This window comes from Pongo abelii, chromosome 4, assembly GCF_028885655.2.
Source record: "Pongo abelii isolate AG06213 chromosome 4, NHGRI_mPonAbe1-v2.0_pri, whole genome shotgun sequence".
Taxonomy (NCBI): Eukaryota; Metazoa; Chordata; class Mammalia; order Primates; family Hominidae; genus Pongo; species Pongo abelii.
In genome coordinates this window covers 183,792,486-183,864,574 of record NC_071989.2, presented here as the reverse complement: position 1 = coordinate 183,864,574, position 72,089 = coordinate 183,792,486, and the positions used below count along the sequence as shown (strand labels likewise).

The following is a 72,089-nucleotide window of genomic DNA, read 5'->3' as shown; positions in this document are numbered from 1 at the left end:
TTACATTGTGATATTATTTGTAATTAAGAAAAATGAAAACAACCTACACTTCTCTTTTTTTAAAATTTTTTTTGTAAAGTAAGAGCACAAGTTCATTAAGAAAGTAAATGAATTGGCCAGTCGTGGTGGCTAACGTCTGTAATCCTAGCACTTTGGGAGGCTGAGGCAAGCAGATCATGAGGTCAGGAGTTCGAGACCAGCCTGACCAACATGGTGAAACCCCGTCTCTACTAAAAATACAAAAATTAGCCAGGTGTGGTGGCACCTGCCTGTAATCCCAGCTACTCGGGAGGTGGAGGCAAGAGAATCACTTGAACCCAGGAGGTGGAGGTTGCAGTGAGCCGAGATCGCGCCATTGCACTCCAGCCTGGGTGACAGAGCAAGACTCCATCCAAAAAAAAAAAAAGTAAATGAATTATAAAATGCCTACTCCATAGGCAGAGTAGCCACAACCTACATTTCTATCTGCAAGGAACTGGAAAAATCAATTAAGATGTATATGTCAATTCCGTTAAATATTATGTAGCCATGGGGGGACGAGCAAAGGGGCAGGTGAGGTGGGTTGGTATCAACTGACAATTAAAGTTTCCTAAAATCCATTAAACATTTTTAAAAGCAAATCATGGGATAATATGTATAGTATTATCTGATTTGAGCTAAAATAAAAACTGTACTAGCAAACAGTATAGCAAATGGCAAAAAGCAGAGGGCCTTGGGTTTAGACAGCTTGGTGCTGTTGAGCTCCCCAAATATCACAGGACAACCCATTTATAAAGCAAAGTTACATTTATTAGAACCCTATGCAGTAAAGGAGAATCTGTCTTGACAGAGTCTTAGTCATGTCTCAGAGCCCGGAGTCAGAAGCAGTGTACTTACAGGACCCTATAGAGTCTGGGCTCAAATGATCTAAGGCATTTTTCCAAGATAAGATTGACTTGGATTGGGCAGTTTGTAATCCAATCATTCAGGACTGGTGGGCACAGGAAGGCAGGAGTGGTGAAGTGAGGCTTGATGGGTAGACTGTTGTTTGGCGAACACTTTAATGTTGTCTTCAATAAATTGATCCGCAGAAATGTCCTGATGCAAATAATAAAGTTACTCATTGGTTTACAGTCTCATCCAAGAGGAAAGTGTTTAGAAGAACAACCAGAGTCATGCTGACATAGGTGGCCCCGATCTTCTCTTCCCTGCAACTAAGCTCCAATGACACAAAGGGACTGGGTTCTCTGTGCAAACCCCAGCTCCACCATTTTCTAGCTGTGTGAATTTGGGCAATTTATTTAAAGTTTCTTTACATGTAAATTATGATCGATGATAGTAGTAGCAACCTTAGAAGTCTGTGGTGAAGATCCAATGATTCCAGTACCAAGGATATAGAAAGCTCTCAGGAGATATTAGCAACTTTGATCACATCTGGATATATACGAATAGGAAAAGGGCTCAAAAAGGGTTTCACAACCTTGGCACTATTGCCACTTGGGGTCAGATAATGCTGTGTTGTGGGGGCTGTCCTGTGCATTGCAGGATGTTTTGTAGCTTCTCTGGCCTCTACCCACTGGAAGCCCAAAGCACCACCTCACAAAGTTGTGACAATCGAAAGTATCTCTGGGGCTGGCCAGGTGGCTCACACCCATAATCCCAGCACTTTGGGAGGCAGAGGTGGGAGACCAGGAGTTCAAAACCAGCCTGGGTAACATAGGGAGACTCTGTCTCTACAGAAAAAAAAACAAAAATTCTCTAGACATTCTCACATATCCTCTCTTATAAACTCACTGGATAAAAAGGCAACCATTGCCTGGGAGCAGAGAGTGATTTTAGAGAGCATCATTAACATTAGCATAAATAGCTTATCACCCATATTGCATTGCCTTTTATTGCTGGAGTGCTTGTCCTGTCTGCCCAGCTAAATTGTAGGCTACCCACTGGCAGACTCACCTTTGCGTGTTATGCGGGCACTAGTGATGTGTAGAAAATGAGAGCCAGAGAAATATTTGTTGTGACGGAAGTTCAGTAGGTGCTTCCAGACCCATACATGAGTCTTGGTAAAAATAAAGGTTAAACCCATTCACTTCAGAGATGATTTCAATCAGATATTAACATTTGAAGATGCTTCTTAGCCAAAAATGTTCTGCTTTCAGGCCCCAGATGTGCTCCAGAAAACTCAGAATGACTGCAAATGACTAGAAAAGGCTGTGGGCCAAGGAAACCTGAGTTTCCAACAGAAACCATCTAAAAGAGCTTCCATCTGGCAGTTTTGCATTGTTGCTCACCCAATTGTGGCTGTCAGTTTCTATCGAGGCCTGGGAGTGATGTCAAGCAGCCTGTTTCCAAAGGTCCTAACGACCTGGCACCTACTCGCAGGCCTTCCAGCAAAGTAAGCCACACTCCAGTTCCTACTATTGATTTTTGATGGCCTTTAGGTATTTAGAAATGACACAGTTTTGCTTGAACTGTGGATGGGAAGGGGATCACTGGACCCTTTAAAAATGGCTTGCAGTGGGAGAACTGTTCCAGAGACCAGCATCCACACACTGCAGCCAGAGGGACTTTCCTAAAACATGGTCTGATCTAAAAAGGGTGTCAACACATTGTTTAACATGGCATCAAGAAAATAAACCCAGTCCCAGCATTGCTTGCCACGGACATAGAGGATTATGTTTGTCCACCGATATCAGCTAACCTAGAATACACTCATAGAGGCAGAAAGGAGAATGGTTGTTGCTAGGGGGTAGGAGAGGGAGAAATGGGGCATTTTTGCTTAATGGGGACAGTTTCAGTTTTGGAAGATAAGTTCTGGAATTGGGTGGTGGTTATGGTTGTACAACAGTGTGAATGCACTTAATGCCACTGAACTGTACACTTAAGAATTATTAAAATGGTAAATTCTATATTATGTATATTTTGAACACAATAAAAAGAAGAAAAAAAAAAGCAAAGAAATAGATACCTGCTTGTAGAAGATAAGACTGGAAAGCCACTAAAATAGCTTACTTACCAAGACCAGCAGCTCACTCAGCAAGGCTCACTCTATGGTCCTCACTGTGCCCGCAAGTCAAAGCTTTTGGGTAATCAACTTTGCCCAGCTTTATCCAAGGCTCTGCTTGTGAGACACACCTTTAAAACGCCCAGCTTAGACCCTCAAACTATAAATATCCTCCCTTCCTTTCCCCATTTTGAGATTCTACCAAGATTCTGCCACAATGGTGTTCTTCTTTACTGCAGTAAGTCCAACAAACTTAACTTTGCTTGATCAACAGGATTTTTTTTTCTGGTGATTTTTTGGGGGAGGTTGACAGTTAACAGATAGTGGATTTTTCTGCTTAAAATTCTTCTGAGGGAGCTCATCCCTCCAAATGCAGATCACCAATATCTGAGGTTGCCAATGGCAGCTGATACAGCCTCCAGACGTGTTTTCTTTGGCTTACAAAGTGTATTTTAAAAAAATCGAATTTGCTGCCAAATTTTACATTTGAATTTTAAGGATGAATTTCTTGCTTCTCTGGAAATTTCAGAACCAAATTCAGTTTGCATCTTTGGCTCAGATGTTTGGGTCAGGTCATTCAATACCTTCTCCTGAGCAAAGCTGAACTGTTGAATCTGTCTGGACTCCTGGTGTGCCCATCGTACTGTGAGACGTGGTCATGGGGACACATCCCTCAGAGGTGCTTCTTCTGATAACAAAAGTCTTGCAAGCCAAGGAAGAGGTGGAGGACGTCGCTACTCTGGAGTCAGGTGGAGTCGGCTCAATCTTGCCTCCACCAGTTACCTCCAATGTGACCTTGGACAGATCCCTTAGCCTCTATGGGCCTCAATTTCTCGTGTATAAAATGGGAATAGCTGTGGCTGATGGAAGGATTTGGTGAGCTGCTGTTCATCCCGACATACAGTGAGCGTGCAGCAGGTGGAAGCCATCATGACTATGGCAATTATTTTCACGACTTACATCGAGGCTTTCATGTCTGTGAAATCTTCCTCTTTTTCCATCCATCTTTGAAACGAAACAGTTTCAGTCCCAGATTCACATCACAAAGTGTGACTCTGAGCTTTGAGGACCCTGTCTGTTACCATGGCAACGTCTCTAACCAAAGGAAAAAGTGGGGAGCAAATACCAGAGCTTGGGAAAAACCTTTATCTTGGGCTTCTTTAAACTACTTCTAAAACTGTCAAATTAATTATTCCAGCATTCTTTACGGAGAGCATTTTTGGATGAGGTCTCTATTAAATGTATACACTGTTAAACACATAGGCACTAAAAAATGTTCACTCAATGGGGAATGGTGACTTAGGAGAGAAAATATTGTACTTATGATTCTTTTTTTTAAAAAAATATTTTTTATCACACATTTTGTAACAGAGAGAAAATTACAAAGAGAAAAATCAGATAATGTACACCCATGCACTTACCACCTGGTTTGAACATCTTAACACTTACTCATGTTTGCTTCAGATCTTTTTACTGTTTATGTTAAAAACAACAACAGCTTACAGATACAGCTGAGCCATCTTGTGCATCCTCCCTGATCTCATGCCTACCCTCCTTCCCCAGAAGAGAACCCCATCCAGAAATTGGTGCATTTCATTCCCAGGCTTGATTCTGTCCTTTTAAAATACACACATGCAGCTGGGTGCAGTGGCTCATGCCTATAATTCCAGCACTTTGGGAGGCTGAGGCAGGCAGATCACATGAGGTCAGGAGTTCGAGACCAGCCTGGTGGCCAGCATGGTGAAACCCCATTCTCTACTAAAAATACAAAAATTAGCTGGGTGTGATGGTGCACGCCTGTAATCCCAGCTGCTTGGGAGGCTGAGGCACGAGAATGACTTGGATCCGGGAGGCAGAGGTTGCAGTGAGCTAAGATCCTCGTGCCACTGCACTCAAGCCTGGGTGACAGAGCGAGACCCTATCTCAAAACAAACAAGCAAACAAACAAATAAATGCATGCAGCTATAAACAACATGTTGTATTCTCTTGTGTGTGTTTAAACTTCAAATAAATGATATGCTGTATACTTCCTCGCACTGTTTGCTTTTTACCTTTTATGTTGCTCTAGTTGGATTATTTTAAGTGCTATACAGTAGCCCAGTACTTTAGATTCTTAGTATCCACTACTTCTGACTCATGGCAGAACTGTATCAGCCTTCGGGAAAAAATGAGCACATTTTCTCTTTCTAGGGCTCCTCACCTTCTACAATACGAAATCCACATTAAGCCTGGTCCTCCAAGATCCACTCTGTTTCTCTTTCCACCAACCAACTGCTGTCTGTTTCTCAGGCATGTCATTAACTGAGATCTTGTCTCCCCAGATAACAACTATTCATCCCTTAAGACCCAGCTGAAAAATCACTTTCTTGGGGAACCACTTCCTTTAGACTAAGTAAGGCCACATTTCTGTGGCTTCTCACAGCACTTTCCACAAAATTTGGTTATAATTCTTAACTCACAGCACTGGTACCTGTCTGCCCCCTCACCCATGCACACTCCTCAGAGTTTCTTAAGTGTGGCTTCTTAAACACATCATTGACCTTGGACATACATTATGGCAGGTGCTCAAAAGATGACTGTTGAATTTTAGAAAATCATTGTGCATAACATTTGAGGGGGAAAGAGTGGGTTCTCCAAGTGTAGAGGGGAAAGGAGAATTGAGCCTCCTTTTTCATAAGCTCGCTGCTGAGGGTTGCCCCTGTCTCCTCACCTTCCCATCATCTGAAGGCTGAAGTTGATTCCAGGGCCTGAGGTTTTTCCCTGCTGTGCTTCCAAAAACTCCAAGGGTCCTCCTACCCTTGTGAGTAAGATACTGTTAGTGATCAACAGCCCCATCTCAGTGCAAGGTTTGGAGATGTGTCCTACCCATCCCTGTGGGGAGTAGGAAGAACTTGTAAAGGATGAGGTCCTTAGATCACAGTGTGGAATTTATGCAGGGGATGAGGCTGGGGCAGGGGCATGTTCAGATGATGGAGACCCCCAGGTTTTCCACTGATCATAAAATCAAACTCAAACTCCATTCAGTGCCCTGTAAGACCTCACATGACCCAGTCCCTGCCTGGGTTTCTAGCCTCCTCTCCCACTGCTCTCTCCCAACCTGAAGGCCTACTTTGAGCTCACCAGGCCCCTTTTGTCTTTGGGGCCTTTGTATATTCTCAGTTTAGACACCCCCCGCCAACTCCCCAACCCACCTCACCTAGTTATACATTCACCAGAAACATCAGGTCCCTGAATGTGACACACTCTCAAAGGCCTTGATGCCGTCTCTTCACAACCTGTCTCCTAGGTTTCAATTGTCTGTTTAGGTGTCTGATTACAGTTTAATGTCCTCCCCCCATTAGGATGTAAGCTCTTCCATGAGAGAGAAGTTTGGGTCTGTCAGTTCACTGCTGTATCCCTAATGCCTAGCATAGTGCTCAGTACCTAGTGGATGTTCACAAATATTTGGTGGATGAGTGGATGGAAAAAATGGATGGATGGATGGGTGGATGGGTGGATGGGTGGGTGGGTGGGTGGATGGATGGATGGATGGATGGGTGGGTGGACAGGTGGAAGGGTGAACAGTGAAAATGCCAGACTTTTACTGAAGGATGAAACACTAGTTGTAATATGGGGAAATGGTTTTAAAGGGAAAAGTCTCTTTTGCCTTCAAACTTTAAACTCATCAGAAAGCGAACTTGACTGCAGTCTCTCTGGATCTAACCAGGGAGATTCTTGTGCCTCTGTTGGGCTGCAGTTGGGTCTTTGGCTTTACAACTCCGCCACCTAGTGGCTAACGTGTGTACTCTGCAAGGGAAGAGATGAACCACCTAGCAAGAGTGGTGTCGGGGGATCAAGGGCTTTGAAACAGTCCTTCTTGCTGCTAGAATCTCCCCCACCCAGTCTGCACCAAGGGTCTTTAATCCTCATAGTTATCACATCTTGCTGGAAAGCACTTATTAACATGGGAATATGTTCCTTTAAAAGAAGTAAGGGGAGTTTAGGAAATTGTCATCCTCTGAATTACTCATGATTAACCTACGACAATAATTTGAGTGTTGACTTAAGGATTTTTGTATATGGCATCAATTAGTACCCCAAGGGGTACTAAGTGTAAGAGCTGAGCGTGTCACCTTCGAGCCAAAATCGTTTATTATTGGCATGTTCATCTTTTTCTTTTTTTGAGACGGAGTCTCGCTCTGTCGCCCAGGCTGGAGTGCAGTGGCGCGATCTCGGCTCACTGCAAGCTCCGCCTCCCGGGTTCGCGCCATTCTCCTGCCTCAGCCTCCTGAGTAGCTGGGACTACAGGCGCCCGCCACCACACCCGGCTAATTTTTGTATTTTTAGTAGAGACGGGGTTTCATCGTGTTAGCCAGGATGGTCTCGATCTCCTGACCTCGTGATCCTCCCGCCTCGGCCTCCCAAAGTGCTGGGATTACAGGCTGAGCCACCGCGCCAGGCCCATCATTTTTTAAATATGCAAATAGGCTACCCCTGGTTTGTTTGCTAGATAACAAGCTGCATTGCCATGGCCATCTCCTTCAATCTGTCTCACAGCATCTCCTCTCTGCCATCTGGGTAATGAGAAGATAGAGAGGAATGAGGCAGGCAGACGGAATTGAGGAGTTGGAGAACCATGCAGGATTTAGAATCAGGGAGGCCCAGGTGTGGATTCCAGCACATCACTTCTCTCTCTCTCTCTCTCTTTTTTTTTTTTTTTTTTTTGAGATGGAGTATCGCTCTGTCGCCAGGCTGCGGTGCAGTGGTGTAATCTCAACTCACGGCAACCTCTGCCTCCCGGGTTCAAGCGATTCTCCTGCCTTAGCCTCCAGAGTAGCTGGGATTACAGGCGCCCACCACCACACCTGGCTAATTTTTGTATTTTTAGTAGAGATGGGGTTTCACCATGTTGGCCAGGCTGGTCTCAATCTCTTGACCTCGTGATCCACCTGCCTCGGCCTCCCAAAGTGCTGGGATTACAGGCGTGAGTCACCGCACCTGGCCGCACCATCACTTCTTGTTACCTTAGGCAGATCACTTAACTTTGCTGAGATTAATTTTTTCATCTATAAAATGAGGACCAATAGCATCAGATTTAATGCTGTTGTCATCCCAGTTTTATGGATGAGGAAATGACTCAAATTAGGGAAGCCATTTCCGTATCTGGGGTTGGATAGGAAGAAGGTACCAGAACCAGTGCTCACACTCTGGTCTCACCACTGCCCAAGGTTGAGACCTTTGTGCTCTGTGATGCTGAACAATGAGGGCATCACATGAATAAATGGCTCGTGCCTCACTTTAGAGACAACAAACTCTTCTCACCTGTCTTAATGTTAGCCCCAGCCCCAATCACTGACTCCTGAATCCTCCTGGCCTCCCAGGCGAACCTGGCAGCTCAAGGTTGTTTTAATTTTATCCTATAATTAGCATCAGTTCAATGAGAGGTAAAAGAATCTCTCCCTTTTCCAATTAGACAAAAAAAAAAAATCTACTAAGTACTTTCAGATCTCCAGATGGAAGAACCTCTTGGAATACTACACACATTTCATTAAGAATCCATGCACGAATGTTGGATTCTTTGCCTTATTGTAATTTGTTGGCCACACAAAACTAAATTGAGCAGCTCTATTCTTTGATTTCTCATTCACAAGACCCAGATATTTCGGATCCTATTTATCTTACCTCCATGTCTTCATTCCATTTTCTGCTATTTCTGGCATTCTCCCTGTCTCTTTATTTGAAGTCGCTCATAGTACATTTTAAATCATTTTAATCAGCAATGAAATGTGGGGGTGTACTGTTTTCCAGCCCAGATGCCCTTTTTGGTAAACATATTAGAATGAAAGTAGAAATAGCATTCAAATTGATATTATCTGCTCTCCACACACAAGTTATAAACATGCTGTTTCTAGTATACCTTCCAGATAACGTGCTTTCTGCCTGCAGTGGTTCCTGGGCATGCTCACTCACCTGTGCATTCATCTATATTTTCTTCCATTCCTCAAATACTTATGAGGGCCTCCTATGCACTTGGCTATGGAACAGATCCTGGGGACCTCGCAGTGAGTAAGACCCAGGGGCAGCACAGGGTAGCATGACTTTAGAATCAGACAAATGCAAGGTTTTCACCTCGGCTTTAACATTTTCCAGCTGTGTGACCTCAGCAAGTTGCTTAAGGTGTCTAAGGCTCGATTTCCTCATCTGTAGAGTTGAGATTGGTTGCTTAAATTTACATGTAATCTGCGCCTGATGAATAACTTGAGCTGTGTAACTTCAGCACAGTCTCTGTCTTCAAGGAGTTCAGATATAGTGAGGATCACAGGCATGCACTGCATCTACATGCTTTTATGGGGTGAGCATGTACAGAGTACTATGAGGATGCAAAGTACAAGGCAACTAACTCCACTTGAGGGGCTAGGGAAGGGCTCAAGAGGAGAAGGCATCATGAGAAAGATAAGCTCACCAGGAAGGGAAGAGAAAATGGCATTGAAAGTAGATGGGACAGCATTCTAAGCAAAGGCACAAAATCATGAAAGCGCATGGTATTTCAGAAATAAGATGTGTATTATTATTACAATGTAGATGTGTGGGAGAAATGGTAGGGAATGAGACTGGGTGAAAGATTAGAATCAAGTAATTAGCCGGGCATGGTGGCATGTGCCTGTAATCCCAGCTACTCAGGAGGCTGAGGCACGAGAATTGCTTGAGCCCAGGAGGCGGAGGTTGCAGTAGGCCGAGATCATGCCAGTGTACTCCAGCCTGGGCAACAGAGAGAGACTCTGTCTCAAAAAAAAAAAAAAAAAAATCAAGTAAAAGGGCTTTCAAATCATACAAAGGATGCTGCATTATAGGTCAAGGGGTAAAAAGTATCTGGGGCTCTCTCCTCTCGACCTTTACCCCACTCCCAAAACTCTAATGGGAATCCTAATATGAATTATTTTCCCATCAAAGGAGAAAGTCTCAGCGTAATTAAGTTGCAAGTTTCTTCTAATTCCAATCAAGAGTATTTATCAAGTTTCCTATTTGTATCTTGCATGTCTTCTCCCTTCTCCATATAAGTGTCCTTAATAGACTTTTTGTGTTATGTTGTAATTATGTAATATTTCATATGTAGCAATGTCAGACAATAATATAATAAGCTCATACCTACCACCCAGCTTAATCAGACCTTAACATTTTGTCATATTTGCTTCATACTTTTTTAAAGTAAAACATTATAGATTCAATTATGACCCCCAGTGAACCACATCTAATCCTATACCCTTTCCTGCTTTCCAGGGTCAGTCACTGCTAGTAGTCACTAGTGAGTCACTACTCACTACTGGAGTCTCCCACTCCAGAACTGGGAGTTTATCCATTTTGAGGTGTGTGTCCCAAGATGCACAGTTACTAACTGGTGCATTAATAAACAATTTACACTATTGTTTTGCATATTTCACACTATAAAATTAAATAAATTCAAGTATGATTCTTTCATTTTTAACAACTTTTTAAAACATCAACTTTTCTCTGTGTTCTGTTCTTTTAATAAAATTTTCTATCTTCTTTCATTCCTTCTGTTAAGTGAGAGACAAGAAATTATGTTTCTATTGTTTTTGTGGTAACTTTTCCATTGTTTAATTACACAATTAACTTGTTTTTTTTTTTTAACAATGTCAACAGTTAATTAATATTTTTATCTTTCTCCTGGCCGTAGCAAAGCCTTGTATATTAGCCAGAGTATAATTAGGAGACAGGAGGTATGTAATAATTTGAAAAGAGGACATTTATTATAAAGAAGAATTAATGACTCCTGGGAATTGGAATAAGGAGAGACTGGCTAACAGAAGGTAGAAATCTATAAAGAACGTTTGTGGTGTTCCTTCATTTTTAATTAAATTTTAAGTTCAGGGGTCCATGTGCAGGTTTGTTATTTGGGTAAACTTGTGTTACGGGGGTTTGTTGACGCAGGTACTAAGCCCAGTACCCAGTGGTTATTTTTTCTGATCCTCTCCCTCCTCCTACCCTTCACCCTCAAGGAGGCCCCAATGTCTGTTGTTCCCTTCTTTGTTTCCATGTGTTCTCATTATTTCGCTCCCATTTATAAGTGAGAACATGCAGCATTTGGTTTTCTGTTCCTGCATTAGTTTGCTAAGGATAGTGGCCTCCAGCTCCAACCATGTTCCCACAAAATGCACAATCTTGTTCTTTTTAATGGCTGTATAGTATTCCATGGTATATATGTTCCACATTTTCTTTATTCAGTCTATAATTGATGGGCATTTAGATTGATTCCATGTCTTTGCTATTTGAATAATGCTGCAATGAACATTCGTGTGCATGTGTCTTTATGGTAGAATGACTTATACTTCTCTGGGTATATACCCAATAATGAGATTGCTGAGTTGAATGGTAGTTCTGCCTTTAGCTGTTTGAGGAATCGCCATGATGCTTTCTGCAATGGTTGAACTAATTTACACTCCCACCAACAGTGTATGTGTTCTTTTTTCTCCACTACCTCACCAGTATCTGTTGGTTTTTTGTTTTTTTTTTTTGATATTTTAATAATAGCAATTCTGACTGGTGTGAGATGGTATCTTACTGTGGTTTTGATTTGCATTTCTCTAATCATCAGTGATGCAGAGCTTTTTTTCATGTGCTTGTTGGCCGATGTATGTCTGCTTTTGAAAAGTCTCTGCTTATGTCCTTTGCTCACTTTTTAATGGGGTTGTTTGGGTTTTTATCTTCTAAATTTGTTTAAGTTCTCAGACTTGGTAAAGAATATTTGAATCACAGATATAAAGAGCAGCCACCAGCCCTGGGGTACAGGTGGAGTACCCAGAAAAGTAACACACCTGGAAGTGACCCGCCACCCACAGACGGGACCAGGCTTCACTGGAGAGGTGACAGAAAAGGGAGGATCTGCATCTGCAGGACCCACTGATGATGAATCTCCCGGTGGGATGGTGCACAGGGAACACCCCATACGGGATGCCAGGGAAGCCACCCACAGGGCTGCCTCTAGAAGCACTTGCTGGAAAAGAGCCCTTTGTTTTTTCAGTGCCCTTCCAGTGTCATCTGCCGGTGAAGCTTAATGTCGTGCCAGCTGGCAAAGGAGGATAATTCCAGTATCATAAACAAGACAGGGACAGGTGGATTTGGGTGCTCAGAGGCAATAGATTGATAACTGGCAAAACACTGTGGAAGAGTTTACCAGATACACACATACATACATACACACACATGCACACACATGCACACATACACACATGCACATACATATACACACACACACGCACACACATACACACACATGCACACATGACTTCCATATACTCACATGCACACACACACACACGCACACACACAAGCTCACATATACCCACATGCATACACACTTTATTTTTATTTGGAAGTTTAGTTTGGATTTGGAAATTTAGTTTTACCTTTTTCATATTAAAATGCATTAAAATGATTTCTGATGTCAATGCTTGATTTGATTTGCCAATATCTTTTGTCAGTGTTAACATTTGTCAACACTGTTCCTTCCATGCCTTCTCTCTCTGTGTTCACTTCTCTTCCTGCTGAAGTGCACCCTTTAATAATTCATTTAATGCAGGTCTGTAAGGGGCTTATCTTCTGTATGTTAGTAATTGTCTTGCTTTGCCCTCCTTTCTGAATTTTGATTAAGTTGAATTTAAAAACAAAGGTTAGATTATTATTCCTCAAAAGTTTACAAATATCACTTTTACCTTTTTCAAAAATACATTCTTGCCAATAAGAAGTCAGCCGTCAGAAAAATTGCTATTCTTCTTTGAGTAATCCATCTTTTTTCTCCAGCAACTCTGTAGTTACTTTTTAGCCTTCATATTTTCGAGTTGCATACAACATGGTTGGATTTGGTTTTGGTTCTTTTTTTCAGGATCGTAAGTGCTCTTTTTCCCTTCCTTTTGTAGAGATGGAGTTTTGCTGTGTTGCCCAGGCTGGTCTTGAACTCCTGAGCTCAAGTAATTCACCTGCCTTGGCCTCCCAAAGTGCTAGGATTATAGGTGGCCAGGGGCCACTGCACCCAGCCCCTGAGTGCTCTTTTGATCTATGGACTCATATCTTCTTTTCTGGAAAGTTCCTGCTCTGGACTCAATTGTGTCTACAAAATTGCATCCCTCAAAAATCATATGCTGAAGTCCTAACCCCCATTGAGGCTATGTTTGGAGATAGGACTTTTAGGAGCTAATTGAGGTCAAATGAAATCATAAGGGCCGGGTCCTAATTTGATGGGTTTGGTGGAGTAATAAGAAGAGGAAGAGAGAGATCTCTGTCTCTCCACTTGCACATCCCGAGGAAAGATTGTTCGAGCACACAGCAAGAAGGTGGCAGAGTCTGCAAACCAGGAAGAGAGGTCTCACCAGGAACTGAGTTGGCTGGCACCTTGATCTTGGACTTCTCAGCCTCCTAAACTGTGAGCAAATAAATATCTGTTATTTAAGCCACTTAGTCTATTACATTTTGCTATGAGAGCTTGAGCTCAGAGAGTCCTCACTAATTATCTCTCCCAACATCACTCGTCTTCATTCCCTCCACTCTCTCCACTCTTAGAAGGCCAAGTCAGAGTCCCTCCACCCATCCTCCATGTCTTTTTACTGCTTTTTTCCAAATATTTTTTACACTCTGCTTTCTGTGCTGTGTCTTTATTGCGGTTTTCAGTACCGATTTCCAATTTGAAACACTCTCCAATCGAATGTTTCCTGCCTTATGTTTTATCCCAATGTTTTCCCCAAAATAATGTCTTCTTTTCATAGTTAGATTATTGTTATTTCTTAACTTATTGTACTTTTAGCTCTCTGAATATTCTATACATCCTTATTTTGAAGTCTTCTGCAGAGTTTTGGGCAATCACCGTTTCCAGATTGAACTCTGATCCCAATATCAGTTTCGGCGGTTGTCTTTCTGGGCATTAGATCTCTTCATGTGTTTCAGATTTATGGGTTGCAGCCTCCTTTTAAATGGAACTCTTCTCCCTCTTCTTTCTGTTCTCACCTCTCCTTTCCTTTCTTCTGAGTTCTCCTTTCCTGTGAGTTCATACTTCCTTATCTCTGCTAGTTCTGCATTTGTGGCCACTTGAATATCCAGGACTTCAAAAGGCAGCTTAGAATTCTTCCCCACAATAATACTGATGGAGACCCAGATCTAGCTGCAGAGCCTGGGGGACCTGGCTCAGCCTCTAAACCTGTGACTGGTTCCACTGGTTTGTGTGCTTCTCCCTCTGCCTCAAGCTCCCCATGGATCCCACCCAGAGAATAGTGGCAGGGTCTTCAATTCCCATCATCACAAGAGGATGGGGCAACATCCAGGCCCCACAGCAACAAGCAAGGAGCCTGGCTTTGTCTCATTCTCTGAACAATTGTGGTCACTCTACCAGGCAGGAATTGAATTCTCAGCCATTTCTTCTTGTGCACTGCCTGCACCCCATCAGCACCACTCACTATTTGAAATTTATGTTCCATTTCCGGCCCATGGAGATGTTTTAAAAAAATAGTTGAGCCTTCTAGGTTATATTGTTTTATTTTAATCTTACCTGTTATTGTTATTTACATAATGCAGCATTTCTTAACTTGAGGTCCTAGACTTTCCTAAACCCCAAACATACATCCAGACCTTCAAGAGGTTTGCATAGGAATAACTGATTGGCTGGAACAAGATGCCGCAGATGGACATTTAATTTGGCACACTTTCTGAAGGGCTAGATGGACCTAGAGTCTAGAAAATCATCATATCCCTTTAACTCTACCCACTTCTGTAAATAGAGTCTAAGCAGATCATCTCAGCTAGGGAAAAAGTCTGATTCAAGGATGTGCCTCAAAGCATTATTTTTAAATGTGGGGCGGGGCGGGGGGGAACAACCAAAAGTAGGAGGGAGTAAACTCAGAGTGATAGAATGGAATACTGTACAGCCATTAAAAACATTCTTTAAAATAACTTTGTAATAACACGAATGAGTGTTCATATGATGTTAAAGTAAAAAAACTAGAGGCCGGGCACGGTGGTTCATGCCTGTAATCCGAGCACTTTGGGAGGCCGAGGCAGGCGGATCACAAGATCAGGAGTTCGAGACCAGCCTGGCCAACATGGCAAAACCCCATCTCTACTAAAAATACAAAAAAATTAGCCAGGTGTGGTGGCGGGTGCCTGTAATCCCAGCTACTTGGGAGGCTGAGGCAGGAGAATTGCTTGAACCCAGGAGGCAGAGGTTGCAGTAAGCCAAGATTGTGCCACTGCACTCCAGTCTGGTAAACAAGAATGAGACTTCGTCTGAAAAAAAAAAAGCCAGGAACCACAACTGTGTAATATGTAACCAAATACGTATAATAGTGTAAACAGTATACACATGTATGGAATACTAAGCCTAAATATTTTTTTCTGTATCTTTGGGGTTGAGGGTAATTTCTGTTTTCTTCTTTATTCTTGTTAGTGTTTTGCATGATTTCTACACCTAAGCTACTTAGGTTTTGCCATGAGGAAAGCAAAAACAAGGTTTTTTTAAATGATCACAGTTAATATGTGGGAGTCCTGACCATATACTAGAAGCTACCTTTGCTGTTTCCATGAACAAGAACTAAAAATTGGGCTGGCTGAGGGGCTGGATTCCAGACCCTGACCAAGCCCATAGCCTGATCATTTGAGTCCCGCTGCTCCCAGAAGGATCTCAGGGGTCAGAACTGCTGCTGGCCCTGACTCCCTGGTGTTCCGGTGCCTCTCAGACCCTCTTCTCAGTGCTGACCCACTGACCAAAGCCCTGGCTCCCGCCTGCTTGTTCGACTCTTCTCCTCAGTTTTCCCTTGAACTTGGGAAGAGCACACCAGGTGCCAGACACCAAGCTTAAAGCTGCACAGACCTTTTTTGTCATCTTCAGAACACCCTTATGAAGTATGTATTCAGTTTTACAAGTGGGGAAACTGAGGCCCAGAGAAATTAAAGCAACTGGCCCAAGGCCACAGAAGGGAAAAATGACTGACCTCAGCTCTCTTTAGTCCCCAAGTCCATTTTCCTTCCACCCAGCTCCATGGTTTTTAATGGTCACAGAACTGAGGTCACTGCATTCTCCAGCCTTTTTTCAGGTGGCCCAGCTGTCTCCGCCCTGGTTAACCCCTGTCCTGTGAGTCCCTCCCCCATCTTCTCATATACCATACTCCAGACTCCTCCCATCCCCATCACCTCCCCTTTACTTAGGTCCCCAGGTGTCTTGCATCCCCAGTGAGGGCAGATGATGACCGTGAAGGTGTTTGAGGCATTGTAACTCTCAAGAGAAGAAAATAGGAATGAGATAGGGAGGCGTGGCAAAGTGACAGTGTTTGTTTTACATAGCTGTTTTAAAGCCCAGGAAAGGGACTCCTAAAGTTGACACAACTTGATCCAAAGAGATCAAATTTCAAGCGATAAAAACGCTGTATGGCTGTGACTTCAAAATTGGGTTCATAGTTTCAACCTTTTCCCCATCAAAATGAAAACAAAAAGTACTTTCATTGTGCTGGAGAAGATGTGGGAGAACTTGACATTGGATCGGCACTGTCTGAAAACTCCAGAAGCTTGAGACAGCACACAGAATGCTCCACGGAAGCACCCCCTGGAAGTTGTGGCAGGGATTCTTGCCCAGCAGGGCTTGCCTGTGGACCTCTGAGTGGGAGCGATGGGAGGAACTCAAGCTTCCTGCACTGACCCAGGCAAAATGAAGCCCCCTCTGTTTGTTGGTATTACATCACATAGAAATACTTAATATACACGAGACATGCAAATTTCATTTGAGGGGCTCTGAAGAAAACTCCTGAAGAAGGAGCGTCCCAACGGAGGAGAGATTTTCACATGTGGAGGTGCATCCACTGCTGTGTCCAGCTGGCTCATACCAGCTCACAAGAGCAAACTGTATACCATCTCCAGACTCCTCGCATCACTTCCAAGATATCATTTTCAAGCCCTGTGTTCAGCAACTTCACACTGGTAGCTTGTGGTCACTCGTGGTGGGAATATTCACACCATGGAAATTGGCAAACGCAATAAAGTAGGACTATTTTTCATCTCAAATGCCCACATCCCCCAAGGTCCCGTCATCTGTCGACTTTGCCTTGTAGACATCTGTAGCTCCCCAAATTCTCGCTAAGCTAATGACTCCCAGATGTACCTATCTCCAACCTAAGCCTCTCTCCTGAGCTCTAGATACAACCTCAGGCTGCCTTTTGGATATCTCTTTTCTAGATAACAGCTCCTTCTTCCGATGCCTATCTTGGTGAATGACACAATTTTCTTAATGCCAGATCCCTGGAGTGAACCTGGGCCCCTTTCACTTTATGGATTGCGGTCAGCCATGAGGTCCTGCTGAGTCCACCTCCACAACACCTTTAGCCTCCAGCCCATTCCCCCATAACTGCCTTGATCCAGTTCCTCCTTGGGTCTCATCTGCTAATTGTGAAAACCTCCTTCTCTCCATCTCCATCCCATTATAAAAATGCTTTAGAGATAAATGGTTACTTTTCTACTCTTAACTTCTCCAGCTGGTCACCATAGCTTTCAGAGCAATAGGCAAGACATACAATATTCCAAGTCCTCTGTGATCTGTGCCCTGCCTGCTTCTCCCATGTCACCTCCTTTCAAGGACCACTTACCCATGGGCAGTGACTCAACAGTGGAAAACAATGCTGCTTCCGGATCTACACTGGTGGGCCAAGCATCTGCATGCTTGCACAGAGCTGTCATGCCCATTGTTCCTCCAGTGGCCTTATGCTCATTGCGTAAGATCCAACTCAGGCATCCCTTACTTGGTGAGCCTTCTCTGAACCACCCTCAAGCTCTCAAGAAAATTCTGCCATGGCGTCTTTTATGCTCCCAATGGCATTGTGCACCCACTATTTGGATGCTCACTTTGGAAGGATCAGACTATTTGGACAGATCTGTCTATGGCTGCTATGGGCTCTTCAAAGGCTGGGCCATGGTGTGGATCTTGGCTTTCCTATTGCACAGCCCAGGACCCAGCACCTGGCCCGCAATGATAGATTGCCAAATGAGGAATGAGTGGATTTCCAAGATCATCCACCTAGTGATTTCCTGTACATAAAGCCTTGCCCAGGAATTTTTCCACTGAGTATCCTTACTTGTTGTGAGGAGAATGGGGAGCACCCATCCTGTGAACTGGTACATGGCAGTCAGCTCCTGCAAGGCACAGTGATTCTGCTCCCTAAGAATACTAGCCAGGAGGCTGGGTGTGGTGGCTCACGCCTGTAATCCCAGCACTTTGGGAGGCTGAGACGGGTGAATCCCTTGAGGTCAGGAGTTCGAGACCAGCTTGGCCAACATGGTGAAACACCATCTCTACTAAAATTACAAAACTTAGCCGGGCTTGGTGATGGGTGCTTGTAATCCCAGCTACTCACCAGGCTGAGGCAGGAGAACTGCTTGAACCAGGAAGCGGAGGTTGCAGTGAGCCAAGATCAAGCCACTGCTCTCCAGCCCAGGCGACAAGAACAAAACTCTGTCTCAAAAAAAAATTAAATTAAAAAAAATACTATCCAGGGAAGAGGGGAAGAGAATTTAAGACTCCTGCAGATAAATGCAAGGGAAAACTCTAAAGATGCTCAAAGCCTTTGCTGTAGCAAATGTGTCACTTCTGACACTTTTTCCCTTTTCTTTAATCACTGCCTTCAGCTGCTGCTATGTGTGCGAGATATTCATCAAGATGCTTTTCATGAGCCCTCATCAATCAGAAACTTTGTAAGCATAAATATACACACATACATATTTTCTGCCGTACTAATAAATTATGTCTATTACTGAACAAATATAATGTCTACAAACAAGGTTAAAATACAAAGAAATAGAAGTTCTAATTGATTCGTTGCTCACTGCAACCGGCCATCTCCTGCAGCCCCCGAGTTACAAGTCCCCATTTTGGAAGGCACTGGTCTATGATGCCAGGACAGCTAACACACCCAGCTGCTCACAATTAGGAATGGGTGCCATAACTACGTTCCCCAACACCACCCCCAGACGGGACGCACATTGCGCAGAGCACAGATGTGATTCAATCCTCGCTGTGTGTCCCTGGGCAAATGGCTTCCCTTTTCTGAGCCCCCGTTTTTCTATCTGTGAAATCTCATAATAATCATTCCCTGGTAGAGCTGCCAGGAGAATTGGAATCTTCTGGCTCTATGTACAGTACAAACAATCACCCACACACACAAGGTGCAAAAAAAGAAGCCGTATCTAGTCCCAGAATATGATGGAGGCATTTAGAATGATTAATATATGTATGAAGAATTTATAAAAACATTAAAAAGGGCCTAAGGAACATTTGCTTAAAGCACACCGGTTACCAAATGGCACAAAACTCATGAGAGCAGCACAGCTGCACATGGAGGGAGGAACGAAGAGCCTGTGAAATATGTTTAAAGTAGGAGAATTGTTTATTCAAATTTTTCTCTTTTGCTGTTATATAGTTGTATTTTCTTATTTATTTATTTGAGACAGAGTTTTGCTCTTGTTGCCCAGGCTGGAATGCAGTGGCGCAATCTCGGCTCACCACAACCTCCACCTCCCGGGTTCAAGCGATTCTCCTACCTCAGCCTCCCGAGTAGCTGGGATTACAGGTGTGCACCACCACACCCGGCTAATTTTGTATTTTTAGTAGAGATGAGGTTTCTCCATTTTGGTCAGGCTGGTCTCAAACTCCCAACCTCAGGTGATCCGCCCGCCTCAGCCTCCCAGAGTGCTGGGATGACAGGCATGAGACACCGCACCCAAACTGTATTTTCTTTTTTAAAGAAACCTCAAAGAAAATCAAGACTCATGGGGAAGGGAATAAAAGTCAAGGGTGACCTGGGCTTTGAGAGTGACTGTTTGTGTTGTGGGATTGTCCCCTGTGGCCTGGGGATACAGAGGGGATGAGGACTGATGAATACTGTGTCTAAGGAACTGCCCTCCTAGTGCAGAGGGTAGAAATGAACACAAAGCTTTCAAGCCGTGCTGAGAGCTGTAAGGGAAATAAACAGGCCATGGAGTGGAGAGTGCAGCAGGGTCAGCTGCAGCTGCGTTGTCTCTGGGGAGATGACATTTGGAGTAAGATCTGAATGATGCAAAGGAGCCAGCTGTGGAAAACCCAGGGTCAGAGAATTCCAGCCAGAGGAGCCCCGAGGGCCAAGGCCCCAAGCAAGAAGGAGCTGGGTGTGCTTGGGACCACCCCGTGCACCTCCGCCGGCATCATACTGCAAGAGGGCCCTGCACATGCTGAGCCATGCTGGCCACATGGACTCCAGGCTAAATTCCTTGTACATTGCCCTTAACCTCTTTAGGGGACAAGAGAACAAGAGCGGCAGAAGCCGTCATGGTGATGGCGGTGACCCCACTCTTAGCACTGGGTCCTGCAGGCAGGGGGCCTTGCTCAATAGCTGCATTTCTTGCCAGGTGGCTGAGAAACCTCAGGCCAGAACCTATGTGAACATATCAGTGACTTGGTCACTAGCGGCCAAATTAAACAGCTGGGCTTTGGGATGGTAAAGACACTGTAGACTCAGACTTGGAATGCCCTGGAATACCCCAGATGCTCAGCTCCTGACCTCACACAGGCCTTAGCTCCCGTGTGGCCTTGTCAGAGGCTGCCTGACTGCATCCCTTCTCCCTGGCTTTTTTTCCTAGCACTTCCCAGCACCTGTTGTTTGCCATGCTTACCGGTGCTGGCTGCCTGTCACCTGCAACTGGATTGAGAACTCTATGGGACAGGAATATAGATTTTCCTGCTGTTTTCCCTACTCCTAGAAGAATGTCTGGCCCATTGCAGAATAAATAAAATTTCCAGTTTGCAAAAGCCTCCATAGCAGTTTTATGCCTCTTTGTGATTACTGAAAGAGAACAACAAAAGAAACTTCCATGTGAAGTCAAAAACAAAGTGTGCATCTAATGAGCAATTCTTTTAAGTAAAAGGGAGTGGAGTGCCCGTCCTATGCCAGCCCAGTGCCTTGTAAAGTCTCACCCTCAGAATATCTCTGCAATGTGACATTTCTATCCGCATGTGTGCAAGGATATTTCAAAGTTATCAAGTGATGTGCTTTCTCTGCACACAGTAAAATGTTCCCTCATGCCCTGAGGGCTAGGCTGCCCAAACTCCATCTGACAGCTCTGAGGGAGTACCCCCGCCTTGGGTGGTGGAGGTCACTGTGCAATCAGAAAACCAAAGTCTCACATTTATGTCTTTTAAGCTCAAAGCCAGTGACAAGTATAAAGCAGAAAAATTTTGATGCACACTTGGGAATCAAATTTCTCAGCTGCCCAGACTACAGAAGACATTGCACAGGCTAGAGGCTGGAGGAAGAGGGTAGAGCTGAGCCAGCTGTCAGGACTGGGACCCCATCTCTCAACAAGGGCGTGGATCCTCACAGGAGCCATTTCAGGGGTGCACAGGGACCAGTCTCCATTTGAGGAAACCAACTCTGCCTATTATGTTTACTGAGGGTTCCCAGTCTTCTCAGCCCTGTCTGGGGAGGGCCATTCTCTAAGCCCCTCAGGACAAATGGTGGACCCTAAACTGTGGGGGAAAAAAGCACAGGAGGGAGAATGCAGAATGAGTTCAAGATCTCCTAGTGGTGGAATATTGTTCTTTCGTTTTGCATGGTTTAAATCAGAAAAACCAGACTCAGAAAAGTTAAATGGCTTGTACAGGTGATAAAGCGAGTGATGGAAAAAGACTTAGAACTCAGGTATCTTTGACCCCAAGATTTCTGAGATTTCCACCTCACTCAGCTGCCTATATCAAGAGGTGGCACAGATCCAATCCATTTCCTACCAATAGAAAGGGGCAGTCATGGCCGTTAGTGATATTTGAAGGGAAGCAGAAATGGAAGATTCACGGAGGGATATGCCGGCGGTTTCCATATGACCACTAGAGGGCACCAGCGCCACACTGACCCACCTGTCCCGTTCTTCCAGGTGGGAAAGGGCTCCTTCCAACCAGCCTTTGAGAGTGAAGGTTTGTGTTATGGGCTTGTCCCCTGCAAGCTGAGAGCTTGCTTTTTCCTGCCTTTATTTCTTTGTTCCAGTTCTAGTTCACTGTCCATCACACAGTAGATGTAAGAATAAGACTTGCTGGCAAAGTTTCAAGTCCCCATGGAGGGAGACACACATTAGACTCAAATCTCTCCAAATTTGATCTGGAACCGCCTCCCTCAGCACTACCTAAGGTGACCCTGGCCATGCAGATTCTCAGGCCCCCAGCCCCATGGAACCAAAACTGGAGTGGGGCCCAGGAACCTGCATTTATACCAATTGTGGAGGATTCTGAAGCCAAACAGACTTTGAGAACTGCTGCATTTCAGCACTCAAAGCACACGACACCTAAAGTCAAGTTACTGTAAGGACCCAGGAGAATGTTTGCCCAAAACTGCACAACCATGTGTGGTGGGGACAGGGTTCACCCCCAGGCCTGTGTGGTCCATGAGGCTGGTGGACCTGGCTGGGCTTTGTGGGAGGTCGGGTGCCCCCGGGGGGCATACCCGTATGCAGCACCCCTTGAAGAATGAGGTCCTCTTATTATATTTTACTGTCAGTTGCCTCAAAGAGCCATGACTGCAGGACCCTATGAATTAGGTTTTTGTGAGGGAATTTTCCTTGGCACTTTTCCAGCCAAACTTCCAAGGTCTCTGGGTTAGAAATTAAATTAGGTTCCTTTGGAATCAGAAACAAAGGCAAATTGGAAACTATTCAATGACTCCCTTTCACTTAGAAAATTTCCCAGGCCCTTAGTGCTTGGCTGCCCAGTGTCCAGAGATCCCCTTTCTAGAACATTCCAATTAAGCCATTACCATTTCTGCAGTGTTATGAAAGCAGAGGCCTGGACCTTGTCATTTACAAGAAAACGTTAAGTATGTTCTGAGTTTCAGATTTACTCTGAATACTTAGGAGAGGAGCTAAGGAAAGGGAGAGCCTCAGTCATAAAAAAAAAGAATGAGCGGGGAAGAGAGAGAAGGAAAGAAGAAATGGAGATCCATGAACAAAGGGCTGAAGGAGGTGTGGGAGCAACTCTTCAGAGTGGGAACCATTGGGAACAAGAGCCCTGCAGAGGGTTGCTGTGGATTCTGGAGCTGTGCCTCCAAGCTCTTGGGACACGTGAGCAAATGTGACAGAGAGAAGGTCACACCCATGGTTGTTGCAGAAACAGATGGTCTTGAGATGAACACACTGTCATCCCCACAGAGAAACAACCCACACCTGCCCGCCTGCCATCTTGCTCCTGGGCTCTGAACCAGCCCAGAGGGCAAATATAGAAAAGAGAGGAGGGTTGTCTTTGGTATTTTGAGGTGGTTCTGGCATTTTACTGCACTATTTTTTTGCTTATTGTTAGAATGCTTCAAGGAAACAAGATACGTTGAAGAAAGTGGAAATGTTCAGGGAGGGGAAAATTCCCTTGAAAACTCACCAGATATCAAAGGGCAGTCAGAGAGAGGGGGAATCAGATTTGGTTTCATGGAATCTGGTGGGTATAAATTACAGAGAAGCAGATTTGAATTCTACAAAATTGAGTTTAACCAAAATTATCAAGCATCTCTATAATCTCCTCTCCAGGGGCTGGGCCCATCCCTGATGACAGGGAGATGGTTTGAAGGACTATGTTGATAGACCATTTTAATAGTTATGGACTTTCTTTAATGATAATGGAAGAATAATATAATTACACTTCTAACCTTTCACTTACAGTGCTGACACAAAGTTTATTTTTCAATAAATTTATATTTCAAGTTCATTGATTAAAAGAAACATTTAGTAAGTAATATTCAAAATGGTACATAGAAAGTGCAAAAATAGTGAGGGCAGTAGGAGATCCATGAAGTTTGGGAAACACTGAGCTACTGGTGTTGATTAGTCAGTATAGGCAGCTGCTATAACAAACAAGTCCCTCATCTCAGTGGTTGTGAGGGTCTGTTACATCAATAGCCTCCAAAAGCCACACCTCCCCATATTGAACTTTCACATAGCCCCTCTCTCCTTGAATTAAGCTGGTCCTTTGACTTGCCTTAGCCCATAGAATGCAATGGAAGTGATGCTGTGTCCTTTCTTCCTTAAGAAGGCTTGGCAGGTTCCACTTTTGCACTCTTGGGAGACTCCATAGAAGTCGGGGTATGCTGGTAGAGAGGCCAGTGAAGGGTCCCATGGAGAAACCACAGGGAGGGATAGAGGTCCTGTAACTACATGAAAAGAGGGAGAAGGCCAGTGTTCCAGTGTCCCAACTGGACCCAGCCCCCAGCCAACCCACCAGCTGATGATTAACCAGCAGCAGCAAGACCAGCAGAGGAACTGCCCAGCTAAGCCCAGCCTATATGCAGAATTGTGTGTGTTTAAAAATGGTTGGTTGAAGCCACTAAGTTTTGATATGGCTTGTTATACAATAGACATTAATAATTAAAAGGTGTCTTGATGTGATAAATATAGTATTATGGCATAATAAAGATTGATTTCTCACTCATAGTATACCTCAATGTGGGCTAAGTGAAATGTTGCTCTGTTCCATGCAGTCACTCAGGGATTCAGTATCCCTCCACACAGTGGCTCTGCCATCTTCTAGGATGGAAGGTGCTCACCCAGATTCTCTACACCTGACCGCAGGTCAAAGGAGAGGGACAGTGCAGACAATTGTGTGGGAGGTTTAGGGGGCCTAGTCTGAAAATGGCCCGCAATTTGGTGGGATAAGAACTCAATTCCATGGCCTTACCTAACTGCAAGGGGGCTGGGAAATGTAATTGACACAAATGTGGCCAGGATAAAGAGGAGAAACTCAGATTTGGGGGGCGCTCCATCTCTCTACACATGTGATTAGAAGACAAAACAAACAAATGAAAGCCTGTGATGTAACTCAATTAGTGTTGTCTAGAGTATGAACAAATGGCTTTAGGGATGCTGTCAAAAGAGCAATTATTTTTGCATGGAGCCTAATATGGTTTGAATGTAGATGTCCCTCCAAAATTTACATGTCAGAACTTAATTTTCCAGGTGATGATATTAAGAGGTAGGGCAAGGTGACTAGGCCATGAGGATTCTGCCCTCATGAATGGGATTCAAGTTCTTATACAGAGGCTTCAGAGTGCTGCCTCCCACTTCCACCCTTCCACCACATGAGACACAGCCTTTGTCCCCTCCAGAGGATGGAACAACAAAGGACCATTGTGGGGATTTTTGTTTGTTTGTTTGTTTGTTTTTGTGACAGAGTCTCATTCTGTCGCCAGGCTGGAGTGCAGTGGCGTGATCTCGGCTCACTGCAACCTCCGCCTCCAGGGTTCAAGCAATTCTCCTGCCTCAGCCTCCTGAGTAGCTGGGACTACAGGCATGCAAAGCACCATTTTATAAGGAGAGATACTTCACCAGACACCAAATCTGCAGGCACCTTATCTTGGACTCCGCAGCCTCCAGAAGTGTGAGAAATAAATTTCCATTGTACATTAATTGCCCAGTTCTAGGCATTTTGTTATAGCAGCAAAAACAGACTAAGATGGGGCTGACAGTCAGTCAGAAAAATATATGAAGTAGTGATAGTATCTGACCCGGGCTTTAAAGGGTAAGTAGGAATTTTCCAGGCAGGAAGGGAAGGTGAATCTAGGCAGAGGGTAGGGGGTCATGAAAGAACACAGTATTGGAAGAAAGTAATAAAGAAAACAGAACCACAAAAATGACTAGGGCTAAGTTTGGATGACCTGGTTTGTGCCTCTGAATTGGGCTGCTCCAGAGGGACCCCTGGGTCTTGTAGTTACGTAAACCTTTAAGCTTAAGGCATTTTGAGCTGGATTCAGCCATTTGTAAACCAGAGAACCCTGATGAATAACAACCCTTCCAAATATGACTATGGAATTCTTTATTTCTAAGTAAATAACATCCACCACACTACCCAAGGACAGTCCCCCAAAAGTGTAGTGGAGAACAACTAGATAATATAATTACATCAAGCATTCTTCACAAAATTTTTATTTATATATATATATTAAACATATAATATACATTTATTATACATAGTATATATGTAATATACTATAAGTATAATGTATACATATAATATATGTATATATAATATATATGTTACATATATATGAGTGATATGGGTGCTTTAATTTCAACCTCATCTCTGGATGAGAATTTACAATTAGATGTCAAAGGGGCCAGATGAAAAGTTCTAGAAGGTCATTGTGGGGCAATGGATTGGTGTGTTATCACAGCCCAAAATCAATCCTCAGATTTTCAGGTTAAAAAAATGTTGTTTTTAATCATTTTACTCAAAGGAGATCTAATCAACAAAACCAATTCTACTAATGCTTGACTTATAACAAAATGCCACTTATAATTAAACAATTGATACCAATTATTCTGACACATTTATCTATTTTCATCTTTATTTTTAAATTTTACTTTATTTTGATTTCCAACTTTTATTTTAAGTTCAGGGATACATGTGCAGGATGTGCAGGGTTGTTACATAGGTAAACGTGTGCCATGGTGGTTTGCTGCACCTATCAACCCATCACCTATGAAGCCCAGCATGCATTACTTAGTCTTCCTGATTCTCTTCCTCCTTCCACCCCCACACTGTCCAACAGTGTGTGTTGTTCCCTCCCCACTGTGTCCATGTGTTCTCATCATTCAGCTATGATGTATAAATGAGAACGTGGGGCATTTGGTTTTCTGTTCCTGCACTAGTTTGCTGAGGATAATGGCTGCCAGCTCCATCCATGTCCCTGCAAAGGACATGATCTCATTCCTTTATATGGCTGCATAGTATTCCATGGTGTATATGTACCACATTTTCTTAATCCACCCTATCCCTGATGGGCATTTGGGTTGATTCCATGTCTTTGCCATTGTGACTAGTGCTGCAATGGACATGGCATGCATGTATCTTTATAATAGATATATTATATTCCTTTGGGTATATACCCAGTAATGGGATTGTGGGGTCAAATGGTATTTCTGCCTCTAGGTCTTTGAGGAATCACCATACTGTCTTCCACAATGGCTGAACTAATTTATACTTCCACCAACAGTGTAAGTGTTCCTTTTTCTCCACAACCTCACCAGCATATGTTGTTTTTTTGACTTTTTAATAATAGCCATTCTGATGGCTGTAAGATGGTATTTCTTTTTCTTTTCTGTTCTTTTTTTTTTTTTTTTTTTTTGAGATGGAGTCTTGCTCTGTCAGCCAGGCTGGAGTGCAGTGGCACTGTGGTCTCGGCTCACTGCAACCCCTGCCTCCTGGGTTCATGCAATTCTCCTGTCTCAGCCTCCTGAGTAGCTGGGATTACAGGCACATGCCACCACACCCGGCTAATTTTTGTATTTTTAGTAGAAATGGGGCTTCACCATGTTGGCGAGGTTGGTCTCGAACTCCTGACCTCAAGTGATCTGCCCCCCTTGGCCTCCTAAAGTGCTGGGATTACAGGTGTGATCATGTTTCAGACTTCTAGAATTTGCTAAAATAATAATCAATGTGAGTTAGAATGTTTTACAAAACAAATGTTTTGTTTGTCAGAAAGAAATATGGCACATGTAGCCAGAACCGTAAAATGTCAGTGCTCTGTCCATTGAAAATCCCACTTCTACATCCTGGCTAACACGGTGAAACCCTGTCTCTACTAAAAATACAAAAAATTACCTGGGCATGGTGGTGGGCGCTTGTAGTCCCACCTACTCGGGAGGCTGAGGCAGGAGAATGGTGTGAACCCGGGAGGCAGAGCTTGCAGTGCACTCCAGCCTGGGTGACAGCGAGACTCCGTCAAAAAAAAGAAAGAAAGAAGGAAAGGAAAGAAGGAAGGGAGAGAAGAAAGGAAGGAAGGAAGGAAGGGAGAGAAGGAAGGAAGGAAAGAAAGAAGGAAGGAAGGAAGGAAGGAAGGAAGGAAAGAAAGAAAGAAAGAAAGAAAGAAAGAAAGAAAGGAAGGAAAGAGAAAATCCCACTTCTAGGATGCAATACAAAGATGCAAGCAAGTTAACAGTGTTTAAAAAAAGGGGGGGGGGGGCGGTGCTGGGCACGGTGGCTCACGCCTGTAATTCCAGCACTTTTGGGAGCCAAGGCAGGTGGATCAGCTGAGGTCAGGAGTTTGAGACCAGCCTGGCAAACATGGTGAAACCCCGTCTCTACTAAAAAAATACAAAAATTAGCTGGGCATGGTGGTGCACACCTGTAATTCCAGCTACCTAGAAGGCTGAGGCAGGAGAATTGCTTGAACCTGGGAGGCAGAGGTTAGAGTGAGCTGAGATCTCACCAGCTCACTCCAGCCTGGGTGACAAGAGCGAAACTGCGTATCAAAAAAACAAAACAAAAAGGTCAACAAAGAAAACTTTTCATACCAAAGTTAAATAGAAAATATCAAACACAACAAAAACCAATGATTGCACTGATTCTGCAATAAAGACTAAACAAATGGCTGGGCGTCATGGCTCACGCCTGTAATCCTAGCACTTTGGGGGGCCATGCCAGGTGGATTGCCTGAGCTCAGAGGTTCGAGACCAGCCTGGGCAACATGATGAAACCCCGTCTCTACTAAAAATACAGAAAATTAGCTGGGCATGGTGGTGCGCGCCTGTAACTCAGGAGGCTGAGGCAGGAGAACTGCACGAACCCAGGAGGCGGAAGTTGCAGTGACCCAAGATCACGCCATTGCACTCCAGCCTGGGTGACAGAGTGAGACTCTGTTTCAAAAAAAAAAAAAGAAAGAAAGAAAGACTACACAAGAACTCTAAATATACCTTAGAATAAGGCACACACACACAAAAGATATTAAGAAGTGTTGGACCAGGTGTGATGGCTCATGACTGAAATCCCAGCACTTTGGGGAGGCTAAAACAGGTGGATCACTTCAGTCCAGGAGTTTGAGACCAGCCTGGGGGCAACATGGCAATACCCCATCTCTACTAAAAATACAAAAATTAGCCAGGTGTAGTGGGTCACACCTGTGGTCCCAGCTACTCAGAAGGCTGAAAGGGGAGGATTGCTTGAGCCCGGGAGTCAGAGGCTGCAGTGAACTATGTTGGTACTACTGCACTCCAGCCTGGGTGACAGAGTGAGACCCTGTCTCAAAAACAAAACAAAACAAAACAAAAAGTTGTTATAAATGCCACAAATTTATATGAAGTTCTTGAAATTCTGATTTCTGCTAATATTATTTGTGGGATTAAAAAAAATCCATACTTAAAAGCAACACACCAATAGAGGCAAGCAAACCATGTTTTGCACAAAACAACTATCAATGGTGATGGCACATGGATCTCCCCTTTCAGAACCCTGAGATTCTCAGTGCCTTTACCCTAAGGGCTTCCTGCAGACAAGGTAACTTTCAGAATCACATGGAGGAGATCAGAGCCTGGAAGGAAACTTGAGAATTTTTTATTTCAACCTTCTTCATTTTATATAGAGAGAAAACCGAAATTCAGAGAGTTCTGATTTCTCAAGGCACACTACTAGTCAATAAACACAGAGCCAGAAGCTAGATCTAACTCAGTGTTCTTTTAAAGCTTTAAAAATTCCTCTCTGCTAGTAAAGCTTACAACCTGACAATAACATAATATATACACACAAATACAGTTATTTCCAAAATAGATTTGGAGGGGGGCAGACCCTGTATTTTCACAATTTATGATTTTTTTTTTTTTTTTTTTTTGAGACGGAGTCCTGCTCTGTCGCCCAGGCTGGAGTGCAGTGCCTCAATCTGGGCTCACTGCAAGCTCCGCCTCCCAGGTTCACGCCATTCTCCTGCCTCAGCCTCCCAAGTAGCTGGGACTACAGGGCGCCCACCACCACGCCTGGCTAATTTTTTTGTATTTTTTAGTAGAGACAGGGTTTCACCGTGTTAGCCAGGATGGTCTCGATCTCCTGAGCTCGTGATCCACCTGGCTCGGCCTCCCAGAGTGCTGGGATTACAGGCGTGAGCCACCACACCTGGCCTCTATGATTTATTTTTAAGAACTACAAAATGTGTCTCCAGTATTCATAACAGGATGTCATTAACCAATCCCCGTAGTGGGTTGGACGTCTAGGTTGTTTCCAACTATTTGCTTTTATAATTATCCATTATAATGGTGAAAAATTGGAAGCAACCTAAATGTCCAACAATACAGACATTAATTCTCTATAAAGTGACTATCAAATACCCATACAAAAGACATTAAAGATCCAGAAGTGTTGCTAATTGAGCAAAAATACGTTAAAGACCATTTCAGGTCAGATGCAGTGGCTCACATCTGTAATCCCAGCATTTTGAGAGGCTGAGGCGGGCAGATCACTTGAGGCCAGGAGTTTGAGACCAGCCTGGCCAACATAGCGAAACCACATATCTACTAAAAATATAAAAATTAGCCGTGCATGGTGGTACATGACTGTAATCCCAGCTACTAGGGTGGCTGATGCATGAGAATTGCTTGAACCCAGGAGGCAGAGGTTGCAGTGAGCCAAGATCGTGCCACTGCACTCCAGCCTGGGCAACAGAGTGTGACCCTGTCTCAAAAAACAAACAAAAAAAGTTAAAGACCATATTGTCCAGTATAAACTCTTTCAAAATATATACTCAAGCAGAGAGAAGTTTAGAAATGTCATCAATTATAATTTCAGGAAAGAATTCTAAGATGAATTTTTCTGGTTATCTGCATTTTTTTTTCCTTTTTATTTTTCTGGGAGAGAGTCTTGCTCTGTCACCCAGGCTGGGGTGCAGTGATACGATCAGGGCTCACCGCAGGCTCGACCTCCCAGACTCAAGCGATCCTTCTACCTCATTCTCCTGAGTAGCTGGGACTACAGGTGCATGCCACCAGGCCTGGCTAATTTTTGTATTGTTGTATTTTTTGTAGAGATGGGGTTTTGCCATGTTGCCCAAGCTGGTCTCAAGCGATCCACCCACCTCGGCCTCCCAGAGTGCTGGGATTACAGGTGTGAGCCATGTGTGCCAGGCCCATGTTTTCTTTTCTGTAATGACCATGACCATGGATTTCATGTACCAACATTTTTCTAACAATAATATTTACAAAGCATACTATGAAAAATGTTCAGAGAAAAAGAAGAATACAAAATGGTAAACATCATATATCACTAGTTTTTTGTTTGTTTGTTTTAAGGCAAGGAAGAAACAAAGTAGATTGTTCAGGAAAACAGTTACTTCCACTTTGTATTTCTCTGGTGAACTCATCAGGAACTCTAAAAAGTTCCAGGAGTAGTATCACAGGGTCAAAGTACCCTGGCTTTAACTTCTGGTTCAGAGAATCCTAACTACTGACATTGTCACCAGCAAGGTCTTTGACTACATGAGCAACTCTCACCTTAAAGCATTTCTCATCTGACATTAGCTGCTCGGCTTTCTGCTGATACGTTGACTCCAGGAGGCTCTTTAAGTTCTGTGTGTTTGGCTGGCCTCCGGTGGCCCCATTATTATTTTCTGCCAGGTAAAGGTCAGTCACCTGCACACAGACCTCATCACTCATGATATGCTGCAGCTGGAATCAAACAAAGGCAAGTTGTTAGTGAACACAGAAAACATTTTTCCATTATACGGTCAACGTTTCTTTGACTGATCCAGTCACTCAACTCAAAAAAGGTTTTGGTTTTTTTTGGCTGGCAATTTTAGAAAATTAATCACACAAACCACTGTATCATTTTCTTGGAGAATAATCAAGTCAAGATTTTCAACCTTATCAGTGGTCCATTGTAAAACTTACAAGGCCGGGTGCGGGGGCTCATGCCTGTAATCCCAGCACTTTGGGAGGCTGAGGCAGGTGGATCACAAGGTCAGGAGATCGAGACTATCCTGGCTAACATGGTGAAACCCTGTCTCTACTAAAAATACAAAAATTAGCCAGATGTTGTGGCGGGTGCCTGTAGTCCCAGTTACTCGGGAGGCTGAGACAGGAGACTGGCATGAACCCGGGAGGTGGAGCTTGCAGTGAGCCAAGTTTGCGCCACTGCACTCCAGCCTGGGCGACAGAGCGAGACTCTGTCTCAAAAAAAAAAAAAAAAAGAACTCAGGTTAATGAACGGTTTATTTAAAATTCTAAGGATCTTTAATATTTTTACTGCATTTTAAAATGATTTACAATTTGCTTTCACACATATTCTCTCTCATTTGATCCTCACAACTGCCCTGGGAAGCAGGTTGGGGAGAGAGTTGGGGCCTGTTAGAAGACAAATTTACACAATGCATAAGAAAGCTCACCGTGAGCTGGGGTGAGGAAGGGAGCCTTGGAGAATCATGAATGCATGATTGTCTATATTCCCAGCCCAACTACAAAGCCTGAAACTCATTAGGTACTTAAGAAATAGCTGCTGAATTATTGCCTAGGGGTGCTCAGCTGAAGAAGCAGGGTTGGGACTAACAGTCAAGCTTCCTGACTCCTAGCCCAATACTTTTCCAAACACACTACCTATTTTTCCATATCTGATAGAAAGTATTGTGCTTAAGTTGTACATAATGTTAATACACTTTCAATACAGGCCAATCATGATTGACTATAAGTAGCTTTTGTGAGAGTCTTAGGAAACTAATGACTAGAAAGTTGAACCTTTCAGAGTTCCCATTCTCATGTCTATTTCTATTTTGAAATAAAAATCCTTCCAAATGAAGCTTTATCCATGAAAATGACAGAGAAGTAAAAAATAGATACAAGAAGAAAGCAAAACGTTAATTTAAATAACAATTTTTCTATTTTACTTTAAAATTGTCATAACCACCAAGCCATTCTATTTTTAGGAAGATACATTCTTTTTGTCATGTTAGGAACTATGATAACTATTTATTCTTAACTTTAAGTCCTAAATGACCATTATGTGTATTAGTAGATAACTGGACACAGAGCAAGGTCAGAAGGGTGACTGAGTGTGGCAGAAAGGGCAGTATCTTCAGCAACTGCAGATGGATAAACGACAATGAGTCCAGATAATGGATTCTGATACAACCATTAAAATAATGCTTATGAGTACTTGATAACATAGAGAAAAGCTTAAGATACAGTGTTTTAGACAGAAAAAAGCCAAGGTGGAAAAAATACATGGGAAGCATGACTTCAATCATACATACAGATGCTTCCACTTTAAACTTTTTTTTTTTTCTTTTTGAGACAGGGTCTTGCTCTGTCGCCCAGGCTGGAGTGCAGTGGCATTGTGATCTCAGCTCACTGCAGCCTCGACTTCCTGGGCTCAAGCAATCCTCTCACCTCAGCCTCCTAAGTAGCTGGGACTACAGGCATGTGCCACCACGTCCAGCTAATTTTTTGTATTTTTAGTACAGATGGGGTTTTGCCATGTTGCCCAGTCTGGTCTGGAATTCCTGAGCTCAAGTGATCTGCCTGCCTCAGCCTCCCAAAGTTCTGGGATTACAGGCGTGAGCCAACGCCTCTACTTTATACTTTCTTGTTGAAGTAGACTGTGTTAGTGATTCTCCACCCACACTCTCTTTTTGGATATCCGGCCCCTCCTAAGTCTTTGGAAAGGGCAGTACTACAAATCGAGGGACAACTAGGGAACTCCCACCCCCACTGCTAAGCAGATCAGATTTTCTATCCTGTTAATTGGAAATGACACAGAGAGTGTTCGATAGATTTTTTGCAGAGGAGCATCTGTATGGAAAGATCCAGTAACACTGGGACCAGGGGTACTGCCAGGGCAAGCCAAAGCCTCAGAGGCTGGAGAAGCCTGGACCATCTGCAGAGCAAAGCACAAGCATGGAGCAGAAGTCCAGAGTGAAGGCACGCAGGAGAGAAAAATAACCTCCCAGCCCAGTCCTCCCATGCTGTGGTCATATTTTGAGTTCTGTACTTAGATGTCTGTGAGATTGCCCATTGTATTCTTAATACAAATCCCTCTTAAGCCAGCCTAGAATAAGTTAAGATAAATGTAATGACTTGACTTGGCTGGAGTGACGTGGTGCGATCATGGCTCACTGCTTCCTCAACTTCCTGGGCTCAGGTGATCCTCCCATTTCAGCCTCCCGAGTAGCTGGGACTCCAGGCATGAGCCATCATGCCCAGCTAATTTTTTTGTATTTTTTCTTATCAAAATATTATATTTTTCAGAAGAAATCTTATATATAATACATTGAAAATCACTGATTGCTTTTCCTTCGTCTTTTTTTCTGTGAATGTATAGGTGTTTGAGTCTTTCGTATTTCTTCTTTTACACAGGATATGGGTTGTTTGAAAACTATTTCATTTTCTTCATCATCATCATTCATTTCAGCCACTTCAGATTTTCATCTCCGCAAAAATGTTGATGTACAAACCGGTGTGGGGCACTGGGTATCCACAGTCTTCTCAGGCGTGTCAGGAGTGCCTGAAACCTTTTTCTTCTTCTTATGTAAAACCTGGCCTTTTGTAGACGTCCGATAATTTGATTTTGAAATACTTTCCATTTTCTGTAAAATCAAAGAAGGAAAATCATAATCAATTCTTTTTTAAGCTAATTTCTTCCAGAGTAATCTTTCTTTCTTTTTAAATCGACCTTCCATCCACAGCTTTTGTGAAGTGCTGATTCTGATTATACCGTTTCACTGATGGATATGATGGCTGTTTAAATGGAATATTCCAGCCTTTAAAGATTTCTTTCTGTACTTTTTCAGGTGGCATAAAATGACACTCCAAGAGCCTTTCACCAAACAGGTAGTTGTTCATTGTTTCAGCAACTATCTTGGCAACAGACTCAGACTCAAACTCCACAAATGCATGGCCTTTTGCTATTTCCAGTCCTTTTATTTCGGGATAGTCTGAACCTTGTAACAGTGCCACATCGGGAGAAATAGGAAAGGATCCGGGTTTCGTTAAGTAGGTTAGGTAGGCGGCGCACACAAACCACTCCAGGAGTAAGTTGTTTTTTTCCACAGAGTTGTGCGCTTGCGAACCTGCGCCACCTCCTTCTGAAACCCGGGATCTTCCTGCCGGTTCAGCGACAGGATTGGCCCAGCCGGGCGGAAAAGGCCGCCATGCCAAGAGCGGCGACACCAAGTCCATGCTGCGCTCCCGGAAACGCCCACTTTTTTGTATTTTTAATACAAAGAAGGGTTCACCATGTTGTCCAGGCGGGTCTAGATAACTCCTGGACTCAAGCGATCTGCCTGCTCTGGACTCCCAAAGTTCTGGGATTATAGGTGTGAGCCACCGCACCCAGCTTTGACTTTGAAATATGTTGTACATCCAGTCAGCAGTAAACTCTGGGGGAACGCCAAAGATGAGGAGAAAGAGAGAAGAGATACCTCCCATTAAAGGAGTTAGGAAGAGATGCTTGAACTCATTTATTTATTTTTAAGACAGAGTCTTGCTCCGTCGCCCAGGCTGGAGTGCAGTGGGGTGATCTCCGCTCACTGCAAGCTCCGCCTCGCGGGGTCAAGCCATTCTCCTGCCTCAGCCTCCGGAGTAGCCGGGACTGCAGGCGCCCGCCGCCACGCCCCGCTGGCTAATGTTCTGTATTTTTAGTAGAGACGGGGTTTCAACGTGTGTTAGTCAGGATGGTCTCCATCTCCTAACCTCGTGATCTGCCCGCCTCGCCTCCCAAAGTGCTGGGATTACAGGCGTGAGCCACCGCACCCAGCCTCAACTTGTGTTTTAAAAATTCACTGCAGGCTGGGCACAGTGGCTCATGCCTATAGTCACAGCACTTTGGGAGGCCGAAGTGGATGAACCTCTTGAGCCTAGAAGTTTAAGACCAGCCTGGGCAACATGGCAAAACCCCATTTGTACAAAAGGTACAATAAATTAGCCGGACGCAATGGCACCTGTGGTCCCAGTTACTCCGGAGGCTGAGGTGGGAGGTCGAGGCTGCAGTGAGCTGAGATCCACCACTCCACTCCAGCCTAGGCGACAGAGTGAGACCCTGTCTTTTAAAAAAAAAAGAAAGAAAAAAAAATCACTGTTTTGGGGTTTTCTGGATGAAACCTCTGTTTCCATTAAAAAAAAAAAGAGTGGAGACAGTATGTATTATTGTTTCAAAATCATAACCAGATGCTCAGAGTAAGTAATTGTATCTATTGTTTCAAAAACCAACCTCAGGATTATTAAAAGTTAGTTTTATCGGATTTTTTAAGCTGTGCTGATTCACTCAGGTCTGTCACTTCCAAGCCCGTGTTTTACTACATTGTAACCCTATTGGGAAGGAAAACTGCAACTAAGATTATGATCCATCCTGAGATGAAAAGTTTCACGCATATACACCACACATAACCCCAACACAGTATGATGGCACAGTGACCCAACCTTAGGCAAAAGAGTATCACTGCTAGCAAACGCATTTTTTTCTTTATTTCTTCAAATTGTTTTCCCTTTATTTCTCTAAAAGCGGCAAATGTATTTAACATTTTATTGAGATTCTCAGCCGCTGCCATTCGGTTTGTATAGCAAATTGTTTACAAAGTAACTTTTTTTCCATTTTTGATATTTTAATGAAAATTATGTTCTTAAGTTTTAAAGCCCTGTCCTCTCCCAAAGAAAGATTAATTGCTAACTACCGGGTAATGATTATTTAGGAAGATAACAAAAGCAAAAACAGCTTTTAAACACTTATGAAACAGGGGTAAAGGTCCAAAGTCAAGACCTTCTGGGCCCAATGGAGGTGCTGGGCTGCCTCGGGACACTATCAGCACTTCCCCATCCACAACATCCTCAACAGCTGGGAGCCATGCGCAGACCCCGGGAGGCTTCCTGTTCCACAAGCTCCGCTCTCTTTTTCCTCTCTATCCTTGCTGTTGGGCCTCCCCTCCAAATCTGCCTAACAAAGGCAGCAGCATCTTTAATACTGTTCAGCTTTGTCAATGGAGACAGGATACTCCAGAAAGTTGAGAGGTTCCCTGGTCCAGCCTGGGGGAGGAAAAAATATGCAATGTAGCATGGATGGTTTCACTTTCTTGTCCACTCAGACACATGCTCATACTTATTAAATGATGTATCAGATGCTTCAAAAGTCCAGACATATAGTTGTACGAAAGTTGCTTGTAAAAAAGAAGTTGCAAAATGATAAAAAATTTCTGCAGCATTTCAGGCTCCTGATGACAAAGCTGGTTCTGGTAAGTAGTTATTTTGACAAGCACAGCAGCTTCCCCTGTAAGTCCTGTGTTCAGAGGGTTTCATTTAGACCACAGGAAGTTGGAATCCAGGTTTAAAAGACTCTCTGCTGACAAAATGTGGTATATCCATCAATGGGATGTAATGAAAGGAACAAACTACCAAAACATTTTATATGTCATGGACCAACCTCAAAAACATTAGCTAAGTAAAAAAGCCAGACATGAGACTGCATATTGTATAATTCCATTGATTTCAAATGTCCAAGAAAGGCAAATTTATAGAGACAGAAATGGGCTGATTTACCTCAAGAGGCAGGGGTTCAAGCTCTCTAGACTACATGTGATACATACATGAGAAAAAAAAAAAAAGGAAAAGAAAAGAAATTTAAATATAAATAAATGAAAATAATACTTCTCCCAGATTATAAAGAAAATCACATTCTTTCTATAATAATTTGGAAGATAAAATATAAAGAAAAATCTTTAATTTTGACACTCAAAACATTCTGGTTTGTTTTTTTTTATGCTTTTTTATGCATATACACATTTTTAAAAGTAGAATCATAATATATAGTCTTTTGTCACTTATTGTGTTTTGGGCATATTTCTATGGTGGTAAATATATCCTTGGCATCATCATTATAATAGCTGGATGTATATTAAGTTAATCATTGCCACCCCAGAGGTAAATTTTCTTATATGTACATTTTAATTGACTCAAGCAAGCATTTTTGGACTGAATTCATAGAAGTAGAATTTCTGGAGGAAAATAACATAAAACAATTTTAGGGTCTTTAATAGACGTTTTCAAATTATCCTGCAGGAAAATTGGTTCAGTTTATACACGCACCAACAAGGACAGAGCTCCAGTTTCCTCCTTCCATTTGTCCTCCTTGCTGGTCTTTAAGCAGAAAATCTCATTGTTTTCATTACATTGCTTTGGTTTCTAGTGCTTTTGAACCTTTTTAATATGCTTATTGGCCATTTTTCTTCTTGTGGGAAGTGCCTGTTTCTTTATTGCCTAAGCTCTAAAGTTACATTTCACTTAATTTTTATCCTGCTGATTGAAAGCATTTTAACTTAGTGATTTTAATGTAAACTGGAGCAGGGCAGACTGTAATTATCTCGGTCTTGCTCTGTCACCCAGGCTGGAGTGCAGTGGCATGATCATAGCTACCACTGCCTGGAACTCCTGAGCTCAAGCGATTTTCCTACCTCAGCCTCCCAAGTAGCTAGGACTACAGTGTGTGCCACCATGCCCAACTAATTTTTAAATTTTTTTGTAGAGATATGAATTCGCTATGCTGCCCAGGCTGGTCTTGAACTCCTGACTTCAAGTAATCTTCCCACCTTCGCTTGCCAAAGTGCTGGGATTACAGGCGTGAACTACTGCTCCCAGCCAAGAGCTCACTTTTGTTTGCTAGTGGTGTTCTTAGTATCTTTTCATATTGGAGGCTTTGGTGGTAGTGCTGAAGTATTACACTCACCATCCAAGGTTTACAGGACTTTTGTTTTAATAGGGAACAGATGGAACTGTTTAGTTCTGCATCTTTGCAGGTATACAAAATGTGCCCACCAGGACTCTGTTTTATATCCATTGAAAGCAAGAAGTAATACAGTAAAACTTTGCCTGGCTAGAGGCTTTGAAAGAATGGGCTATTCTGATTTAATTCTATTAACTTGGAAGTATGAAGGTGAAAAAAATTAAAAAGTTTCCTGTTGAATGCAATTTGAAAATATAGCCAATGATTCCACTTTTATTCTCTAGTAAGTTTGGACATTCTGATATAGTTGGTGTTTTATTATAGAACTTCTAGTGTGCCTGAAGATCATTTTCTAAAACTTTAGATGTAAGAGGATGTAAATGGTATTGTATGAGATCAGGCTGGATGAGAACTGACACTTGTAAATATACTTTTTAGACTAAATCTCTGATTGTCACTTGTTTTCTTATTTACCTCATAAAAATAAAACACATTGGGTTGAGGGTGGGAGTAGGAAGGAGACTTATGTCTTTCAATTGCATGTCATTGTTTCATATCAAGACAGAACATAGAATATCCCTGGCTTTGGACCTACAGAAGGAAACACATTTTGCTATCTGCTGTATGCCAGAGGTCCTTGGACACCTGGAGGGATTACTGCAGTACAGATTGCTGAGCCCTACCCTGGAGTTTATGATTCATGAGGTCCAGGGTGGGGCCTGAGAATTTGCACTTATAAAAAATTCTCAGGTGCTGCTGGTGCTGCTAGTCCAGAGACTACATCTTTGAGTACCACTCTTGTCTACTAACTGTAAATTGTAGAACTCTAGAAAAAAGCTTAGTTTGGTCTGGGATAAGAAGCACACAGGTTATGGAGCAAATCATGGACAATTCAACCCTTGATTCCAGGCTGCTCTGGAATTCAGGTAACAAGCAATACACCGTGACATAACACAATTCTTGGTTTTCATGATTCCAAATCATAGCCAAGTATCAAGTGAGAAATTCAGTGTCATTTGCAAGGCTTAGAGAGGCCAGATGATTCTAGGAAAATGGGCCTTGTATTTGTTTTAAACCGGTAAAGGACTTTGAGCACTTATTAAATTGAAACCTTTGTGTTTTTATTTATTTTTTATTTTATTTTATCTTATTTTATTTTATTTTATTTTATATTTTATTTTATTTTATTTATTGAAATGGAGTCTTGCTCTGTCACCCAGGCTGGAGTGCAGTGGCATGATCTTGGCTCAGTGCAACCTCCGCCTCCCACGTTTAAGTAATTCTCCTTCCTCAGCCTCCTGAGTGGCTGGGATTTCAGGCAGCCACCACCATGCCTGGCTAGTTTTTGTATTTTTAGTAGAGATGAGGTTTCACCATGTTGGCCAGGCTGGTCTTGAACTCCTGACCTCAGGTGATCCACCCACCTTGGCCTCCCAAAGTGCTGGGATTACAGGTGTGAGCCACTGCACCAGGCCCAAAAGCTTTGTGTTTTAAAAGATATTAGACATGTTTCTTGTTTTAAAAAAACTTAACAATAATGTAGGAAAATAAAAGAAATATTTTTCCACAAAAGGGAAATCATTGTGCTTATTTTATCTTATTGGAATGTTAATAATATAGTCTGCTTCATTAATCATCGAGCATGCTATGGACTTTTCATTTTTATAGGATTTGTATCTCAGTTGAGGTAATGCTGGTAATTCTTGTACTCCATTTGAAGGTGACAAATATAGGCCAAACTCATAGAACTTGCATAGAAGCTGGATAATAAAGACAGCTCTGGAGGACCACATAGATACACATACAGACATACATATATAAAGCATACACACATATTTTTTTTAAAGTTTTAAAGCTTTTAAAGCAAAAGCTGGCCCCTCCCCTCTCCCAGAGTGGGCGGGGACAGTGCTTGCATGGTCAGCTTTCCTTGTGACACCACAGGTCCCTCTGGACACGCTGCTGCCTGGCCATGCCTGCTTTTGCTTTCATCTTTCTCTTTGACCAATGGGCTTGGATCATTAAGGCCACACCCCTATTCTGCATTCTAGTGGGGCCCTGGTTATGACTCCTCTGGCTCAGTCCACACAGCTGCCTGGTAGGTGACTGGAGGCATTTGGCAGTCACTGCTGGGATTTTGCTGATGTGGCCCCAACCCTACCTCCCTTCCGACCCCACGATGTCTGAAGAAACTTGACAGAGCAAATTGGCTGCAGCCAAGAAAAAGGTAAAACACACCAGGTCATGGCCCCCCAACCCAGCCACAAATCCCCTCCGATGGCAAGACCACTACCAGAGTCCATACCACTCCTGAGGCACACCAGGCTGGGCCCCCCAACCCCGGCATCTCTGGGATCCCCCCACCAAAGTCTTGTCAGTCAGACCCGCTCCTTCAGCAAGCAGCTGAGGCCCTGCCCTCGCCAGTCACCCCAGGGTGACTTTGGGCAGGTGACTCCTGGGGCCCCCCAGTCCATACTCGTCCCTCACCTTCTGCTGCCCCAAGCCCAACCTACCTGGGTTCTTTGGGCTCAGGTCTCCAAGGACCTGGGTCCCCCAGCCCAAGCCCCCACCCTCACCAGTCACCCTGGGTGACTTTGGGCTGGTGACATCTGAGGCTCCCTGCTGCAGACTCTGCCTCCCCTCCTGCTGCCCCAAGCCCGACCTCTCTGGGCTCTTTGGGCTGTTGTCTCCAAGTACCTGATTCCTAGCCCTGCATCCCCCTCCCCTACTGTGAAACAGTGACTCAGGCATCGTGCTGATGTGGTTCCCCCCTCCCCAGGAGGAGTGGAATGTAGTGATGTCACAGTCCCCCTAGGAACTGTCATTACTGCTCCAAGACCAGCCTTTGATCTTACAACCCAGTCCCCTAAGTGTTCTCTCCCCATTTCTGGTTCCTCTGGTAGGAGCATAAATTTCCAGCCAGAAGGGGAATGGGGACTATGGGACCTGGGAGTGAGAGTTTTCAGGCTGCCTTACTCCCTTAACATAGACATTGACAGTGTGAAAAGCCTACACTTCCCCCATGAGTTCAAAACATTAACAGTATCTCTGGGCGGTGACGGGAGAATGGGTCTGGTTTGGTTTTCTCCCAGGCTTCTACTCTCCAAAGAGACTTTAACATTTTTTTCTGAGTTTTCCACCTCATATTCTAATTCTCCATGTTTCTGGGATGAGACTGCCCTTCAGTCAGTTGTCTCTGGAGTGAGAGCTGCTCATCTTCTGTGGAATAGATCTTGAGAAACTGAACTTGACAGCTTTAATCTTCCTCATATCATCTCAACCTGGGGTACTTTGAGTGCCACAGGATAAATGTGGGACATCTTTCTGAAGCATCAGTTTCCCTTGATTCTCTTGAAAGAGAAGACATTAATGTACTTAGGGATGACAGTCACATAGGTTTCTAAGAACCTCTCTGAAATGAGACCTCTGAAATGAGGCTTGAGTTGTTCTCTGTCTGATAAATTCCCAGCTTTAACAGAAAGGCTGCCTTCTGCCATGAGGACACATTGACATAAAAGTTTGAGAGGTACTGGTGCACTTCTTAACACTAACAGACGTGTGAGGATGTATGACTCCAAACCACACAGTGTACAGTTCCTGCCTCCTTAATGTTTACTCTTCTACCTCTGCCTCTGGTTTTGGTCCCTGGCAGCTGCTGATTCGTGGCAAAACCCCAGAGCTTGGAGTCAGATGACTGAGTTCAAGTTCTAGTATTGCCTTTTTTTTTTTTAAGCCATGATATCAGTCCCTCTCAGTCACTAAGTGATTGTGACAACACTTTGTAGAGTTGTTGGTGGCATTAAATCAGATGGTGTATAAAAGTATTTTGTAAAAACTGTAAAGAAGGATATGACTGTAGAGCTTTGTAGTTCTCATGAGGATTATACTGCTCTTCTTTCCCACAGTTAAAAGAGTATCAGGAGAGGAACAGCCCTAGTGTTCCAGCAGGAGTGAAGAGAAAAAAGAAAAAAACAGCAGTAACCCTGAGAGAACCACTTCTGGTGGTTGCCACTCACCTGGAGATGTGAGTCTTGGCTGGCCAGGCTCCTGGGGACAGGGGGCCCAAGGAGCAGTAGAGGGTAATTGTTAAGATTGTGGAAGAACTTCTAGGTACTGGTTAAGAATTCTGGGTTTGAATCCTGCCTCTCCATCTGCTAGGGATATGAATTAGGGCAAGTTGTTTGAGCTCTTTGGGCCTCTCTTTTCACATCTGTAAAATAGAAGTAGCGTTGCTTGACTTCCATTTGTGAAGTTTAAATGAGATTTGTTATTGCTGTTGTTTTTATGTTTATCCCTAGTACATGGCCTGCTGTAAACACCAAGAACACCCAGGAAATGGTCATTGCTGTTTGATTTTCCTCATCCCCAGTCTCAAGGGGAAGCCAGGCCAATGAGAACAGCCACTTGCCCTCATGCTGTCCCTTTAGGAGTCACTGAAAGGGCCCCAGGATGTGGTGAGGAGAGCCCCAGGCACTAGAATTAAGAGAAGATCTAACTTGCCACTAGCTTGTTCGGTGACCACAGAAAAATCACTTCTTCCCCTGGGCCTCAGTTTCCTCCTCTGTAAGATGATACTGGATAAGATCAGTGTCTTTAAAACTTGTCTTTTAGCTGGAGCCCCCTTTGTTTAAGTTAACCCTTACTCAGAAGTCTGTTTTTTTAAATGGAGGTTGAGGTCTGGAGCTCTGTTAGATTCATCGCCCACATCCTGGGCCTGAGGAGAAGGGTCCAGTGAGTGTATTAAGTGCTGCATTGGTCAGGTGACTCCATTCTGTAACTGCATTGCTCAGGAGATTTTCCATCTATTTGTCCCTGCCCCTGGCAAGGCAGCAGGTGGCCATTTGGAAGAATGGCACAGGCCATGGTTTTGATCTCTGCTCTTCTTCAGTGTTTCATTTCCCTGGACCCACATCTTCCTCCTTTCCTGACTTTCTTGCTTCTCTCCTAAGCCACTTCTGTCTTTCTCCCCCTGCCCTTGTTTTTCCCTTTTCACCTCCTGTAGATTCAGGACATTTTGAAGGTGCTAGTGTCCAACCTTAACCATTCCAATGGGGTAGCGCTCTCCCATTGGAAAAGTGGAAGTTGAAGCTGTACTGAGACCCTTCTCTGGCTTCCTCTCTCCAGCTGTGCATGCCCCTGAGGCTTCTCTGGTTTGGGGGATACTTTGCCTCTGGCTTATTTTATGTTGCTGCCATTAACCTTCAGCCTGTTTATGTCTTCTTCTTCAGCTGCTTGATTGATTGGATTTTTTCCTTCCCTGCATCTTTTATCATCTTGGAGAAAGTGAGACATACCTTAAAGTTTAAAAGTAATTTGGGAATGACATACAGAGCAGGCATGCAGGATTTGGGGCTTTTTTTTTTCTTTTTTCTTTGACACTGAGTCTCACTCTGTCACCCAGACTGGAGTGCAGTGGCACAATCTGGGCTTACTGCAACCTCTGCCTCCCGGGTTCAAGTGATTTTCTTGCCTTAGCCTCCTGAGTAGCTGGGATTACATGCACCTGCCACCACGCCCAGCTAATCTTTGTAGTTTTAGTAGAGACAGGGTTTCACCATGTTGGCCAGGCTGGTCTTGAACTCCTGACCTCAAGTGATCCACCCACCTCTGCCTCCCAAAGTGCTGATATTACAGACGTGAGCCATCATGCCTGGCCTGGGACTTGGGCTTTTGAATGCCCAGTGTGGTACTCTTAGACTAAGAGAGATGAAAAAAAAACAAAAACAAAACAAAAAAACCCAAGCGACCTTTAGGTTTTGCCCTAAAGGCAAAGATCTCTAGACCACATAAAAGTTTGTGATTATTTTGAATTAATTCACTTTACTTTAAGAGTAGGGAACATAGGGTTAAGAGAAAACGAGTTTACATTATAGTTGGAAGGATTGAAGCTTTTTTTCAGAGGAACTAACTGCAAAAGATGTGAGGTTAACCAATCAGATGAGTGACTGAGACCCTAATCTCTTGAAAATCAAATGGACACTTAGCCATATTCATTGGGCTTTTGACAACAAAGGCACTTTGCTAAAGAGTGGAGAGAATAGCTGAACAAGGTAGGGTGCAGACTGAGGGAGGTGGACTCCTCTGAAGGAGGCAAGAGAGAAGTTTGGAACTTTCCAAATGCTCAGCTTGCAGGTAGGTCGGTTCCGAATGGACTCAAGGGTGGAGGAGGTGACATTTGAGGTTGGCTGGAAGATTAAAGATGGGTAACATTCATCCATACGGGGAGTGGGGGAGACAGGGGGAGCGGTGAGGTCATGGCCATCATTATGAACTCATAGAGCACCTTTCAGGTGCACAAGGAGCCTGGTGGGAGTCAGGACATGGGGATACATGGGGCTTGGAGACAACCTCCTCTGGCTGTGATTTGGCATTTCCTCCATATCTAACTTGCCTAGGTTACTCCTGCCAAGTCAGAGGAGCAGGGCACGAATGGAGGCAGATCCTGCTGGAGATGGACATAGGGAGGGAGACTGACAGAGCACCCTTGGCTGCTGTTAGAGAGTTATTTAGCCATCACACCTGTTACCCCCAGTCGGTCAGGCCTGTCCAGGTGCTGTGACTCACATTGCCAGCTCAGAAGAGACACTGAATGATATGGTGGGGAGCAAAGGCCTAGAGGCATCCTGCAGCTGAGTATTTGGCTTGTGCTCTTCCAATGGGATTGGGGGTCTGCAGCCTACTTCCCTCAAGCTCTGAGATTCTGTGCCCAGCTCAGGTCTCTCTGTTCTGGAAACAAAGGCCCAGATCCCCGTATTTTCTTCTTGGTGTTTTGTTTTTGTGTTTGAGACAGTCTCACTCTCTCTCCTGGAGTGCAGTAGTGCAATTTTGGCTCCATGCAGCCTCCGCCTCCCAGGTTCAAGTAATGTTCATGCCTCAGCCTCCCAAGTAGCTAGGATTACAGACATGCACCATCATACCTGGCTAATTTTTTTTGCATTTTTAGTGGAGATGGGGTTTTGCCATGTTGCCCAGGCTGGTCTCAAACTCCTGGTCTCAAGAGATTCACCGACCTCAGCCTCCCAAAGTGCTGGGATTACATGCATGGGCCACCATGCCCAGTCCCTTTCTGTTTTTATACTTTCTCTATATCCATAACTGTTTCCCATGTAAGTTTTTGTTTTTTGAATTTCTTATTTTTATTACTTCTTCATCATCTGCTACTCTGAAGGATCTGGAGGTAAGAGGCCCTGGGCTGAGGTGCAGAGACCCTGTAGGCCAGCTCTCCAACCTCCTCCCACAGCGGGGGCTGGGTACCCCTCTGCCAGCTGAGACAGCCCACACACACCCCAGCCCTAATGATTGTTCTCTCTACCTCTCCCTGCAATCCTCCTCCAATTCCTCCTCTCTGCATGTGCTTCAGAGCCAGTACCAAGAACTAGCAGTAGGCCTGGACTTGAGCTCTGCAAAAATCAGTCAACTCAATGAAAACACCAATTAATTGGTAAGAGTCCAGTGGGGTCCCCTGATTCCATGCTGCCAATCGTGGGCTTCAGTTTCCCCTTGGGTCCCTGAAGAAAGGGGCTGGGGGTCCCTGGTGCCAAGGCCAAATGGGGAGCTGGGGCACCCGGCCTCACCTAGAGGGACCCCAGAGCATGGAGCATGCAACATGGCTCTTCTGTTGCTGCCTTCTTTGCTACAGGATGGAGTGTTCTGCACAGAAGGCAGCATGGCCATTTCTCGCTGCTTTAGTATGTGGTTGTTAGAGGCAGCCTGGGGCTGAATCAGCTGCTGTGGGTGAAGTTGGGGGTGGGGTGTTGTGGGAAGCAAGCATTGGACACAGAATTTGGAGGCCAAGTGCCCACCCTGCCCTTACTTGGCTGTGGCATTGATCAAGTCCTAGTTGGGGGATTGGGTACTTGTACTGTGAAGGTAGAGAAGAGTACCTTTAGTATGTTACCATTTGTGTAGAGAGGGGGAATATGTGTGTGTGTGTGTGTCTGTACATATTATGATAATATATATAAACCATGTCTGCAAGGATTTGTAAAAAAACTCAGGAGAGAGCAACAGGGTGGCTGAGAGATTCTTCCCTTCTGTACCTTCTGAGTTTGGGACTATGTAAATATATCATCCTTTCAAAAAGTGAACAAAAGATTAATTTCCCCTTCCTTTCTGTGCCCCCATCCCCAGCAAGAAAAATGGGCTTGGAGAATAGGATTAGACCTGGTATTCAAATCCCAGCTCTAAGTGATCTTAGACAAGCACTTAACCTCTAATACTACATGTTTTTCATCTACACAATAGAGGTAATCATAGTAACCATCTCATATGTTGGTTGTGAAGATTCAATGGGATTGTTAGCATGGTACCTGGTGAAGCACTCCATAAAGGTTCAAACAGTGGTAGTAATAACAGTAATAACAATAGCAATATTATCTGATGTCTTTGGGCCTCTGTTAGCCAGCTGTAAATTTGATCACTTTCCCTGTCCCTTGCAACTTTACTGAGTTCTTTTAAAAACCAGACCACGGGCTTGGAAATGCGTTGATCTTTATGGATCAGGGTTTTTTTGGTTTTTTTTATACTTTAAGTTTTAAGATACATGTGCACAACGTGCAGGTTATTTACATATGTATACCTGTGCCATGTTGGTGTGCTGCACCCATTAACTTGTCATTTAACATTAGGTATATCTCCTAATGCTATCCCTCCCCACTCCCCCCACCCCACAACAGTCCCCGGTGTGTGATGTTCCCCTTCCTGTGTTCATGTGTTCTCATTGTTCAATTCCCACCTATGAGTGAGAATATGTGATGTTTGGTTTTTTGTCCTTGCGATAGTTTGCTGAGAGTGATGGTTTCCAGCTTCATCCATGTCCCTACAAAGGACATGAACTCATCATTTTTTATGGCTGCATAGTATTCCATGGTGTATATGTGCCACATTTTCTTAATCCAGTCTATCATTGTTGGACATTTGGATTGGTTCCAAGTCTTTCCTATTGTGAATAGTGCCGCAATAAACATACGTCTGCATGTGTCTTTATAGCAGCACGATTTATAATTCTTTGGATATATACCCAGTAATGGGATGGCTGGGTCAAATGGTATTTCTAGTTCTAGATCCCTGAGGAATTGCCACACTGACTTCCACAATGGTTGAACTAGTTTACAGTCCCACCAACAGTGTAAAAGTGTTCCTATTTCCCCACATCCTCTCCAGCACCTGTTGTTTCCTGACTTTTTAATGATCATCATTCTAACTGGTGTGAGATGGTATCTCATTGTGGTTTTGATTTGCATTTCTCTGATGGCCAGTGATGATGAGCATTTTTTCATGTGTCTTTTGGCTTCATAAATGTCTTCTTTTGAGAAGTGTCTGTTCATATCCTTTGCCCACTTTTTGATGGGGTTGTTTGGTTTTTTCTTGTAAATTTGTTTGAGTTCATTGTAGATTCTGGATATTAGCCCTTTGTCAGATGAGTAGACTGCAAAAATTTTCTCCCATTCTGTAACTTGCCTGTTCACTCTGATGGTAATTTCTTTTGCTGTGCAGAAGCTCTTTAGTTTAATGAGACCCCATTTGTCAATTTTGGCTTTTGTTGCCATTGCTTTTGGTGTTTTAGACATGAAGTCCTTGCCCATGCCTATGTCCTGAATGGTGTTGCCTAGGTTTTCTTCTGGGTTTTTATGATTTTAGGTCTAACATTTAAGTCTTTAATCCATCTTGAATTAATTTTTGTATAAGGTTTAAGGAAGGGATCCAGTTTCAGCTTTCTACATATGGCTAGCCAGTTTTCCCAACACCATTTATTAAATAGGGAATCATTTCCCCATTTCTTGTTTTTGTCAGGTTTGTCAAAGATCAGATAGTTGTAGATATGCTGCATTAATTCTGAGGGCTCTGTTCTGTTCCATTGGTCTATATCTCTGTTTTGGTACCAGTACCATGCTGTTTTGGTTACTGTAGCCTTGTAGTATAGTTTGAAGTCAGGTAGCGCAATGCATCCAGCTTTGTTCTTTTGGCTTAGGATTGACTTGGCGATGCAGGCTCTTTTTTGGTTCCATATGAACTTTAAAGTAGTTTTTTCCAATTCTGTGAAGAAAGTCATTGGTAACTTGTGGCATTGAATCTATAAATTACCTTGGGCATTATGGCCATTTTCACTATATTGATTCGTCCTACCCATGAGCATGGAATGTTCTTCCGTTTGTATCCTCTTTTATTTCATTGAGCAGTGGTTTGTAGTTCTCCTTGAAGAAGTCCTTCACATCCCTTGTAAGTTGGATTCCTGGGTATTTTATTCTCTTTGAAGTAATTGTGAATGGGAGTTCACTCATGATTTGGCTCTCTGTTTGTCTGTTATTGGTGTATAAGAATGCTTGTGATTTTTGCACATTGATTTTGTATCCTGAGACTTTGCTGAAGTTGCCTATCAGCTTAAGGAGATTTTGGGCTGAGATGATGGGGTTTTCTAGATATACAATCATGTCATCTGCAAACAGGGACAATTTGACTTCCTCTTTTCCTAATTGAATACCCTTGATTTCCTTCTCCTGCCTAATTGCCCTGGCCAGAACTTCCAAAACTATGTTGAATAGGAGTGGTGAGAGAGGGCATCCCTGCCTTGTGCCAGTTTTCAAAGGGAATGCTTCCAGTTTTTGCCTTTTTGCCCATTCAGTATGATATTGGCTGTGGGTTTGTCATAGATAGCTCTTATTATTTTGAGATATGTCCCATCAATATCTAATTTATTGAGAGTTTTTCACATGAAGGTTGTTGAATTTTGTCAAAGGCCTTTTCTGCATCTATTGAGATAATCTTATGGTTTTTGTCATTGGTTCTGTTTATATGCTGGATTATGTTTATTGATTTGCATATGTTGAACCAGCCTTGCATCCCAGGGATGAAGCCACTTGATCATGGTGGATAAGCTTTTTGATGTGCTGCTGGAATCGGTTTGCCAGTACTGTATTGAGGATTTTTGCATCGATGTTCATCAGGGATATTGGTCTAAAATTCTCTTTTTTTTGTTGTGTCTCTGCTAGGCTTTGGTATCAGGATGATGCTGGCTTCATAAAATGAGTTAGGGAGGATTCCCTCTTTTTCTATTGATTGGAATAGTTTCAGAAGGAATGGTACCAGCTCCTCTCTGTACCTCTGGTAGAATTTGGCTGTGAATCCATCTGGTCCTGGACTTTTTTTGGTTGGTAGGCTATTAATTATTGCCTCAATTTCAGAGCCTGTTATTGGTCTATTCAGTGATTCAACTTCTTCCTGGTTTAGTCTTGGGAGGGTGTATGTGTTGAGGAATTTATCCATTTCTTCTAGATTTTCTAGTTTATTTGTGTAGAGGTGTTTATAGTATTCTCTGATGGTAGTCTGCATTTCTGTGGGATCGGTGGTGATATCCCCTTTGTCATCTTTTATTTCATGTATTTGATTCTTCTCTCTTCTCTTCTATATTAGTCTTGCTAGTGGTCTATCAATTTTGTTGATCTTTTCAAAAAACCAGCTCCTGGATTCATTGATTTTTTTGAAGGGTTTTTGTGTCTCTATTTCCTTCAGTTCTGCTCTGACCTTAGTTATTTCTTGCCTTCTGCTAGCTTTTGAATGTGTTTGCTCTTGCTTCTCTAGTTCTTTTAATTGTGATGTTAGGGTGTCAATTTTAGATCTTTCCTGCTTTCTCTTGTGGGCATTTAGTGCTATAAATTTCCCTCTACACACTGCTTTGAATGTGTCCCAGAGATTCTGGTATGTTGTGTCTTTGTTCTCATTGGTTTCAAAGAACATCTGTATTTCTGCCTTCATTTCGTTATGTGCCCAGTAGTGATTCAGGAGCAGGTTGTTCAGTTTTCATGTAGTTGAGCAGTTTTGAGTGAGTTTCTTAATCCTGAGTTCTAGGTTGATTGCACTGTGGTCTGAGAGACACTTTGTTATAATTTGTGTTCTTTTACATTTGCTGAGGAATGCTTTACTTCCAACTATGTGGTCAATTTTGGAATAGGCGTGGTGTGGTGCTGAGAAGAATGTGTATTCTCTTGATTTGGGGTGGAGAGTTCTGTAGATGTCTGTTAGGTCCGCTTGGTGCAGAGCTGAGTTCAATTCCTGGATATCCTTGTTAACTTTCTGTCTCGTTGATCTGTCTAATGTTGACAGTGGGGTGTTAAAGTCTCCCATTATTATTGTGTGGGAGTCTAAGTCTCTTTGTAGGTCTCTAAGGAGTTGCTTTATGAATCTGGGTGCTCCTGTATTGGGTGCATATATATTTAGGACAGTTAGCTTTTCTGTTGAATTGATCCCTTTACCATCATGTAATGGCCTTCTTTGTCTCTTTTGATCTTTGTTGGTTTAAAGTCTGTTTTATCCAAGACTAGGATTGCAACCCCTGCCTTTTTTTGTTTTCCATTTGCTTGGTAGATCTTCCTCCATCCCTTTATTTTGAGCCTATGTGTGTCTCTGCACGTGAGATGGGTCTCCTGAATACAGCACACTGATGGGTCTTGACTCTTTATCCAATTTGCCAGTCTGTGTCCTTTAATTGGAGCATTTAGCCCATTTACATTTAAGGTTAATATTGTTATGTGTGAATTTGATCCTGTCATTATGATGTTAGCTGGTTATTTTGCTCATTAGTTGATGCAGTTTCTTCCTAGCCTTGATGGTCTTTACAATTTGGCATGTTTTTGCAGTGGCTGGTACCAGTTGTTCCTTTACATGTTTAGTGCTTCCTTCAGGAGCTCTTTTAGGGCAGGCCTGGTGGTGACAAAATCTCTCAGCATTTGCTTGTATGTAAAGGATTTTATTTCTCCTTCACTTATGAAGTTTAGTTTTGGCTGGATATGAAATTCTGGGTTGAAAATTCTTTCTTTAAGAATGTTGAGTATTGGCCAGCACTCTCTTCTGGCTTGTAGGGTTTCTGCCAAGAGATCAGCTGTTAGTCTGATGGACTTCTCTTTGTGGGTAACCTGACCTTTCTCTCTGGCTGCCCTTAACATTTTTTCTTTCATTTCAACTTTGGTGAATCTGACAATTATGTGTCTTGGAGTTGCTCTTCTCAAGGAGTATCTTTGTGGTGTTCTCTGTATTTCCTGAATTTGAATGTTGGCCTGCCTTGCTAGATTGGGGAAGTTCTCCTGGATAATATCCTGCAGAGTGTTTTTCAACTTGATTCCATTCTCCCCGTCACTTTCAGGTACACCAATCAGACGTAGATTTGGTCTTTTCACATAGTCCCATATTTCTTGGAGGCTTTGTTCATTTCTTTTTATTCTTTTTTCTCTAAACTTCTCACCTCATTTCATTCATTTCATCTTCCATCACTGATACCATTTCTTCCAGTTGATCGAATTGGCTACTGAGGCTTGTGCATTCATCACATAGTTCTTGTGCCTTGGTTTGCAGCTCCATCAGGTCCTTTAAGGACTTCTCTGCATTGGTTATTCTATTTAGCCATTCATCTAGTTTTTTTCAAGGTTTTTAACTTCTTTGCCATGGGTTCAAACATCCCCCTTTAGCTCAGAGTAGTTTGATCATCTGAAGGCTTCTTCTCTCAACCCATCAAAGTCATTCTCCATCCAGCTTTTTTCCATTGCTGGTGAGGAGCTGCATTCCTTTGGAGGAGAGGCACTCTGATTTTTAGAGTTTCCAGTTTTTCTGCTCTGTTTTTTCCCCATCTTTGTGGTTTCATCTACATTTGGTCTTTAATGATGGTGACGTACAGATGGGGTTTTAGTGTGGATGTCTTTTCTGTTTGTTAGTTTTCCTTCTAACAGTCAGGACCCTCAGCTGCAGTTCTGTTGGAGTTTGCTGGAGGTCCACTCCAGACCCTGTTTGCCTGGGTATCAGCAGTGGAGGCTGCAGAACAGCAGATATTGGTGAACAGCAAATGTTGCTGTCTGATCATTCCTCTGGAAGTTTTGTCTCAGAGCAGTACCCGGCCGTGTGAGGTGTCAGTCTGCCCCTACTGGGAGGTGCCTCCCAGTTAGGCTACTCAGGGGCCAGGACCCACTTGAGGAGGCAGTCTGTCCATTCTCAGATCTCAAACTGTGTGCTGGGAGAACCACTACTCTCTTCAAAGCTGTCAGACAGGGACATTTAAGTCTGCAGAGGATTCTGCTGCCTTTTTTTTGGCTATGCCCTGCCCCCAGAGGTGGAGTCTACAGAGGCAGGCAGGCCTCCTTGAGCTGCAGTGGGCTCCACCCAGTTAGAGCTTCCCAGCAGCTTTGTTTACCTACTCAAGCCTAGGCAATGGTGGGCGCCCCTCCCTCAGCCTCACTGCCACCTTGCAGTTTGATCTCAGACTGCTGTGCTAGCAATGAGTGAGGCTCTGTGGGCATAGGACCCTCTGAGCCAGGCATGGGATATAATCTCCTGGTGTGTCATTTGCTAAGACCATTGGAAAAGCACAGTATTAGGGTGTGAGTGAGCTGATTTTCCAGGTGCCGTCTGTCAGCCCTTTCTTTGACTAGGAAAGGGAATGACCTGACCCCTTGTACTTCCCGGGTGACGCGATGCCTCACCCTGCTTTGGCTCACACTCAGTGCACTGCACCCACTGTCGTGCACCCACTTTCTGACACTCCCCAGTGAGATGAACCCAGGACCTCAGTTGGAAATGTGGAAATCACCCATCTTCTGCATCGCTCATGCTGGGAGCTATAGACTGGAGCTGTTCCTATTTTGCCATCTTGGCTACACCCTGATTGAGTCTTATATTGAGCCTAGCCCTAGCCCTTTAAAGGGGCACTGTATGGAATGGCCCAGGCTCCCCAGATTGAAACTTCTCACTCTTCACCATCAAGTCCTCCAGCCGCTATGAAGCAGTCCTTGAGTGGCAGTTACAGCAGTCCATAAAGGAGCAGGCACATCTTGAAGCACATGTGACACAGGTGAGGCTTTGCAAAGGGAAGGATGTGGAAGGAAGATGACCCCAGGTGGCCAGGAGCAGATGAGGACGAGTGACAGCCTTTCCTAGCTCCTGTGCCCATTCTTGCAGTTGATGGAATCACTTAAGCCCAGCTAGAGAGAGATGAATATGCTTAAAATCTAAAAGGAGAAAGGGCCCGGTGGCAGAAGCAGGTGTGGAAAATGTCAGAGGAGGTAAGAGCTGACCCTTAAGCCCCCCAACTTAGATAGGTCACTTGATCTTTCTGGGCATCTGTAAAATGAGAATAGGACAGCCAGAGGTGGTCGTGGGTCTGGGCTTTGTGGAGTGGGGGAGCAGAGAGGGAGATGGTAGCCTGTCCAGCTACAAGTTCATCTCTCCAGGGCCCTTTCCCCCTGTGCTTTGGGCAGGTTTGCACATTAAAGGAGGAAAAGAAGCATGACACACATCGGATACAGGAGCTGGAGAGGAGCTGGAGAGGAGCTTGGGCAAACTAAAAAACCAGATGGGTAAGATGGAGCTGGTATGACCTGGGAGCAGGACTGGCATCAGAGGGCTGTGGGGATGGCTTAGAATGCCCCAGGGAGGTGGGCTTTGAGGTAGAGGGAAAGAGGTCTGTGCCAGAAGATGGCAAGTCTTGTCATCTCTATAAGCCTCAGTGTCCCCATCAGCAAAGAGAGAAGAGTGCCAATTGTCAGCCATCCACAGTGCCTCTCTATCTGAAAGTGGCTTGGAAGATTGGCTACCATCCGAATGCAAGGAATTATTAGCAGTGAGGCCAAGTTTGGAGAGCCTGAAAGGAGCTGTGCACAAAGAGGAGGGTTTTTGTTGTTGTTTTGTTTTGTTTTTTGTTTTCTTGTTTTTTTGAGAATCCAGAGGCCCTTCTTGTCTGCTTCCTTTCTCAGGCAAACCCCCACCCCCAGAGCCCCCAGCTGGGCCCTCTGAAGTGGAACAGCTACAAGCTGAAGCCAAGCACCTGAGGAAGGACAGTCCAGCAGGACAGCTCCAAGCTCAGGTGCAAATCCATCAAGGCTTGAGTCACCTAAACTGGGAGCAGGAGGAGAGGCTACGGGTGCAGGAAGAGAGGCTGCTGGAACAGGAGAGGCTGTGGGAGCAGGAGGAGAGGCTTGGGGAGCAAGAGAGGCTGCAGGAGCAGGAGGAGAGGCTGTGGGAGCAGGAGAGGCTGCAGGTGCAGGAGGCAGAGGCTGCAGGAGCAGGAGGAGAGGCTGTGGGAGCAGGAGAGGCTGCAGGTGCAGGAGGCAGAGGCTGCAGGAGCAGGAGGAGAGGTTGTGGGAGCAGGAGAGGCTGCAGGAGCAGGAGGAGAGGTTGTGGGAGCAGGAGAGGCTGTGGGAGCAGGAGGAGAGGCTGTCAGAGCAGAAGAGGCTGTGGCTGCAGGAGGCAGAGGCTGCAGGAGCAGGAGGAGAGGTTGTGGGAGCAGGAGAGGCTGTGGGTGCAGGAGGAGAGGCTGCAGGAGCAGGAGGAGAGGCTATTGGAGCAGGAGAGGCTGTGGGAGCAGGAGAAGAGGTTGCTGGAACAGGAGAAGCTGCAGGAGCAGGAGAGGCTGCTGGAGCTGGAGGATAGGCTGCTGGAAGAAGAGAGGCTGCTGGAGCTGGAAAGGAAAGCCAAGCTTTGGGAGGAGCAGGCAGAGACATGCAGGTAAACCCTGCAGAACCGCACCACCATCAACCATGCGCTATCTCAGAACCACGAGATCGATGAACAGCTGGCTGAGCCACAGAGTGGCTTTGAGGAGCTGGTTCATTGCCCCACCTGGGGAGCCTGCCCTCCTCCCCAGCCCTCCAGGCCTTTGAGTCCCCACCTGTAAAATGGGGCAGTGTAGCCCTCACATGAAATGGTACTTCTAAAGGCACCTGTGAGCCAGAGCCCTGCTCTGATGGCTGTGGGAGAAAGGGGATGATTTTTCTAACCTGCCTCCACCCTTCCCAGTGCCATGGGAGGCAGACACCAAGTTCAGGGGTCTCCAGCTGCAGTGGGTGGCCACTGATTGCTTCTTTCTGTCCAGAACAATGAGAACAAGAGCTCACTGCAGTTGGAGGAGCAAGTGGAGGAGCAAGTAAAGGAGCTGCAGGAGAAGCTGGGTGAGCCCAAGGAGATGTTAACCACCACCCCATCCAAGAAGGGCTGGGAGGCGGGCACCAGCCTCTGGGAAGGGGAGGTATGAGGCCAAAGGCAGCTCCAGCCTGGGGGCAGGTGACCCCAGCACCCTCCAGGGAAGTCCTGTGACTGTTTCTTGCTTCCTGCCCTCTGACATTTGGAGGTGGGTACCCCTGGGCTCCTCCCAAGTCTGGACATCATCATCCCAGCTAGAGGCATGGAGCCCCCCAATCATAGGGGAAGAGACAGTGGTATATGAGGCTCCTTATGCCAGGCGCAGTGGCTCATGCTTGTAATCCCAGCACTTTGGGAGGCTGAGGCAGTAGAATCAGTTGAAGTCAGGAGTTTTGAGACCAGCCTGGCCAAGATGGCAAAACCTCATCTCTACTAAAATTACAAAACAAAACAGAAAAAATAGCTGGGCATGGTGGCACATGCCTGTAATCCCAGCTACTCAGGAAGCTGAGGCACAAGAATCACTTGAACCTGGGAGATGGAGGTTGCAGTGAGCTGAGATTGCACCACTGCACTCTAGCCTGACACTCTGTCTCAAAACAAAACAAAAACAAAAAGCCTCCTTAGATTCATACTGGATTCTGGCCTCGTTTCCACTGGTCACCATTCAACTACTTTGCATCTCTAAGTCCCTGTTTCTTTAACTTCAAAATAAAGTTAGCATTTTCCTTGCAGAGATGCTGAGGATTAAATGAGATAATACATGGAAAGCATTAGGCATGTAGCACACTTAACAGATGGCAGTTGGCTCCCTCTGATTTTCCACCAGTCTGTGGCCTACAGTTGAAATGGTAGGAAGAAGGATGTGAGATTTGAGGCTGGGGAAGGAGGCACGGGGTTCTAGGAAAGGGAGGCAGTCACTTAGGCCTGGAGCATGGGGCCAGGGGCCTGGGCAGGCAACAGAGCCCCACAGTGCCCTTGATACCCTATTAACGGGCCCAGAATCTGGAAGCCAGCCAGTGTCCTCACACCCAGGGCCTTCCTGCAGGTGGAGCTGAAGAGCCAAGAGGCTCAGTCTGCGCAGCAGTGAGACCAGTGTCTGGGTCACCTGCAGCAGTATGTGGCCACCTATCAGAAGCTGACCTCTGAGAAGGAGGCGCTGCACAGGCAGTTACTGCTGCAGACCCGGCTCATGGACCAGCTGCAGCAGCAGGAAGCTTAGGGCAAAGCAGCGGCCAAGATGCCCTGCTGAAAGTTGCAGGAGACCCAGGGGAGGGAGTTGCTGAGGACGGGACCTTGAAGGGGATGACCTGGAAAACTCCGTGCCTTCTCACTCTCTTCCCTGACCCCTTAGGAGCACCTGGAAGCTACCAACCAGCAGAACCAGAAGCTACAGGCCCAGTTGAGCCTCATGGCTCTCCCTGGGGAAGGTACGGGAGACTGCTTAGAGGAAGAGGAGAGAGCCCCAGGAGGAAGGGGGGACTATTACCAGCATAGGATTAAGGAGTTGGAAGAGACCTTTAGAACAGCTGGTCATTATGCCGACTGGGTGTCTGCACTAAGTTTGGCATCAATATGGTGACCTCCTGGAAGCGGGGGGCCACCAGCTTGCCTAACGATGGGTGAACTGGCCCAGGTCAGAAAGGGAGCAAGTCAGGACTCCTGCACCTGTCGGTAGTGGGACTGTGCCTGGGCAATATAGCAAGAACTTGGTTCTTAAAAGTAAAAATAAAGAATAGCAGCTCATTCCCTTCTGGGGAGGGGCTGGCTCAAGGTTACACAGTGAGGGTGGGGGCAGAGGTGGGCCCCGCAGTACCTCCCTTGTTGGGTTGTCTGAGGACCCCTCTGGCCACCCCCCATAGGAGATAGAGGAGGACATCTGGACAGTGAGGAGGAGGAGGCGCCTGGGCCCATGCTGAGCGTCCCGGAGGACCTGGAGAACCGGGAGGTTGTGGTGAGCCTGATACCCCTTGCCCCTCCTTTGCCACCTTCCTCTCTGGTCCCTCCCAGACCCCCTTATGTTCTTGTTTTCCCCGCCTTCTGATTTCTCTGGACCCTAACCCCTTCTGGGAGCCAGTGGACAGACACCATTTTACTTGCGACCAACAAGCGCACTCTCTGAGGCCCCAAGGGAATGCGCTGCGCTCCACCTCCCTGTCCTGTTTGTTCTGTGTATGCCCCTACAAGAATACTCGTCTCTTGCCTTCAGGTGGCATTTTTCAACTCCGCTGGAGCTAGTGCCCAGGAGGAGCAAAGGGTGTGCTGCCAGTGCCTGGCTCACCCGGTGGCCTCGGCCCAGAAGGAGCCAGAGGCAGTGGCCCCAGCCCCAGTGACTGGGGGTGAGTCTGTGTGTGGGGAGACCCACCGGGCCCTGCAGGGGCCCATGGAGAAGCTGCAGATGAGTGACTCCTGGCATGGCCAAGAAGGGTGCGGGGGAGGCAGGTAGGTCGCTCCCGACATGTGACCCCATTATTTTGGCTCCAGAGTGACTTTAAGGACCTCCTGAAGGAGACGGCGGACCTGAAAGAGCTGGTGGAGAAACTAGAGCTTCAATTCATCCAACTCGCAGAAAACACAGACACCATCAGTGAGTGGAAGGCCAGGGCACGGCAGGTGGAGCTGCAGGGCGGTCAGAGGGGTCCCAGCGTCTGAGCCCTGTCCTCTGGCAGGAAAGAACATCACATCATATGAAAGCCAGAGGGCAGTGCCAAAGACGCAGCACCAGGAGAAGGAGGACATCATCAGGCTGGCCCAGGACAAGGAGGAGATAAATGTAGGGTGTGAAACATCTCTGCTGGGGTGGGGGTGGGGGCGGGCGTGGGGATGGTCATGAGTGTGGGCGCCGGCACTGGTGTGGCAGCGGAGCACCCCTCCCTTCAAGTGAAGCTGTTGGAGCTCCAGGAGCTGGTGTTGTGGCTTGTGAGCGACCACAAGGGGAATGGCAAATTCCTGGCCGCTGCCCAGAACCCTGCTGATGAGGCTGGTCCAAGGGTCTCAGCCCCCCAGGAGCTTGGGGCTGCCCACAAGCAGGATGATGAGTAGAGCCCTCAGGCAGGGTGGGCAGGCAGGAGCAGGGGAGACTCGCACTGCGCTCAGATCCCCGCATCCCTCTCTCCAAAGATTTTTGTGAGGTGAGCCTCACCAACAGCATGGAGCCTACAGCAGGAGAGGCCAGGGAGGGTTGTCCCCACCACAACCCTACTGCACAGCCAATGGTGCAGCTGCTTCCTGTAATGCAGGACCCCCGGGAGCACCCAGGCTTGGGCAGCAACCCGTGTGTGCCATTCTTTTACCGGGCTGCCAAGAACCGGGAGATAAACATCACCATCATCTAAGAGCTAGTCAAGAAATTTAAAAAAAGACAAAAACAAAAAGTTATGGGGTTAATCTCCTACGCAATTCATTTACTTCATTTGAATGTTAGAGTCACTCATGATTATTTGTGTTTCTAATTTACAGTTTAAATTTATTTGTAAAAAGTTAAGGGAGAGTGGGTCTTTCCCTGATGTTCACTCTGGTATCCTTTAGCAGTTTTGTTTTTTAATTTGATAATTGTAGGTCATTAGCATGCTTATTGAGTTTGCCCTTATGTGGTGGGAGTTCAAACACACAAAGACCCACTATTTGCATACAACTATTCTTGCTGGTTTGGAATAGGCTGCCATGCTTTTTTAATGTTATTGCAGCATGTATATTCTTTAAGGAATTCAGATAAAATTTGCTTATGTTCTACGATTATGTTTGATCAAATCCTAATCACAGTGAGCTCTTCATTAGCTCAGGATGTGGTTTGCCCTTAAGTGCACACTGTTTATTTCTTTGTAATATGCACTGTGTGTACTGACATTTAGAGTTGTTTAAAGGCCAAGGACTGGAAACAGCCTTTCTTCTATTTTCTGTGTATTGATGATGGGAGTAATAACATTTTGGGGGAGCTTTTAAAATCTCACAGAAGAGGAAAATGGCGTGCTCTGGCAGGTATGTGCAGTATAGAGTATGTTTCATTTGTTCCCATGCCAAGAATGAGCACTGTTCTATGGTAGTTCTCTTAGGATTTGTATGTGCTCTGGGCTCATGAAAATATTACATCATGAGCTGTGGCAGTTGTAGTCTTTTTCGATGACCTAAAAAGGGATTATTTCTGAGGAATGAAAGGCTCCCATCATTGACTGTGGATGTGGAAAACCTTTCCTAGCTTAAAACATTTATATCTATAATACATTTTAAAGTCAGAGTTCATGTTGCCTGTTTTAATCACGTGACTACATGTCCCAGTACACAAAATGGCACTGGTTGGCATTCTTCTTAATGTATTTAGTAAAGATCATAAGAAATCTTTTAAGAGTTTAAATGTCCCTGAAACAGGCATACAGGCTCTAGTCAAGGATGAATTAGGTGAAGGATAGCTGTGTGACACCTGACAATCTTCTCTGTTCATGGAGCTTCTTTGAGGCTAGAAGATTGATTTTACCATCTAGACCTGTCTGGCTAATACCTATTCTTCAACCACTTTGGTTACTCTGACATAGGAATTTACTTCTTTTCCTTGAAAACACTTTTAAAGATAATAACATTATTATAAACTAATATATGTGAGAGTACTTAGTTGAAATAAGAAGGAGTTTTAGTAGACAGTATAATACTACATTTGAAAATCAAGGAGAAGTTCATGCAACTAATCTCCTGTTTGTGAATGTCAAGGTATTATCAGGAAAAGTGTCTATATAATCACAGAGTTATATTTCCTCACAAACTTCTTTATGAAGAGTCAACTATGTTTTTATGCCTCTCAGTTTCAATTAGAGACATAATTTTGTGCAATATTTATGTTAATGTGCCTATACATGATGAATGAATTATTTCAGTCCCATGTTGCCTAAATCATAACTTTATGATGCTTGGGAAAGAATCAACAGTGAAAACTTCATGAAGTTCTAATGTCTGTGTTCCAAAATACATCACATTATTGTGATGTACAGAACTTAAAGTCCTGTACTTGCCTTTTATATCTGAACTTGCAGCTTTTGCATTCTTTGAGTTCAGTTTAAAGACAGTTACTTTAAGCCCATTTTAGACCCTCAGGCTAGAAATCAGACCACTGTTAATTAGCCACATTATTTGGTCTAACAGTTTTTCTTTATAATTCTGATTCTGAAACTGGGTTTACCTAATACATTGATAAATTATTTCAAAGGTATTTTTATAGTTCAAATCACTTCACTTTTACCCCGATAAACATAAATGACTAGGAATGATCTTCAGATAGTGTTTAGCATCTGTAACCAATCTGACAATAATGTGTTCATCAGGTACCTATGGATTAAATCACATACTGGCATATTTAAGCTGAATGACAGTCTGGAAAATAAATGTACTAAATTAACTGAAATACCACTCTTTATGTAGGGATTTTGTCATATGTTTAAGAAAAAGCTAAAATGAATGGAAATCATATGACAATAACTTGTCTTTCTTCAAAGTGCATGCAGTCTTTTGCAATACCTCATTCAGCCAAGTATTTGTTCTCTTCCTCATTCAGTATAAGGCAGCTTTCAATGTGCTTAGAAGGTAACATTAGAAGGTTAGAGTTCATGAGAAACATAGAATTTTAAAATGTGAATTCAACTGAATAAATCTGAATTTCTGTCGGAAGAATCAAAATACCTATTTAAAGACTGCAATATTTGATAATCATTTTTAAAGTATTTGATTAAACCTGATAGGTTTTCCAGAAATGAAAAAAAGTCAGTTCTAAAACCAAAGCTAATTTTTAGAAAATCTGAAAATGTGTATCAGCCCTATCTATAATATTGTTTCTCTAAAACTTTATCTTAAAGAGTCATTTTTAACTGGTATCTTAATGTTTTGAAATAAATTAAAACATTTTAAAATATGTAGTTTAAAAGAAAGAAATGAGAGGAAGGAAAAGTAGAGGAAGAAATGCCAATTCCAGTCCAAAGCTTTATTTGCCAGGTTTTCTTAGAATGACTTTTACCAACGTTTGAGTTATTGTAAACAGAATGTATAATGGAAATACTGTAAGACTTTTGCCTAAAGTGACAATATTGACTGCTGCTGTGATGCAAATTGTTGCAAAGTGGTGTTTTTGCTTTAAAATTTTATTTTGTGTGCCTTGAAAACTATAGTATTAAAGGTATTGAGACTGTGAAAATGCTGGACACACTTGGCATGAGATAATCTGTTTTTATTTTTACAAAATTGTAATATAATTATGCAAGTGTGTTTATTAAAAGAACACAAACTAAAAAAGTTATAGGATTAAAAAAAGATATGGGATGAAAAAGTTATGGGATAAAAAATGTTGTGAAAAAGTTGGGGCAAAACAATCTGTAGAAAAAAAGTAAAAGTTTTACAAAAAGCTATAAAAAATATGAAAAAGAAGTTATGGGATTTTTTTTTTAAGTCATGGGATAAAAATAAAAATAAATAAAGGCAGGCCTCTGTCAGCAAAGCCTGGAGAAGTGGGACTGGAGTCTCTGCCCCCACCATGTCCCTACCACCCCTTCCCAGTCACCTCTTTACCATTAGGGTAGCAAGACAAGACCCCTGTCTAATGGGGGGAGACAAACCGACCCTTTGCCACCTTGACCAGGGCTGAGTCCTTAAATTTCTGGATGATGGTGATTGTTATTTAAGAGCCACAGGCTGGTGGAGTTGGTTTGTTTGGAGGAGGCCTCATGGCCTCCTTACTCTCACCGAAGCAACTTTTCCCTCAGTGGGGGCTCCCATCTTTGTATTCAGAGAGGTAGCTGAGGTGGGACAGTGGGGCTAACTGTGGACCAGGTGAGGGCACAGGCTACTGGGGGCCCCTCCTTCCCCAGTGTACACATAGTATCTATGTAACATATTGTATATTCCGGGGGGGTAGGGCCGCCCCATTTGTCGTACCTAGCGGAGGTTGGAGCTGGCCTATGTGGAGGAGGTTCTAATAATTATTTGTGGCTGGGAAACTTATTTATTAATAGCACAGGACAGAGGAAGGAGGTGGGGATGGGGTCGTGGCTCCCTGGTGATGCGACTCCTGTTTATTTTGCTTTTTATTTTGGAATAAACGGATTTAGCCATACTGCTCAGCCCGGTGTGTTCCCGTTTCCCTCACTGGGTCCTGGAGTTGTGCCACTGAACGAGGAGCCCCAGCGTGTCCGAGCATGTCCAGCTGGGCTGTTGGGGACCTTCCAGGCCTGTTACCTGTATGCTGCCTGGTGACACCTGGGGGATTCCACAGGGTTTGCCATGATGCCTATGGGGCACAGTCCAGCCCTGACAGCCAACAGGCTCAGAAGCCTGATCTAGCGGTGGCCGTGAAGGCAGGTACCAGCACCCAAAGGCACTGACTTCCATCCACCCCAGGTGTCTTCCGTTCTGTCTCCCTGCCTCCCTCTCCTGTCTGCACCTGGTGGCCTTTTCTGTCTGTCCCTCCAGAGTGCTGGCTGCCCCGTAGGCTCCCTCCAGGCTGAGTGCATGGCCCCGCCCCCTCATGGCCAGAGGGCCAGAGCTGGCTTCACAGGATAAGAGCCAGCTAAGCTCCAGGAGCTTTCCAGGAAAAGGGTGTGGCCTTTTCACTGCTCCCAACAGCACCCTAGAAATGGCTTGGTCTTTTCCCTCCCCTGAGCTCCACAGAGAACACAGCCAGCAGAGGACATATTCCCTATCATCTAGAAATGGGTTTGATTCTCAGCCGGGGGACAGCAGGATTGGTAGAGACTGTCAGGCACACAGCTGCCTGTGCACAGCACTCCCAAGCTTCGTGGGGGATGGGAGGGATGGGGGGGCTGGCTGTCCACAGGCCGGGTATGACAGGGAGGCTCACTGGAGGTGGCGCACTTTGGAGGGGCGATGTCAGGGGACAGCTTCTCTTGTTGGATCACAAGATTCCACAAGGACAGCACTGTGACTGATTCCCAGCGCTAGAGGTGAGACGGCCCTGTGTAGGTGCATGTGTGTGTGTATATATATATACACACGTATATATATATATACACACGTATATATATATATACACATATATATATACACACGTATATATATATACACATATATATACACACATATATATACACATATATATACACACATATATATATACACACACATATATATATACATACACACGTATATATATATATATATGAGTATAGATATTTATAGAACAGGGCAGGGGCATACTACAGAAGGGGCACAAGTTTTCAGCAAGGGTCACCCCTGGATGTGTCAACTCACCACTACAACAGACTAAGTCACAGATGAAGGGGGCTGGCTTTGGGACTGGGGGAGCCACTGTCAAGTCACAGGACACCTGCCCAGGCAGGCTTGGAAAGGGAGGAGGGATCTGTTTAGAGGTCAAAGTGGTGTCTGGGACTCTCAGGACAGGATGGACTTGCCTGACCCGATCGGCTGGCAGTTGGAGAGAAAGCAGAGAGAAAACAGGAGAGAGAAAAGTGAGCAGAGAGCCGGTGACACAAGTGCAGAGCAAGGATGTGCCGTGCCGCAGCAGCAGCAGCAGCGGGAGGGCCAGCGGAGGGAGGGTGCAGGTGTGGGTGTGGCAAGGTTCCTGGAAAAGAGGGGCTGGAAGGGAAAGGGGAGGAAGGTGGAGGGAGGAACCGGAGCCTCACAGGTAGTGTCTGGGGGCTGTGGCCACCCTCCCCACCCCACACAACCTGGCGTCTCCCACAGCACCCAGGCAGTGCACCCACAGTTCAGACCAATGCTCAGCCCCCTCGGGCTTCCCTCTTCTCTGGGCACCCTGTCTTCCAACCCACTGGCCCAGGGCCACCTCTCACCTTGGGGAGCCCCATGCAACAGCCATCAGGCCTGATAGAGAAGGAACACTGCTTGAATCAGGATGGTGAAGCTAAAAGGGATGGATGGCTGGAGTGAGCGCCAGAGGCCCCTTAGGGGGCTCAGAAAGCCCAGGACCCTCTGAAAGGACCCTCTGAAGGGATCCTGGGGGAGGCAGAGAGGGCAGGAAGCCAGATGCCACTGGCCATAGACTTATAAGCCTAAGAGGGGAGCCTCAGCTGGTTGGGGGGCTGCAGGTTGCATAGGTGAGGCTGAGCCCTTCCTGCTGGGAAAAGCAGAAGAGGGAGAGTCCATGGCGGAGGAGGCAGGCAGGCTCACTAGGCGGAGCTCAGCTGGGCCAGCAGGCACTGTGGTCCCCTTGGCTGAATGGCATAGGCGACCCCTAGGAGCAACAGGCCAAGGTGCATGAGCCTGCTGGCTGGCAGTAGTGTTTCAGCGGGGGTAGGGACCCCGTCTTGAGTCACATACTTCACACACTAGTACTGTCAGGCTACTGTCGATGTTCACTTAGGGCCCAAGTTCTGTTAAGTCACTTGCGGTGAATGCTTCCAGGCCTGGGACTCAACTTCAGGGCACTGGGCTTCCCTCTGGCCCAGGGCAGGTCCAGAAATGCTGTCTAAGAGCCAAGGCCTAGAATCAGTGACCACAAGAGCCCATTTGGTGCTCAACCCTATCGTGGCCAGGCAGCTACCTAAGCTGCAAGACAAAGTCCCTATTACATTTTCCTCTGCCTCGTCTCCTCAAGCAAAAGGAAGAAGTCACTTTTGTTGCTACAAGCTGCACTGCCTGAGGTTGGGGGAGGGGTGGTGCCAGCACCCCCTTGGCTGCGCAGGCTGGTGTCTCACTAGGTCGTGTGCCCCCTGAGTCCACTGACTCTGAGTCCAGCATGGCATTAGGACTTGCGTAGGAGTTGAAGTCCTTATGGTCTAGACTGCCTTTCAAGTTTATTTAGGGCCCCAGAGCATAATAGCCTGCCATGCCAAGGCTTGTCAAAAGCCAAGCCTCAAGCCTTCTAACTACTGGGATGGGTGAGCCCCTCTGGGTAGGGCTGGTCTAAATGCTCCCTCCAGGGGCAGGTGTCACATGAGCTCCACCTGGTTTTGCTTTCTGCTGTGATGGGGCAACACTGAGTTCAACACAAAGTCCCACAGTTGCTGCATTCTCCCTCCCGCAAGTGCGTAGATTCTCTCTGAGCACCACAGCAGCCACTGCTGGGGGATGGGGGGGTGTGACATTGGTGTTTCAAGACTGTCCTTCCCACCCTCTTCAGTGCCTCTTTCAGTGATATGAAGTTAAAGCCAGGTGCTGTGAGTCCTCACCTGATTTTTGGGTCTAATGAAGATGGTTTTCTGGTGTAGACAGTTGTCAAATTTGATTTTCCTGCAGGGGTAATGATTGATAGAGACTACCATTTAGCCATCTTGTTCTGCCGCTCCTCCCTCACTTAATTACCTGCTAAGAGCCCTACTTCCAAATACAATCATATAGGGGGTTAGGGCTCCAACATATGAATTTTGGGGAGACACAATTCAGTCCATAGCATTTGGACTTGGGGAGAGGGAGAAAGAGAACCTTCACAGGAAGGTCATAGCATAAGCAACAGAATGGAGGTGGGAAAGTTCAGCTCATGAATAGAAAAAATTGATCCAATTTGGTGGGCCCACGGGGAGATGCAGTGGTGTGGTGAGAGTTGGGCCACATCAGAAAGAACCTTGAATGCCAGGCTGAGGGTGGAAACATTTCCTGCTGTGTAGAAGGTGCCATGAGGTGCTGGGGAGGGTAACATGATGAAAAGGATATTTGGGAGAATGGATCTGGCATCAGTGATGGGTAGAGGTAAGGAGTGAACAAAGCTGGAGGCCAGAAAACTGGACACATGGCCCAGAGTTGAGGCTTAGGCTGTTCAAAGGCAGTTTCCACGCTGAGTTCCAATGTGGATCAAAGCATGCAGCAGGTAGATGACTTGGAAAAACAAAGCCATTCTCTTCCCACTACCAAAAGTTTCCCAGCTGAGCTCATCAACAGAGTCCTACAAATCAGATAGTTGACCAGTCCCAAACCCCTGTCCCTAAAGGCTGTGACCCAGAGGGAGCCCTTGTCCAGCTGTAGCCTGGGAACACTGCAGCATGAGCAGGACTGCACCTGTTCCCTGTAAGGATCCTCATCTCTGTCTGGCCTGGCTTTGTCTTCAAATGTCCTCAACTTTGGCTTCAAATCTGTTGGGTCAGATTCATGAAAGCTCTGGCCTTCTTCGGTTTAGGGATTTTAAAATAGTTTTTCAAGCAGGCAGTAGATCAACTCTGCTTGCTTACCTCTAAGAACTGGCTACAACTCACAGAAAGCTGTTGTGTTCATAGTTACAGTTTGATTACACAGAAAGGATACAGATTAAAATCAGCCAGGGGAAAAAAAGGCATAGGGCTGAATCCAGGAGGGCACCAGGCATGGGGTGTCCATTATCCCCTCCCTATCCAGTCAGAGGGCATTGCCCTCCTGGCTTTGATATGTGCCAATACACATGGAATATTCCCAGCCAGTGAGGCTCCCTCAAGCCTCAGTATTCAGGGTTTTTACTGGAACTTCATCACAGAGGCATGCTTGATTGTCCACACAGCTGCTCTCAGTTTCCAGTCTCCAGTCCTTCCAGGGGTGACCTAAAGCCTAGACTCTAAATTGCAAAGTCTGTTTTCCCAGCCTGGCTAGTCTCCACCCTAAATATCATTATTAGACAATCCATCATGACCCAAGATCCCCAGGCAAAGATAGTCCTATCAGGTATTACATGTTGGCGGTTACCTCCCAGGAGTCTAGGACAAAGGCCAGACCTCTTTTTGGTCAAGGTTAATTTTTTTTTTTTGGCTGTACAACGTGCCATCGTTCTGTTATTTTTTCTGTTTCATCTAAAAAATAACCCTAATTGGTGGGTAAGGTGTTTATTGTTATAAACAAGATCTCAAAAGGGAAGACACTTGTGCAAGGTTGCACAGTCAATCTTTGACTCATGATACAAGACTCTTTCCACTGTCTGAGAGTCCTGATTCCTAAGAAGAAGATGGAAACAAGGTGTGTATATGTGTGTGTGCACATGTGTGTTGGTGTGTGTAAATGTTTATCTAATGAGTATGTGTGGATATACGTATATCTCTGTGTGTGTGTATACATGTGAATGTCTGTGTGTCTATATGCATGTTTGTGTATGTGTGTGTGCATACAGTGGTACACACCTGTAATGCCAGCTACTCAGGAGGCAGATGGGAAGATCACTTGAACCCAGGAGTTTGAGAGAGGGAAAATTTCAATGATCTTTTTCTTGCAGTTAGAAGGAAAAACCTGGGGCTGGGCATAAAGAGACATAAAGCACACCGTAAAGAGCCAGAGAAATGTCTAATGAAAACCAAGTGACCAAGAACTGATTAGTTCATCTATAAAGAAATATAGCACTTTAGCAACAGAATAAAACTAGAAGATAATTTCCTCTAGAACCCTGATAATCCTTGTGAGAAAACTGTTGGTCACATACGTGAATTGACAAAACTCACAGGGCCTTGTGCAACAGAATTGGCCAGTAAAACCATCTTTTTTAAACTCGCTATGCTACAAGTAGCATTCAACTCTTTCTCAACCGAGATTTCACAAACCTATCTCCAGCTTCCAGATGGTGAGGGAAAGTGTGATGAGATTTTACAATCAATAGTGCCTGTCTCTGAGCCCATCCTCTCTTATTGAAGAGAGGGAAAATGAAGCTAGCACATTACAGACCTGCCTGACAAAAGTCACAAGATAAGCAAATAATTATTATTTAAAGCCAGAGGGTCCCATAATTTATTCATGAATGCCACACATTCTATATTAGATCTTCCATTTCAATTTACTTGTATTCTTTGAAGAAAATGTATAAGGTTCAAATGATTCAGAAAGTGCTCCCAACCGAATAGAAGAAAACACTTTCACCATATGAAGTATCATGCTACACAATATGGTGTGGTAGTGAAGTCTGCAGGCTCTAAAACCAGAAAACACAGGTTCAAGTCCTGGCTCTACCACCTTGGGAAAGTAACATGGTCTCTCTGTGCCTCAATTTCCCATTCTAAAATGTGGGGATGACAAAAATAGTGTCTATTTCACAGAGTTGTTTGAAGGAAAATAATAAATGTAAAGCGCTTTGAACAGCAGCTTGTGCTGTGTACATGTTTGGTATTGTTATTTTAATGTTTCAGATTATAAATATCCACCCTGTTATTCAGATGACAAGCATCCCTAAGCTGATAGCATGATAAGGAGCTTTTGGGTTTCTTAATTTTCCATCAGCTTTGTGAGGAAAAAAGAGCACATGAAGAAGAGCAGTTGAAGCAGACGTGAGAAGGAAACTTGGCTTAAGATCGGGGGTCTTGGTTTTATTGTGCTTCTGTCTTCTAAAAATTTCCTAAGCTTCATTGATAAGAAGATGTTTAATATCAATCTAGCTAAAAAGGACCAATAGACTCCACAAGACACTGAGTTAGAGATAAAAATAGAAGGGCAATAAATGCAGTATGGAAAACTACACAACGAGAAAAATAATCAACTACCAGTACCCAAAACATGGCTAAATCTCACAGGATTATGTTGAATGAAAGAAGCCAGCCACAAACGAGCAAATACTGAATGATTTTATTTATATGAAGTTCAAAAACAGGCAAAACTAATCCATGGTGACAGAGGTCAGTACTGTAGTTAACTTTGAGGAGGACAGCAACTGAGAAGGGGCAAGAGGGAGCCCTCTGTGGTGATGGAAGCATTCTATATCTTGAGCTGAGTGGTAGTTACATGAGTGTGCACATATGTAAATAGTATGGAGTCGGCCAGGCATGGTGGCTTACACCTGTAATCCCAGCACTTTGGGAGGCCAAGGCAAGTGGATCACTTGAGGTCAGGAGTTTGAAAACAGCCTGGCCAACATGGTGAAACCCCATCTCTACTACAATACAAAAATCAGCTGGGCGCAGTGGCGGGCACCAAAATCCCGGCTACTCAGGAGGCTGAGGCAGGAGAATCACTTGAACCCAGGAGGCGGAGGCTGCAGTGAGCCAAGATCATGCCACTGCACTCCATCCTGGGTGGCAGAGTGAGACTCTGTCTCAAAAAAAAAAAAATATATATCATGGAGTTGTAACTTAAGGTATATGCACCTCACTCTACGTAAGATACTGTCTTAGTCCATTTGTGCTGCCAATAACAAAATATCTGAGACTGGGTAATGGGTAAAGAACAAAAATTTATTTCTCACAGTTCTGGTGGCTGGGAAGTCCAAGATCAAGGTGCCAGCAGGTTTGCAGTCTAGTGAGGGCTGCTCTCTGCTTCCAAGATGGCACCTTGAATGCTGAGTCCTCCAGAGGTGAGAAACGCTGTGTCCTAACATGGTGGAAAGGACAGAAAAATGAAAGAAGAAAACCAAGCTAGGTAGGTCCCTCAAGCCCTTTCATGAGGTCACCAATCTCACTCATGAGGGGGCTCTTCCCTCACAACTTAATCATCTCCTAAAGACTCCACCTCTTAATACTATCACATTGGGGCTTAAGTTGCAACACGAATTTTGGAGGAGACACAATCATTCCAACCATAGCAAATATACTTTACTAAAAAGAAAAAAAAAAGGAAAATCTTGTCTCCAAACATAATATTTTAAGAGTTTATATCTTTACAGCCCAATATCTGCTTGCTTACATACATATTTGTGACCATGAGTGTCATTCTTAGCTGAGAAAAGTTTCAGTAAATTAATTTTTTTCTCACATTATCTATTAATAACTTATTCAGATAAAACCAAATTTCTAACCTAGATTTTAGGTTGAGACAGAAACCCACAGTCATTTGTTGCAATGTGAGAATGACAGAGAGAAAGAGGTATTAAGAAAGGTATTAACTAGCAGAATCCAACTATAACAATAAATTTAAGGGCACAATTCTTTACTAATGACTCTCCCAGACAAATCATTACTTGGATAGCAATGAATCAACTAAAAATGGAATTGAGGAAAGTTTGAGTCCTTTCTGCAATGGATGGATGTTTATGAGACTATTGGATGAAGAGGGTTCAGAAACAAGGGGATAAATGCCATGCTAATTTGGGGTTGAACGGAGTAATGGGATGATCTTGGAAATGTAAGAATCCTGCTTAATGGGACTTGTCTACTTGCAATTCAATAAACCAATACACGTAAATTCAAAGAGACAAAAGACAAAGGAGCACTCAGAACAAAATTACAGCAATAGCGCCTGGCGCAGTGACTCACGCCTGTTATCCCAGCACTTTGGGAGGCTGAGGTGGGCGGATCACATGAGGTCAGGGGTTTCTGACCAGCCTGGCCCAAGTGGTGAAACCCCGTCTCTACTAAAAATACAACAATTAGCCAGGCGTGGTGGTGGGCGCCTATAGTACCAGCTACTTGGGAGGCTGAGGCAGGAGAATCACTTGAACCTGGGAGGCGGAGCTTGCGGTGAGCCTAGATAGCGCTACTGCACTCCAGCCTGGGCGACAGAGCGAGACCCCGTCTCAAAAAAAAAAAAGAAAAATTTACAGGAATAAATTTAGCAAAGAGGCACCCAAGTTGACTTAAGGACCACTGTTCCACGTCTGACATCTGTAATTCTTGAGTCATGGGGATGGCAAGCCAGGGAACACAGTCTTCCGACTAGAAGCTAAAACCAGCCTTTGAGGTGGGTTCAGAGAGCCTGTTTAGACTCAAGATGCGAAAGCAGATGTTGCCTCGTCGAAAATATCCCGAATGCAAGGGCATTTTCAAAGACAATGGTGCTCGGGGAGAGAATGCTGTGTGTTTAAAAAGAAAAACAAATTAAAAAAATGGAAACAAGGAAGAAAAAGTGACCAGAGGGTAGGGTGACCATATGTTCTATTTGCAAGGTACAGCTAAGTTTATGTCTGCAGTCCCGGTACAATTATTTTAGTGCCCCCTTTCACTCTCCAAAGTGGCTGGATTTGGGTGATAAAGCATATGATCACCCTACCAAAGAGAGAAAATTAGCCAGAAGACTCATGTGTCTATTTTAAACGGTGTGAACTGATCCGCAGTCCCGCTGGTGCCGCTGCCCAGCTGAATGGGGTGCACCACCTCTGCGTCGCCATACGCCGGCCCTACCCGGGGTCTCCAGGAAGGCTGGGGCGGAACCCTCGGCTGTGGCGCTGCTCTAGTGCCACCTGCAGGTTATGTGGAGGAACTGCTTCTCCCCACCCCAAACCTGTACAGACTTGGCCTTGGCCAAAAGACATTCAGAGCAGGATAAGCCTCCACTGGGGACTGGGCTGGACCGGACAGTGAAGTCCACGTTACAGAATTAGACGGGCCCAGCTTAAACCAACCTCCTCTTCCTACCCACTCCTGTCCTGTCTCATTTTGTAGACGGGAAACTGAAGCCTAATTCAGATTTTTCATTAGGTAGGATTGTGAAGCATACAGCTGGAGCCTCCCAGGTGCCATTCCCCACATCTCTGTCTTTCCCCTACTATGTTAGGATAGTGAAGAAGCAAGAGAGCTTAGGCTTACTATGCTCTTACTGTGTACTGGGCACAGAGTGGGTACTTTTCTCTCCAGCCTCCCGACTGATGGGAAATAGGTGATTATAAAACTGGGATACAGGATCAGAGTGGGCTAGTGATGTGCTCACAGTCTCTCAGCTGAAACTGGAACCCAGAGGTCTTTGACTCTAAAGCTAGTGCTCTTTTTGGGTCTGAAGCTTAAGCAATAGTTGCAAAATGCAAAGGGCACCATGAAAATCATTTCTCCAATCATCAATGATCAGTGATGTTGAGCTTCTTTCATATGTTTCTTGGCCACTTGTAAGTCTTCTTTTAAGTGTCAGTTCATAACTTTTGCCGGCTTTTTAATAGGTTGTTTGTTTTTCTTGTAAATTTGTTTAAGTTCC

The 72,089-nt window shown here is 44.5% G+C and overlaps 1 pseudogene; it reads left to right on the top strand.

Annotated features, from left to right (window-relative positions):
* The first annotated feature begins 40,407 nt into the window (after window positions 1–40,407).
* Window positions 40,408–62,436, top strand: LOC100446449 (golgin subfamily A member 6B-like; annotated as a pseudogene).
* The last annotated feature ends 9,653 nt before the right edge of the window (window positions 62,437–72,089 follow it).